General features: G+C 50.5%; 4 protein-coding genes across 4 annotated transcripts; all 4 read right to left on the bottom strand.

Annotated features, from left to right (window-relative positions):
• Nucleotides 1–14,439: 14,439 nt before the first annotated feature.
• LOC144247673 (omega-hydroxyceramide transacylase-like) lies at nt 14,440–19,935 on the bottom strand. Its single transcript, XM_077789014.1, has 6 exons — nt 19,847–19,935; nt 17,498–17,559; nt 16,632–16,852; nt 15,206–15,415; nt 15,065–15,125; nt 14,440–14,624 (listed from the first exon to the last, which is right to left on the bottom strand). The coding sequence occupies exons 1-6, from the start codon at nt 19,933–19,935 to the stop codon at nt 14,440–14,442; spliced, it is 828 nt and encodes a 275-aa protein (XP_077645140.1).
• Nucleotides 19,936–22,952: 3,017 nt separating this feature from the next.
• LOC144247672 (omega-hydroxyceramide transacylase-like) lies at nt 22,953–31,442 on the bottom strand. The gene is made up of 6 exons (XM_077789013.1): nt 31,354–31,442; nt 26,010–26,071; nt 25,145–25,365; nt 23,719–23,928; nt 23,578–23,638; nt 22,953–23,137 (listed from the first exon to the last, which is right to left on the bottom strand). The coding sequence occupies exons 1-6, from the start codon at nt 31,440–31,442 to the stop codon at nt 22,953–22,955; spliced, it is 828 nt and encodes a 275-aa protein (XP_077645139.1).
• A 2,936-nt stretch (nt 31,443–34,378) lies between these two features.
• LOC144247671 (omega-hydroxyceramide transacylase-like) lies at nt 34,379–43,131 on the bottom strand. The gene is made up of 6 exons (XM_077789012.1): nt 43,043–43,131; nt 37,451–37,512; nt 36,571–36,791; nt 35,145–35,354; nt 35,004–35,064; nt 34,379–34,563 (listed from the first exon to the last, which is right to left on the bottom strand). The coding sequence occupies exons 1-6, from the start codon at nt 43,129–43,131 to the stop codon at nt 34,379–34,381; spliced, it is 828 nt and encodes a 275-aa protein (XP_077645138.1).
• A 2,936-nt stretch (nt 43,132–46,067) lies between these two features.
• LOC144247670 (omega-hydroxyceramide transacylase-like) lies at nt 46,068–49,322 on the bottom strand. The gene is made up of 5 exons (XM_077789011.1): nt 49,124–49,322; nt 48,259–48,479; nt 46,833–47,042; nt 46,692–46,752; nt 46,068–46,252 (listed from the first exon to the last, which is right to left on the bottom strand). The coding sequence occupies exons 1-5, from the start codon at nt 49,320–49,322 to the stop codon at nt 46,068–46,070; spliced, it is 876 nt and encodes a 291-aa protein (XP_077645137.1).
• Nucleotides 49,323–58,960: the final 9,638 nt, after the last annotated feature.

The raw sequence follows: 58,960 nt of genomic DNA, 5'->3' as shown, positions 1-58,960 counted from the left end.
AGGGAATCTGACCATTCTCTACAGCTACAGCAGGGCGAGAAGAAAGAACTGAGGAGCAGAAAGACACCAATGCAGAAAGGCAAAAATGCAGTTCTGTGTTGGGTTGAAATCTTCCCATGTAAGAATCTCATCTTAGCAAACCCCAGTCTGGGTTTCTCTCCTTCATGAAAGCTGGATTTTATTATTTGTGTTTAAACAGTCCGTGATGAATCAAGGCATTTCCACAGCAGCTCCCCAGCTGAGTGCACTGGAACAGGAGCAGAATAAAGGAGTGGCTCTGGCAGGGGTCTGAACTTTGCCATGCTGGGGCCTTGCTCACCTGTGTGTGCTCACCTGGGCCCCTCAGTTGCCTCTTGGCTGCTCCGTGTTTCCTCACATGCCAGTGGCTGCCTCCTCAGCAGGCAGGGCTGACACTGGCCTAGGGAGCACATTCCCATCCCTGCCCTCCCACCAGGACACAGATTTTAGCAGAGTTAACAACACGAGTGATGTTTTTGCCACTGATGTCGCAGGCAACCTTTCTTCGAGGTGGGAAAGAAAAGAGTGGAAATGATGCACCCTGGTCCTTGCCTCACTAATTGGTATTTCTGTGGCTTTGACAGCTCCCAGAACGTGCCTCAGCACACTTACCTTTCCTACTACCAGGAGTGTGGCACAGGAACCTCCAGCCTATCTTCTGTTCGGCATTAAGCAGAGGAACCTTTTCCCTGCTGCTGTGACAAACACCTCATCTGGGCACACGAGGAGATGATGTCACTGCCCAGGGCAGTTATGAGAGCTGCGCTGACAGAGATGAAATGGTGACTTTGGCACGGTGACTTCACCCAGCTCTGGAGCAGCGCCTGGTGCTCCCAGCCAAGGGCAGGCCTCTGCAGGACAGACCTTCCTGCTCAGCTGCACCCTGGGCACAGAGCACCAGGAAATGTTGGAGCAGATCACCTCTAGCTGGAAGGAGTTCTGGCAGGCACAGCTTCATGTCGGGCCAGAAGAGATTCCTTAGCCTTGCCAGAGCCTTAGGATCACCCTATTATACCACTAAGACATTCACTAAGAGAATGGTTTGGCCTGGAAGACACTTTAAACCATATCCAGTTCCACCTCTGCCATGGCAGGGACACCTTCAGTAACCCAGATTGCTCCAAGCCCTGTCCAACCTGGCCTTGAAATAATGACACACCAGAGCCCAAGGGGGAGTCCTGCACGATGTAGGCACAGCTAGACTGCTGGCTTAAAGGTAAAAGGAAAAGCTCAGCCTAGATGGATTTCCGGCCAAATGACAGCCTGGGAGGCTCTGGTGCAGGGGCTGCTGCTCAGCAGCAGGAGGATGATGCTGCTACAGAACCGTGGAATCATTGATTCATGGAATGGTTTGGGCAGGAAGAGACCTTCATGCTCATCTCATTCCATCCCCTGGCACGGGCAGGGACAACTTCCATTAGAGCAGATTTCTTCAAGCCCTGTCCAGCCTGGCCTTGCTTCAGGTGCTCCTCGGTGAATCCGTATTCCCTGGATTAACCCTTTTTTCCTGGGTTCAGTTGCCCCCGCTCCGGGCCTGCTTTTCCCGTTGCTCTGAGGGCTCGGCAGCTCCCGCCCCTGGTGCTCTGAGGGCTCGGTGGTTCCCGTTCCTCCAAGGGCCCTGAGGGCTCGGCTGTTCCCATTCCCGTTCCTCCAAGGGCCCTGAGGGCTCGGCTGTTCCCATTCCCGTTCCTCCAAGGGCCCTGAGAGCTCGGCTGTTCCCTTTGGTCTGAAGGCTCGGCCGTTCCCGTTTCCGCCCCTGGCGCTCTGAGGGTTCGGCTGTTCCCATTCCCGTTCCCATTGCTCTGAGGGCTCGGCCGTTCCCATTCCCGTTGCTCTGATGCCTTGGCTGTTCACCTTTCCATTGTTGTGAGGGCTCGGCCGTTCCCATTCCCTTTGCTCTGAGGGTTCGGCTGTTCCCATTCCCATTGCCCTGAGGGCTCAGCTGTTCCCGTTCCCGTTGCTCTAAGGGCTCGGCCATTCCCGTTCCCTTTGCTCTGAGGGTTCGGCTGTTCCCATTCCCATTGCCCTGAGGGCTCAGCTGTTCCTGTTCCCACTGCTCTGAGGGCTCGGCTGTTCCAGTTCCCATTCCCGTTCCCATTGCTCTAAGGGCTTGGCCGTTCACGTTCCCGTTCCCGTTCCCGTTGCTCTGAGGGCTCGGCCGTTCCCGTTCCCGTTGCTCTGAGGGCTCAGCTGTTCCCATTCCCATTACTGTTCCCGTTGCTCCAAGGGCTCGGCTGTTCCTGTTCCCATTCCCGTTCCCATTGCTCTAAGGGCTTGGCCGTTCACGTTCCCGTTCCTGTTCCCGTTGCTCCAAGGGCTCGGCCGTTCCTGCCCCTGGTGCTCTGAGGGCTCGGCCGATCCTTCTGCCCTCACTGCTGCCCTTTGACAACTTGGCGGCTGCAGCAAGCCACGTCCCTTTGCATACATCGTGGGAGTATTTAGTAACGCAGGTAAGGCTTGTTAATTTGTGGTGATTGCTATGAATAAATATTTTTTTTGCCAGATGTTCCATTCTCTCTGCACAGCCCAGACCATGTCTGACACTGATGATGAAGCTGGGCCTGTTGTCACCAACACCCACTGTGTGCTGGTGCTCCCAAATCAAGGAGGATTTTGAGAATCCCACACTGGTTTAGGTGGGAAGGGGCCTCAAAGCTCATCTCCTTTCACTTCATTCCATAGGGTGAGGACATGGAGATGTTTCAGCTGATCATCATCAGCTGGAAGGTGTTTGGGCTGGCTCAACTGAATTTCAGCCTAGAAGAGATTCCTTAGTCTCTGTGAGCCCTTAGGATCACCCAGTTATACCAGAAAGACACTTGAAAAGTAGATCACAGAATCCCAGAATGGTTTGGGTTGGAAGAGACCTCAAAGCTCATCCTGTCTCAACCCCTGCTATGGCAGGAACACCTTCACTATCCCAGGATGCTCCAAGCGCGTAGCCAGTGACCTTGTCCTGTGCTGGCAGTTCCTGATGAGGGGTCCCTCTCCAGCTTCCCTGTAGCCCCTTCAGCTCCCTGAACAGGCTGTGAGGTCTCCACACAACCTTCTCTTCTCCTGGCTGAACAGCCCCAACTCGCTCAGCCTGTCTCCATAGGGGAGGTGCTCCAGTCCCCCTATAACGTTCTGGCCCATTCTGATGCATCCCGTTTGCATTGGATCCTGTCTGCTCCTGTCTTGCATCCATCCTGGATGGATTTCACTTCTCAAGCACTGCAGCCAAAGGCAGGCTGCTCCAATCCAGCTGTTCCTGCCACAGGGCAAAGTGGAAGGCTCAGAGACACCCAGGCCTCCCCAGGCAGGAACAATCAGTCCATCATTTGCTTTTGCACCTCTGCTCCCTCCCACTTATCCAACAGCTCCTTCTCCAGGTTGCTGCAAGCACCATCCCCACCTCCAGGCAGGATATTACCATTCAGTGAGCCTGAGGCAGCTACCCTATTGAAATGAGCATTAAAATCTACCAGAGAAAATTCTCATCTAGGAATTGGACTTCCAAATCCATTAGATGCATCTGCAAACCTTAGACACAAACAGGAGCACAGTTTGAAATGCCCAGCATGTCTCCCCTGCCCCATCTGGTGCTTGATCATAAGCAATGAGAAAAGCTTTGTAAAGTTAAAAAAAAAATCCATCTACAAGGAATCCCCAAACTGAAATGGTTTTGGGTTTTGCTTTATTAATCTCTCATCTTTTCAAGCAAGCAGAGCTGGTGCTGTCTCCTCTTGGAGACACGAGCTTGGAGCTAATGGCAATGGAGACTGACAGAGGCAATGGATAGAGGCAAAGTTTGGCATTGTTTGGAATCATCTTGTGCAGGAGCTTGTTTCACCGCAAGGAAGCAAAGTGGGAAGCCCAGCTGCACCCAGTGGGGTTAGAACCAGCCTGGAATGCCTCCTCTGGGGGTGGATCATGGGAATCATCCGGGGCTGAGGCCCTGCCTGTGCTGTGGCATTGCTGGCAGCGCCCATGTGCTCCTCAGGGCAGGTCAGGCTCAGCCTTCAGGCTGGGTTCCAAGTTGCTCATTGGGTTTTTAAAGCAGAAACTGGGGCCAAAAGCAGCAGCAGGCTCAGAAATGCTCTTCTGTAGCCGAGCTGGTCCTAAAGGGAATAAAACCACGTTGGTCGGTCTGACAGACACCTCTGGCAGTTCCTGTGGGACAAAGTGGATGCCGTGGGACAAAGCGCCTGGTGAGAGCTGCTTCCCTTCCTCCCGATGTCTGAAGGGCAGCCCGTTTTGGTATCCTCAAAATATTACCCTTTGTACCCCCATCGTGTTGCTTGTCTCCTTCTGCTTTGAACTCAGCAGGAATGTGAAGCCTGAGGTGGATGGGATGAGAGTCTGGAGACAAGCCAAGGCAGCAGAGCTCCCTCTGGAGCTGGAGCCCGCTGCAGCTCTAGAGGGAAGAGTGCTTGAGTCCGATCCTTGAAACTGAGCCCAACAAAGCCAAGCACGTGCCCAGTCCTGCCTGTGGCTCTGGCTGTTGGCTGCAGGTGCTCTATGCCAGACTGGGTTTCCAGTCTGGGCACGAAGGAGGGTGCAATTCCTTGTGCAGTTGTTCTGCTGGGCACACAGATAAGTGGCTACTGGATAACCTGCTAGTGCAGCCTGAGCCTCGTGGGATTGCAGGCTGCAGACACTTGTCCAAGGAATCAAGTAGAAGTTGTTCACAAGTTTATCCCCCTGCTGCTTTGGTAGCATCACTGCTGTTCTGGCATTGCACAGAGAAACAGTGAAAGAGCCTTTTCCTGACCTTGATCAGTAGGGCTTTTCCTTCCCAGAACTGGAGAATGTGATGTGCTTCTGCTCTGGAGGTGGAGAGCGTGGACTCTCTCCTTGATTGCTCTCTGGCCTAGCAAATGGGTCTTGTTTCCTCCCACAGGAGGAATTTTTCACCTCAGGCTGGTTAAAAACCTTGCAGCCCAGCTGCAAAGCAGAGGCAGCGATTCCTGACAGCCCAGAGCTGCCCAACTTCCAAAGAAACCTCATTCCCACCCTGTTGCTTCCAAAAGCTCCACATAGGTCAGACTGATGGTGCCTTTATAAAAGCAACCAGGGAAGCAACTTCTACAGCCTAACACTGTGTCCTGCACTGCTTAGTGGGTTGAGAGTTGGCTTGTTTTCAAAGGAAATCTCTTTCTTGGTTCCACTTTATGTTTTCCAAACTCTTGTTTTTTGATCTGGAATGGTAATGGTCCTAGTCTTTCCCATTTATATTCCTCATTTCTTCTAGTCCTTCCAGAGATACCTAATTGTATAATTTTTCAGTTTTCATCTAATTTATGTGGCTGCATTTTAAATAATCACCATGTTGAAAAAGCAGAGTGATTTCTAGTAATCTGATGAATTCTGAATTGTTGAAAGACTCAGAAGGAAAGAAAGAGAAAATAGAGAGTAAAATGGAAATAAATATTGCATTTCATCAGATGATTCTTGATATATTTTACTAACAACAAACTGGAAATGGAAATGCTGTGTGGATTGTCTGGTTTTCCATGCAAAACTAAAATGGGAGCAGGCATTATTTTTCACAGAATTGCAGAAAACGATAAGTTTAGCATTTAAACCTGCCTTGTGTTCCTTGAAAATGATGCAGCTAGAAGTTTACCTGCAGCTGTAATATGCTTTCCTTGCACTTTGTGTTTGTGTGGCTGCAGCCAGAGTTCCTAAGGAGAAGTTTGGATTTGGCTGGCACAGCAAAGGCAGCTGGAACCCTTGAGACACCCCTAAAGAAGGGATGTGTGGGCAGAACCTGTTCTTACCTCACTGGGTGAGTGAATACATGGCCTTCTCCATGGAAGGAGCTCCTTGTCCATGGAGCCCTTCTGACCCAGCCACCAATGAAGTCCTCAGTGCTCACCCAAATCCAGAGTGAGCAGGGCTCAGTGTGAGGCCTCACTTGTAACCCCTGAGGTGAGAGGGAAGTTTCTCCCATCCCTGTCCATTCTCACCGGCCCCAGAGCCTCTTTGGGCACTGACAGCCCTGGGCAAGTGTCACTTGAAAATGGATGGGGTAAAGGAAGAGCTGGTTCTTTACCTTCCTGGGGGTGGAGAAGGTGGTTTGGGGCTTCCTATTCTTCCTTATCTGCTGCCTGGAGGATTCCTGGATTCTCTTTGTTGTCATCCTCATGATTGGTGGCTCTGGAGTGAAAAAGCCTCAGTCGTGGCTTCAGGTGCAGGGTCTCGTCACCTTTCTGATTTGATTCATTGGCCAAGGAAAGTGTGAAGCCCTCAAAGTAATTCACCTGGAAATCCCCTGGTGGGAAGAGATTCCAGCTCTCAGTGCTTGTTGCTCAACTGCCAGGTCTGCAGCAGTGTGAGGGGAGACTTGGGCTGAGGACAAATCAGGGATACTGATGAGCCCAGGGCTCGGGAATCACCAAACATTGGTGCTCTGTGCATCAGGGGCTTATCAAACACCACGCAGGGCACGTGAGCCTGCGCTTGTGCCTAGGGGTCCTGGGACCTGTGTTCCCTGGGGAAAGCTCTGTCATGCCCAGTGTGGCAGAGAAAAGGGGAGTGTGGCTCTGGAGGCAGCTTCAGGAGGGGCCAGGACTCAAGGAATCCTGGCAGTGCCAGGAATACAGGCATTTCTCTGCCCCAGTCACTCTGGGGCAGCATCTCTTACCGTGTGTCAGCAAACCAAGGATGTAGGGGAAGCACCCAACCTACGTGTCCACACTTCCAGTCACTTACTTAGTCTTTTTAGGAAGGAGACCGTGTCCTGATAGCCCTGGACAAAAAAGCGGTCCATGACCTGTGAGGGGAGGCAGCAGTCAGTGCAGCTGGGCTGCTGCAGGGGCCTCACAGCTCTGGCTACCTGGAGGAGCTGCTCACCTGATGTGTGGGAACCTGAAAAATGTGCTGTAAGCGGCAGATGTTCATTTTTGAGATCTGTAAGGTACAGTCAGAGAGCTGGAAGGTCAGGAAGGCAGCGGGGCCATCCCTGGGGCAGATGTCGTATTCGCCGGCGAAGGCAGAGATGGTGATGGTGGTGCGGGACACGAAGTCGGCTCTCCACATGGCCAGCTCCCCGTCCACGTAGCGCTGGGAGACAGAACAGGGAGCCCTGAGCCTTCCCCTCGCAGGGAGAGCAGTGCTGCTCACATGGGCAAACGTGGGCCTTGTTCCCCAGCCAGGCCCACAGCAGACCAAGGTTCTGGGGCTCCACAGATCCTCTTCCAGGGAACTGCCCCACCTGCTGCTCCCATGCTCCAGGTCCAAACCTGCCCTACTCCCTTCCCCCTGAAATCTGCAATGAACCTGGGAGGAAAGTGCAGCAGAACAGATGTGGGGTAACCCCGGGGGCAGGAGTAGATGGACAATCCTGTAGGAAGCTCAGTCCTGTCTGCAGTGAGATCAGATTGTGGGGCCCTGTTCTTCCCTCTGCAGACACTGGGGGAACCCAGCCTTGAGCTACGTTGGTGGCAAACACAGATAGAAAGGTCCTGAATGCCACCACTGGAGAAAGGAGAGAGGCTGGAGGGGCCCTGGGCCTGAGCTGGGACAGGGTCTCCAGACCACAAAGCTACTCACCACCCCACGGAACGTTGGAGGGAAAATCCCAAAATACAGTGGAATGAAGACACTGCAAATCACAGCCTGTGGGTGAGATAGGATGGACAGAAATGAGTGAAGATCCCCAAAAACTGTTACCTTTGGGAGGGGTGGTTCATCTGTGAGTGCCAGAACAGGGTCCCCCAGCTGGGTTATTGGGCACCACGGACTAATGGGCACCAGACCATGTCAGCTGCCCACAGCCAGGGCAGAGAAGATGGAAGGGAACCTGTGAAATGCCTCAAATTGCTCTCTTCATGTTCAGCATAATTGAGGCGGTAATCAAAAGGGCTGATTTTTGAAAATTATTTCAGCTTGTCAGGATGCAGAGGGTGGCAAGGACAGAAATCATGGCATGGACTAGAATGGACCAGGGCCTGTTAGGATGAGACAAGGGCTGATGGTTTGTAACTACACGGGGGGAGATTGAGATATAGGGAAGATATTTTTTACCTTGAGGTTGTTGAGGCCCTGCACAGGTTGCCCAGAGAAGCTGGGCATCCTGGAAGCATGCAAGGCCAGGTAGGATGGGGCTTGAGACCAGCCTGGGACAGTGGAAGGTGTCCCTGCCCATGACAGGGTGGATCTTGATGAGCTTTAAGGTCCCATCCAACCCAAACCATTCTGTGCTTTTGTGCTGTGGGACATGGCCAGGCAGCAAATGTCTCCCAGCTCCTCCCTCACGGGCGGCTGCGGCTGCTCCCACCTGAATCAGCTCCTCCTTCGAGGCAAACTCGGACACTGTCACACATCTCCAGTCGTGCAGGCGGGTGAGGATAATGTGCAGCTTTCCAGACACCAGCTCGTGGGCATTTGGAGGCAGGAATTTCTCTAGGGTCTCCCTTAAGGCTCTAAGTACCCGTCCTCCAGGGACAAGCCCCCAGAGAGAGATTTCGAAGCGGCTGAAGAAGTACTCAGTCACATCATCTGCAAAGCAAAGCAAAGCCAAGCAATCATTCTACATCCCTTATAATGTTATTTATTTGCATTTTGAGCTGCACTTCCACATGAGAATGGGGTATTTTATCCAGCTGCTAAATGCTTATTTAGTGCCATTGTGTTTTTTTCATTATGGCTGAAGGTCCCATGTTTGGACCCAACCTTTCCAAGGACTTTCAATAGTGTAGAAGACAGAAGTATTCTGTTTTCTTTTTGCATTTCTCCCCATTTTCTGCACAAGGCACCTTAAAACTTTTTGGACATACGGTAGAAAATGGACAGGAAGCTTTTGTATAACATTTCCTCCTGTTAGTTCTGCATCTATGCCCTACTAATGTATCTTCTTTCTCCTTGTTTTTTTGGGAATCTAGCAACAGTCTCAAATGCCTTATCAAGGAGAGCACCTCTCTTTCTTTTATTAATAAGCTTGCCATGAATTCCCGTTAAGAAGATGCAATGACTGTTTTCCATGTGCTGCATAATTTACACGTTTTCCGCTATTCAAGAAGGAAATAAAGTTTAAAAATCTGAGGAATTAACCATTGATAATGAAACAAAAATATTTGGAACTCCAATATTCCCAGGTATTCCATCTCTATGGATACAAAATAAAAAGAAATCTGTAGCCCTTACCCACATCACATCCACACAATCCAGCTGTAGCTACAATAGATCCTGAAGATGCTCCATAGATCCTGTGTGCAGATTTCATTATGTCAGGAGACAAGTCCCGCAAAGCAGATAACACTCCAGCTTGGTAGAAAACCATGAAACCACATCCTCTAAACAGTATAGAGTAAGGTCTTCCCTCTTTACCACTTATTTTCAGCATCTCTGCTAACTCCAAGCACCCCAACAACAAGGAAAGAGCTGCCCAACAGCTTTAGTGGGTTGTCCAGAGCCAGGCAGCGCTCAGCTGTGGCTCTCTTTCCAACCACACTCTCACTGTCTTATATCCCTCTGGGCCAAAGGTGCAGTGAAACAGCAGCAGTGGACAGAAATGGATGATGTGATGTCCTAATGTTCATTAAAATAAGATTACTGCATTGCAGGGTGCCTGAGGTGAGCACTGGCAGCCCCAGGCGATGGGGACAGCCACATGTCACACTGATGTGTTGGGGGAGCAGCCCAGGGGTCTGATGCTCCCCAGGACTGAGCCTTCATGAGGGAAAAGCTGCTTCCCAAAGTGGTAAACTGCTTCAGTGATACCCTGGAGTTCCAGCACAAAATTCCAGCCCCTTGGGCAGTAGGAATTCTCAAATATTCCCTGGCACAAAAGAGTCTTGCAAGCTGCTGCTTAAAACCCTCTTGCCTCATTTGCAACAGGTTGCCAAACCCCATCATGGGGAGTGGAGAAGGTGGCTGGATTACTAAAGAAATCTAAACCCAGTTAGTTTTCCTGGTTTCACAATTTTTGTTTGCTTACAGAAGGGTAAAAATACAGAGTCCAAGCAACAACTGATGGTTTCACCTGCTTCCTAGATGGCTGAAGTTTCAGTAGAGAAAGAGGTTGATAAAGAAGGAAAGACTGGGGAAAAACATCTGACAAATGCAGGGATTTGTTGGTTATCCATGTAGAAATGCAAAGCCTTCTAAGCTTTGCTGCTGGGTGAGACACTGGGAAGCTGCTGGTGGGAAAAGCAGCGCTGAGAGCTGGGCAAGAGAGAGGCAAGTGGCCAGCACAGCCAATAACATCTTGGACATGCCTCTCCTGATATACACAGAAATCTCCCCAACACCTTCAGGCAAAATGCTCCCAAAGCCACCAGGAGTGCTTCTCTCCCTCTTGCTGTGTGCCAGGGCAGTGCTGGAGTGATTTGGATGCAGCCCTGCTCTCTGTGAGGGGGCTGCAAAACAGCCCTGAGGCTGAGGGAGCAGCTGTGCTGGACCTGCTGGGCTGGCAGGGCTGTGGGCTCCACTAAGCCCAAAGCATCAGCGCAAGGTTAATCCAGCCCCAATTCCACACGGGAGCAGTGTCTGCCACCAGCCAGGAGCCAAGGCCCTGAGCTCCTTGCACACACCTTGCACACGGTCTGCTTTTCCCGTTGCTTCGAGGGCTTGGCCGTTCCCGTTCCCGTTGCTCTGAGGGCTCAGCTGTTCCCGTTCCCGTTCCTGTTCCCGTTGCTCCGAGGGCTCAGCTGTTCCTGTTCCCTTTCCCGTTCCCGTTGCTCCGAGGGCTCGGCCGTTCCTGCCCCTGGCGCTCTGAGGGCTCGGCCGATCTTTCTGCCCTCACTGCTGCCCTTTCCCAACTTGGCGGCTGCAGCAAGCCTCGTCCCTTCACATGCATCGTGGGAGTCTTTAGAAACGCAGGTAAGGCTTGTCAATTTGTGGTGATTGCTATGAATAAATATTTTTTTTGCCTGATGTTCCATTCTCTCTGCACAGCCCAGACCATGTCCGACAATGATGATGAAGCTGGGCCTGTTGTCACCAACACCCACTGTGTGCTGGTGCTCCCAAATCAAGGAGGATTTTGAGAATCCTAGACTGGTTTAGGTGGGAAGGGGCCTCAAAGCTCATCTCCTTTCACTTCATTCCATAGGTTGAGGACATGGAGATGTTTCAGCTGATCATCATCAGCTGGAAGGTGTTTGGGCTGGCTCAACTGAATTTCAGCCTAGAAGAGATTCCTTAGTCTCTGTGAGCCCTTAGGATCACCCAGTGATACCAGAAAGACACTTGAAAAGTAGATCACAGAATCCCAGAATGGTTTGGGTTGGAAGAGACCTCAAAGCTCATCCTGTCTCAACCCCTGCTATGGCAGGAACACCTTCACTATCCCAGGATGCTCCAAGCGCGTAGCCAGTGACCTTGTCCTGTGCTGGCAGTTCCTGATGAGGGGTCCCTCTCCAGCTTCCCTGTAGCCCCTTCAGCTCCCTGAACAGGCTGTGAGGTCTCCACACAACCTTCTCTTCTCCTGGCTGAACAGCCCCAACTCGCTCAGCCTGTCTCCAAAGGGGAGGTGCTCCAGTCCCCCTATAACGTTCTGGCCCATTCTGATGCATCCCGTTTGCATTGGATCCTGTCTGCTCCTGTCTTGCATCCATCCTGGATGGATTTCACTTCTCAAGCACTGCAGCCAAAGGCAGGCTGCTCCAATCCAGCTGTTCCTGCACAGGGCAAAGTGGAAGGCTCAGAGACACCCAGGCCTCCTCAGGCAGGAACAATCAGTCCATCATTTGCTTTTGCACCTCTGCTCCCTCCCACTTATCCAACAGCTCCTTCTCCAGGTTGCTGCAAGCACCATCCCCACCTCCAGGCAGGATATTACCATTCAGTGAGCCTGAGGCAGCTACCCTATTGAAATGAGCATTAAAATCTACCAGAGAAAATTCTCATCTAGGAATTGGACTTCCAAATCCATTAGATGCATCTGCAAACCTTAGACACAAACAGGAGCACAGTTTGAAATGCCCAGCATGTCTCCCCTGCCCCATCTGGTGCTTGATCATAAGCAATGAGAAAAGCTTTGTGAAGTTAAAAAAAAAATCCATCTACAAGGAATCCCCAAACTAAAATGGTTTTGGGTTTTGCTTTATTAATCTCTCATCTTTTCAAGCAAGCAGAGCTGGTGCTGTCTCCTCTTGGAGACACGAGCTTGGAGCTAATGGCAATGGAGACTGACAGAGGCAATGGATAGAGGCAAAGTTTGGCATTGATTGGAATCATCTTGTACAGGAGCTTGTTTCACTGCAAGGAAGCAAAGTGGGAAGCCCAGCTGCATCCAGTGGGGTTAGAACCAGCCTGGAATGCCTCCTCTGGGGGTGAATCATGGGAATCATCCGGGGCTGAGGCGCTGCCTGTGCTGTGGCATTGCTGGCAGCGCCCATGTGCTCCTCAGGGCAGGTCAGGCTCAGCCTTCAGGCTGGGTTCCAAGTTGCTCATTGGGTTTTTAAAGCAGAAACTGGGGCCAAAAGCAGCAGCAGGCTCAGAAATGCTCTTCTGTAGCCGAGCTGGTCCTAAAGGGAATAAAACCACGTTGGTCAGTCTGACAGACACCTCTGGCAGTTCCTGTGGGACAAAGTGGATGCCGTGGGAGAAAGCGCCTGGTGGGAGCTGCTTCCCTTCCTCCCGATGTCTGAAGGGCAGCCCGTTTTGGTATCCTCAAAATATTACCCTTTGTACCCCCATCGTGTTGCTTGTCTCCTTCTGCTTTGAACTCAGCAGGAATGTGAAGCCTGAGGTGGATGGGATGAGAGTCTGGAGACAAGCCAAGGCAGCAGAGCTCCCTCTGGAGCTGGAGCCCGCTGCAGCTCTAGAGGGAAGAGTGCTTGAGTCCGATCCTTGAAACTGAGCCCAACAAAGCCAAGCACGTGCCCAGTCCTGCCTGTGGCTCTGGCTGTTGGCTGCAGGTGCTCTATGCCAGACTCGGTTTCCAGTCTGGGCACTAAGGAGGGTGCAATTCCTTGTGCAGTTGTTCTGCTGGGCACACAGATAAGTGGCTACTGGATAACCTGCTAGTGCAGCCTGAGCCTCGTGGGATTGCAGGCTGCAGACACTTGTCCAAGGAATCAAGTAGAAGTTGTTCACAAGTTTATCCCCCTGCTGCTTTGGTAGCATCACTGCTGTTCTGGCATTGCACAGAGAAACAGTGAAAGAGCCTTTTCCTGACCTTGATCAGTAGGGCTTTTCCTTCCCAGAACTGGAAAATGTGATGTGCTTCTGCTCTGGAGGTGGAGAGCGTGGACTCTCTCCTTGATTGCTCTCTGGCCTAGCAAATGAGTCTTGTTTCCTCCCACAGGAGGAATTTTTCACCTCAGGCTGGTTAAAAACCTTGCAGCCCAGCTGCAAAGCAGAGGCAGTGATTCCTGACAGCCCAGAGCTGCCCAACTTCCAAAGAAACCTGATTCCCACCCTGTTGCTTCCAAAAGCTCCACATAGGTCAGACTGATGGTGCCTTTATAAAAGCAACCAGGGAAGCAACTTCTACAGCCTAACACTGTGTCCTGCACTGCTTAGTGGGTAGAGAGTTGGCTTGTTTTCAAAGGAAATCTCTTTCTTGATTCCACTTTGTTTTCCAAACTCTTGTTTTTTGATCTGGAATGGTAATGGTCCTAGTCTTTCCCATTTATATTCCTCATTTCTTCTAGTCCTTCCAGATATACCTGATTGTATAATTTTTCAGTTTTCATCTAATTTATGTGGCTGCATTTTAGATAATCACCATGTTAAAAAAGCAGAGAGACTTCTAGTAATCTGATGAATTCTGAATTGTTGAAAGACTCAGAAGGAAAGAGAAAATAGAGAGTAAAATGGAAATAAATATTGCATTTCATCAGATGATTCTTGCTAATTTTTTACTAACAGCAAACTGGAAACAGAAAGACTGTGTGGATTGTCTGGTTTTCCATGCAAAACTAAAATGGGAGCAGGCATTATTTTTCACAGAACTGCAGAAAACGATAAGTTTAGCATTTAAACCTGCCTTGTGTTCCTTGAAAATGATGCAGCTAGAAGTTTACCTGCAGCTGTAATATGCTTTCCTTGCACTTTGTGTTTGTGTGGCTGCAGCCAGAGTTCCTAAGGAGAAGTTTGGATTTGGCTGGCACAGCAAAGGCAGCTGGAACCCTTGAGACACCCCTAAAGAAGGGATGTGTGGGCAGAACCTGTTCTTACCTCACTGGGTGAGTGAATACATGGCCTTCTCCATGGAAGGAGCTCCTTGTCCATGGAGCCCTTCTGACCCAGCCACCAATGAAGTCCTCAGTGCTCACCCAAATGCAGAGTGAGCAGGGCTCAGTGTGAGGCCTCACTTGTAACCCCTGAGGTGCGAGGGAAGTTTCTCCCATCCCTGTCCATTCTCACCGGTCCCAGAGCCTGTTTGGGCACTGACAGCCCTGGGCAAGTGTCACTTGAAAATGGATGGGGTAAAGGAAGAGCTGGTTCTTTACCTTCCTGGGGGTGGAGAAGGTGTTGTGGGGCTTCCTATTCTTCCTTATCTGCTGCCTGGAGGATTCCTGGATTCTCTTTGTTGTCATCCTCATGATCGGTGGCTCTGGAGTGAAAAAGCCTCAGTCGTGGCTTCAGGTGCAGGGTCTCATCACCTTTCTGATTTGATTCATTGGCCAAGGAAAGTGTGAAGCCCTCAAAGTAATTCACCTGGAAATCCCCTGGTGGGAAGAGATTCCAGCTCTCAGTGCTTGTTGCTCAACTGCCAGGTCTGCAGCAGTGTGAGGCGAGACCTGGGCTGAGGGCAAATCAGGGATACTGATGAGCCCAGGGCTCGGGAATCACCAAACATTGGTGCTCTGTGCATCAGGGGCTTATCAAACACCACGCAGGGCACGTGAGCCTGCGCTTGTGCCTAGGGGTCCTGGGACCTGTGTTCCCTGGGGAAAGCTCTGTCATGTACAGTGTGGCAGAGAAAAGGGGAGTGTGGCTCTGGAGGCAGCTTCAGGAGGGGCCAGGACTCAAGGAATCCTGGCAGTGCCAGGAATACAGGCATTTCTCTGCCCCAGTCACTCTGGGGCAGCATCTCTTACCGTGTGTCAGCAAACCAAGGATGTAGGGGAAGCACCCAACCTACGTGTCCACACTTCCAGTCACTTACTCAGTCTTTTTAGGAAGGAGACCGTGTCCTGGTAGCCCTGGACAAAAAAGCGGTCCATGACCTGTGAGGGGAGGCAGCAGTCAGTGCAGCTGGGCTGCTGCAGGGGCCTCACGGCTCTGGCTTCCTGGAGGAGCTGCTCACCTGATGTGTGGGAACCTGAAAAATGTGCTGTAAGCGGCAGATGTTCATTTTTGAGATCTGTAAGATACAGTCAGAGAGCTGGAAGGTCAGGAAGGCAGCGGGGCCATCCCTGGGGCAGATGTCGTATTCGCCGGCGAAGGCAGAGATGGTGATGGTGGTGCGGGACACGAAGTCGGCTCTCCACATGGCCAGCTCCCCGTCCACGTAGCGCTGGGAGACAGAACAGGGAGCCCTGAGCCTTCCCCTCGCAGGGAGAGCAGTGCTGCTCACATGGGCAAACGTGGGCCTTGTTCCCCAGCCAGGCCCACAGCAGACCATGGTTCTGGGGCTCCACAGATCCTCTTCCAGGGAACTGCCCCACCTGCTGCTCCCATGCTCCAGGTCCAAACCTGCCCTACTCCCTTCCCCCTGAAATCTGCAATGAACCTGGGAGGAAAGTGCAGCAGAACAGATGTGGGGTAACCCCGGGGGCAGGAGTAGATGGACAATCTTGTAGGAAGCTCAGTCCTGTCTGCAGTGAGATCAGATTGTGGGGCCCTGTTCTTCCCTCTGCAGACACTGGGGGAACCCAGCCTTGAGCTACGTTGGTGGCAAACACAGATAGAAAGGTCCTGAATGCCACCACTGGAGAAAGGAGAGAGGCTGGAGGGGCCCTGGGCCTGAGCTGGGACAGGGTCTCCAGACCACAAAGCTACTCACCACCCCACGGAACGTTGGAGGGAAAATCCCAAAATACAGTGGAATGAAGACACTGCAAATCACAGCCTGTGGGTGAGATAGGATGGACAGAAATGAGTGAAGATCCCCAAAAACTGTTACCTTTGGGAGGGGTGGTTCATCTGTGAGTGCCAGAACAGGGTCCCCCAGCTGGGTTATTGGGCACCACGGACTAATGGGCACCAGTCCATGTCAGATGCCCACAGCCAGGGCAGAGAAGATGGAAGGGAACCTGTGAAATGCCTCAAATTGCTCTCTTCATGTTCAGCATAATTGAGGCGGTAATCAAAAGGGCTGATTTTTGAAAATCATTTCAGCTTGTCAGGATGCAGAGGGTGGCAAGGACAGAAATCATGGCATGGACTAGAATGGACCAGGGCCTGTTAGGATGAGACAAGGGCTGATGGTTTGTAACTACACGGGGGGAGATTGAGATATAGGGAAGATATTTTTTACCTTGAGGTTGTTGAGGCCCTGCACAGGTTGCCCAGAGAAGCTGGGCATCCTGGAAGCATGCAAGGCCAGGTAGGATGGGGCTTGAGACCAGCCTGGGACAGTGGAAGGTGTCCCTGCCCATGACAGGGTGGATCTTGATGAGCTTTAAGGTCCCATCCAACCCAAACCATTCTGTGCTTTTGTGCTGTGGGACATGGCCAGGCAGCAAATGTCTCCCAGCTCCTCCCTCACGGGCGGCTGCGGCTGCTCCCACCTGAATCAGCTCCTCCTTCGAGGCAAACTCGGACACTGTCACACATCTCCAGTCGTGCAGGCGGGTGAGGATAATGTGCAGCTTTCCAGACACCAGCTCGTGGGCATTTGGAGGCAGGAATTTCTCTAGGGTCTCCCTTAAGGCTCTAAGTACCCGTCCTCCAGGGACAAGCCCCCAGAGAGAGATTTCGAAGCGGCTGAAGAAGTACTCAGTCACATCATCTGCAAAGCAAAGCAAAGCAAAGCAATCATTCTACATCCCTTATAATGTTATTTATTTCCATTTTGAGCTGCACTTCCACATGAGAATGGGGTATTTTATCCAGCTGCTAAATGCTTATTTAGTGCCATTTTGTTTTTTTCATTATGGCTGAAGGTCCCAGGTGTGGACCCAACCTTTCCAAGGACTTTCAATATTGAATGAGGCAGAAGTATTCTGTTTTCTTTTTGCATTTCTCCCCATTTTCTGCATAAGACACCTTAAAACTTTTTGGACATATGGTAGAAAATGGACAGGAAGCCTTTGTAGAACATTTCCCCCTGTTAGTTCTGCATCTATGCCCTACTAATGTATCTTCTTTCTCCTTGTTTTTTTGGGAATCTAGCAACAGTCTCAAATGCCTTATCAAGGAGAGCACCTCTCTTTCTTTTATTAATAAGCTTGCCATGAATTCCCGTTAAGAAGATGCAATGACTGTTTTCCATGTGCTGCATAATTTACACATTTTCTGCTATTCAAGAAGGAAATAAAGTTTAAAAATTTGAGGAATTAACCATTGATAATGAAACAAAAGTATTTGGAACTCCAATATTCCCAGGTATTCCATCTCTATGGATACAAAATAAAAAGAAATCTGTATCCCTTACCCACATCACATCCACACAATCCAGCTGTAGCTACAATAGATCCTGAAGATGCTCCATAGATCCTGTGTGCAGATTTCATTATGTCAGGAGACAAGTCCCGCAAAGCAGATAACACTCCAGCTTGGTAGAAAACCATGAAACCACATCCTCTAAACAGGATAGAGTAAGGTCTTCCCTCTTTACCACTTATTTTCAGCATCTCTGCTAACTCCAAGCACCCCAACAACAAGGAAAGAGCTGCCCAACAGCTTTAGTGGGTTGTCCAGAGCCAGGCAGCGCTCAGCTGTGGCTCTCTTTCCAACCACACTCTCACTGTCTTATATCCCTCTGGGCCAAAGGTGCAGTGAAACAGCAGCAGTGGGCGGAAATGGATGATGTGATGTCCTAATGTTCATTAAAATAAGATTACTGCATTGCAGGGTGCCTGAGGTGAGCACTGGCAGCCCCAGGCGATGGGGACAGCCACATGTCACACTGATGTGTTGGGGGAGCAGCCCAGGGGTCTGATGCTCCCCAGGACTGAGCCTTCATGAGGGAAAAGCTGCTTCCCAAAGTGGTAAACTGCTTCAGTGATACCCTGGAGTTCCAGCACAAAATTCCAGCCCCTTGGGCAGTAGGAATTCTCAAATATTCCCTGGCACAAAAGAGTCTTGCAAGCTGCTGCTTAAAACACTCTTGCCCCATTTGCAACAGGTTGCCAAACCCCATCACGGGGAGTGGAGAAGGTGGCTGGATTACTAAAGAAATCTAAACCCAGTTAGTTTTCCTGGTTTCACAATTTTCGTTTGCTTACAGAAGGGTAAAAATACAGAGTCCAAGTAACAACTGATGGTTTCACCTGCTTCCTAGATGGCTGAAGTTTCAGTAGAGAAAGAGGTTGATAAAGAAGGAAAGACTGGGGAGAAACATCTGACAAACACAGGGATTTGTTGGTTATCCATGTAGAAATGCAAAGCCTTCTAAGCTTTGCTGCTGGGTGAGACACTGGGAAGCTGCTGGTGGGAAAAGCAGCGCTGAGAGCTGGGCAAGACAGAGGCAAGTGGCCAGCACAGCCAATAACAACTTGGACATGCCTCTTCTGATATACACAGAAATCTCCCCAACACCTTCAGGCAAAATGCTCCCAAGGCCACCAGGAGTGCTTCTCTCCCTCTTGCTGTGTGCCAGGGCAGTGCTGGAGTGATTTGGATGCAGCCCTGCTCTCTGTGAGGGGGCTGCAAAACAGCCCTGAGGCTGAGGGAGCAGCTGTGCTGGACCTGCTGGGCTGGCAGGGCTGTGGGCTCCACTAAGCCCAAAGCATCAGCGCAAGGTTAATCCAGCCCCAATTCCACATGGGAGCAGTGTCTGCCACCAGCCAGGAGCCAAGGCCCTGAGCTCCTTGCACACACCTTGCACACGGTCTGCTTTTCTCGTTGCTTCGAGGGCTTGGCCGTTCCCGTTCCCGTTGCTCCGAGGGCTCAGCTGTTCCCGTTCCCGTTGCTCTGAGGGCTCAGCTGTTCCTGTTCCCGTTCCTGTTCCCGTTGCTCCGAGGGCTCGGCTGTTCCTGTTCCCATTCCCGTTCCCATTGCTCTAAGGGCTTGGCCGTTCACGTTCCCGTTCCTGTTCCCGTTGCTCCAAGGGCTCGGCCGTTCCTGCCCCTGGTGCTCTGAGGGCTCGGCCGATCCTTCTGCCCTCACTGCTGCCCTTTCCCAACTTGGCAGCTGCAGCAAGCCTCGTCCCTTCACATGCATCGTGGGAGTCTTTAGAAACGCAGGTAAGGCTTGTTAATTTGTGGTGATTGCTATGAATAAATATTTTTTTTGCCTGATGTTCCATTCTCTCTGCACAGCCCAGACCATGTCCGACAATGATGATGAAGCTGGGCCTGTTGTCACCAACACCCACTGTGTGCTGGTGCTCCCAAATCAAGGAGGATTTTGAGAATCCTAGACTGGTTTAGGTGGGAAGGGGCCTCAAAGCTCATCTCCTTTCACTTCATTCCATAGGTTGAGGACATGGAGATGTTTCAGCTGATCATCATCAGCTGGAAGGTGTTTGGGCTGGCTCAACTGAATTTCAGCCTAGAAGAGATTCCTTAGTCTCTGTGAGCCCTTAGGATCACCCAGTGATACCAGAAAGACACTTGAAAAGTAGATCACAGAATCCCAGAATGGTTTGGGTTGGAAGAGACCTCAAAGCTCATCCTGTCTCAACCCCTGCTATGGCAGGAACACCTTCACTATCCCAGGATGCTCCAAGCGCGTAGCCAGTGACCTTGTCCTGTGCTGGCAGTTCCTGATGAGGGGTCCCTCTCCAGCTTCCCTGTAGCCCCTTCAGCTCCCTGAACAGGCTGTGAGGTCTCCACACAACCTTCTCTTCTCCTGGCTGAACAGCCCCAACTCGCTCAGCCTGTCTCCATAGGGGAGGTGCTCCAGTCCCCCTATAACGTTCTGGCCCATTCTGATGCATCCCGTTTGCATTGGATCCTGTCTGCTCCTGTCTTGCATCCATCCTGGATGGATTTCACTTCTCAAGCACTGCAGCCAAAGGCAGGCTGCTCCAATCCAGCTGTTCCTGCCACAGGGCAAAGTGGAAGGCTCAGAGACACCCAGGCCTCCCCAGGCAGGAACAATCAGTCCATCATTTGCTTTTGCACCTCTGCTCCCTCCCACTTATCCAACAGCTCCTTCTCCAGGTTGCTGCAAGCACCATCCCCACCTCCAGGCAGGATATTACCATTCAGTGAGCCTGAGGCAGCTACCCTATTGAAATGAGCATTAAAATCTACCAGAGAAAATTCTCATCTAGGAATTGGACTTCCAAATCCATTAGATGCATCTGCAAACCTTAGACACAAACAGGAGCACAGTTTGAAATGCCCAGCATGTCTCCCCTGCCCCATCTGGTGCTTGATCATAAGCAATGAGAAAAGCTTTGTGAAGTTAAAAAAAAAAATCCATCTACAAGGAATCCCCAAACTGAAATGGTATCAGCAGAGACTTCTCCTGCTCCAAATCTGCAGGAATGAGGAAGAAATAAGTATTTAACAATTCTGTATTCCAGTCAGCTGGGTTTTGCTTTATTAATCCCTCATCTTTTCAAGCAAGCAGAGCTGGTGCTGTCTCCTCTTGGAGACACGAGCTTGGAGCTAATGGCAATGGAGACTTTGACAGAGGCAATGGATAGAGGCAAAGTTTGGCATTGATTGGAATCATCTTGTACAGGAGCTTGTTTCACTGCAAGGAAGCAAAGTGGGAAGCCCAGCTGCACCCAGTGGGGTTAGAACCAGCCTGGAATGCCTCCTCTGGGGGTGGATCATGGGAATCATCCGGGGCTGAGGCCCTGCCTGTGCTGTGGCATTGCTGGCAGCGCCCATGTGCTCCTCAGGGCAGGTCAGGCTCAGCCTTCAGGCTGGGTTCCAAGTTGCTCATTGGGTTTTTAAAGCAGAAACTGGGGCCAAAAGCAGCAGCAGGCTCAGAAATGCTCTTCTGTAGCCGAGCTGGTCCTAAAGGGAATAAAACCACGTTGGTCAGTCTGACAGACACCTCTGGCAGTTCCTGTGGGACAAAGTGGATGCCGTGGGACAAAGCGCCTGGTGAGAGCTGCTTCCCTTCCTCCCGATGTCTGAAGGGCAGCCCGTTTTGGTATCCTCAAAATATTACCCTTTGTACCCCCATCGTGTTGCTTGTCTCCTTCTGCTTTGAACTCAGCAGGAATGTGAAGCCTGAGGTGGATGGGATGAGAGTCTGGAGACAAGCCAAGGCAGCAGAGCTCCCTCTGGAGCTGGAGCCCGCTGCAGCTCTAGAGGGAAGAGTGCTTGAGTCCGATCCTTGAAACTGAGCCCAACAAAGCCAAGCACGTGCCCAGTCCTGCCTGTGGCTCTGGCTGTTGGCTGCAGGTGCTCTATGCCAGACTGGGTTTCCAGTCTGGGCACGAAGGAGGGTGCAATTCCTTGTGCAGTTGTTCTGCTGGGCACACAGATAAGTGGCTACTGGATAACCTGCTAGTGCAGCCTGAGCCTCGTGGGTTTGCAGGCTGCAGACACTTGTCCAAGGAATCAAGTACAAGTTGTTCACAAGTTTATCCCCCTGCTGCTTTGGTAGCATCACTGCTGTTCTGGCATTGCACAGAGAAACAGTGAAAGAGCCTTTTCCTGACCTTGATCAGTAGGGCTTTTCCTTCCCAGAACTGGAGAATGTGATGTGCTTCTGCTCTGGAGGTGGAGAGCCTGGACTCTCTCCTTGATTGCTCTCTGGCCTAGCAAATGGGTCTTGTTTCCGCCCACAGGAGGAATTTTTCACCTCAGGCTGGTTAAAAACCTTGCAGCCCAGCTGCAAAGCAGAGGCAGCGATTCCTGACAGCCCAGAGCTGCCCAACTTCCAAAGAAACCTCATTCCCACCCTGTTGCTTCCAAAAGCTCCACATAGGTCAGACTGATGGTGCCTTTATAAAAGCAACCAGGGAAGCAACTTCTACAGCCTAACACTGTGTCCTGCACTGCTTAGTGGGTTGAGAGTTGGCTTGTTTTCAAAGGAAATCTCTTTCTTGATTCCACTTTATGTTTTCCAAACTCTTGTTTTTTGATCTGGAATGGTAATGGTCCTAGTCTTTCCCATTTATATTCCTCGTTTCTTCTAGTCCTTCCAGATATACCTGACTGTATAATTTTTCAGTTTTCATCTAATTTATGTGGCTGCATTTTAAATAATCACCATGTTGAAAAAGCAGAGTGATTTCTAGTAATCTGATGAATTCTGAATTGTTGAAAGACTCAGAAGGAAAGAAAGAGAAAATAGAGAGTAAAATGGAAATAAATATTGCATTTCATCAGATGATTCTTGATATATTTTACTAACAACAAACTGGAAATGGAAATGCTGTGTGGATTGTCTGGTTTTCCATGCAAAACTAAAATGGGAGCAGGCATTATTTTTCACAGAATTGCAGAAAACGATAAGTTTAGGATTTAAACCTGCCTTGTGTTCCTTGAAAATGATGCAGCTAGAAGTTTACCTGCAGCTGTAATATGCTTTCCTTGCACTTTGTGTTTGTGTGGCTGCAGCCAGAGTTCCTAAGGAGAAGTTTGGATTTGGCTGGCACAGCAAAGGCAGCTGGAACCCTTGAGACACCCCTAAAGAAGGGATGTGTGGGCAGAACCTGTTCTTACCTCACTGGGTGAGTGAATACATGGCCTTCTCCATGGAAGGAGCTCCTTGTCCATGGAGCCCTTCTGACCCAGCCACCAATGAAGTCCTCAGTGCTCACCCAAATGCAGAGTGAGCAGGGCTCAGTGTGAGGCCTCACTTGTAACCCCTGAGGTGCGAGGGAAGTTTCTCCCATCCCTGTCCATTCTCACCAGCCCCAGAGCCTGTTTGGGCACTGACAGCCCTGGGCAAGTGTCACTTGAAAATGAATGGGGTAAAGGAAGAGCTGGTTCTTTACCTTCCTGGGGGTGGAGAAGGTGTTGTGGGGCTTCCTATTCTTCCTTATCTGCTGCCTGGACGATTCCTGGATTCTCTTTGTTGTCATCCTCATGATCGGTGGCTCTGGAGTGAAAAAGCCTCAGTCGTGGCTTCAGGTGCAGGGTCTCATCACCTTTCTGATTTGATTCATTGGCCAAGGAAAGTGTGAAGCCCTCAAAGTAATTCACCTGGAAATCCCCTGGTGGGAAGAGATTCCAGCTCTCAGTGCTTGTTGCTCAACTGCCAGGTCTGCAGCAGTGTGAGGGGAGACTTGGGCTGAGGACAAATCAGGGATACTGATGAGCCCAGGGCTCGGGAATCACCAAACATTGCTGCTCTGTGCATCAGGGGCTTATCAAACACCACACAGGGCACGTGAGCCTGCGCTTGTGCCTAGGGGTCCTGGGACCTGTGTTCCCTGGGGAAAGCTCTGTCATGCCCAGTGTGGCAGAGAAAAGGGGAGTGTGGCTCTGGAGGCAGCTTCAGGAGGGGCCAGGACTCAAGGAATCCTGGCAGTGCCAGGAATACAGGCATTTCTCTGCCTCAGTCACTCTGGGGCAGCATCTCTTACCGTGTGTCAGCAAACCAAGGATGTAGGGGAAGCACCCAACCTACCTGTCCACACTTCCAGTCACTTACTCAGTCTTTTTAGGAAGGAGACCGTGTCCTGGTAGCCCTGGATAAAAAAGCGGTCCATGACCTGTGAGGGGAGGCAGCAGTCAGTGCAGCTGGGCTGCTGCAGGGGCCTCACAGCTCTGGCTACCTGGAGGAGCTGCTCACCTGATGTGTGGGAACCTGAAAAATGTGCTGTAAGCGGCAGATGTTCATTTTTGAGATCTGTAAGATACAGTCAGAGAGCTGGAAGGTCAAGAAGGCAGCGGGGCCATCCCTGGGGCAGATGTCGTATTCGCCGGCGAAGGCAGAGATGGTGATGGTGGTGCGGGACACGAAGTCGGCTCTCCACATGGCCAGCTCCCCGTCCACGTAGCGCTGGGAGACAGAACAGGGAGCCCTGAGCCTTCCCCTCGCAGGGAGAGCAGTGCTGCTCACATGGGCAAACGTGGGCCTTGTTCCCCAGCCAGGCCCACAGCAGACCATGGTTCTGGGGCTCCACAGATCCTCTTCCAGGGAACTGCCCCACCTGCTGCTCCCATGCTCCAGGTCCACACCTGCCCTACTCCCTTCCCCCTGAAATCTGCAATGAACCTGGGAGGAAAGTGCAGCAGAACAGATGTGGGGTAACCCCGGGGGCAGGAGTAGATGGACAATCCTGTAGGAAGCTCAGTCCTGTCTGCAGTGAGGTCAGATTGTGGGGCCCTGTTCTTCCCTCTGCAGACACTGGGGGAACCCAGCCTTGAGCTACGTTGGTGGCAAACCCAGATAGAAAGGTCCTGAATGCCACCACTGGAGAAAGGAGAGAGGCTGGAGGGGCCCTGGGCCTGAGCTAGGACAGGGTCTCCAGATCACAAAGCTACTCACCACCCCACGGAACGTTGGAGGGATAATCCCAAAATAGGGTAGGAGGAAGCAACTGCAAATCACAGCCTGTGGGTGAGATAGGAAGGACAGAAATGAGTGAAGATCCCCAAAAATTGTTACCTTTGGGAGGGGTGGTTCATCTGTGAGTGCCAGAACAGGGTCCCCCAGCTGGGTTATTGGGCACCACGGACTAATGGGCACCAGACCATGTCAGATGCCCACAGCCAGGGCAGAGAAGACGGAAGGGAACCTGTGAAATGCCTCAAATTGCTCTCTTCATGTTCAGCATAATTGAGGCGGTAATCAAAAGGGCTGATTTTTGAAAATCATTTCAGCTTGTCAGGATGCAGAGGGTGGCAAGGACAGAAATCATGGCATGGACTAGAATGGACCAGGGCCTGTTAGGATGAGACAAGGGCTGATGGTTTGTAACTACACGGGGGGAGATTGAGATATAGGGAAGATATTTTTTACCTTGAGGTTGTTGAGGCCCTGCACAGATTGCCCAGAGAAGCTGGGCATCCTGGAAGCATGCAAGGCCAGGTAGGATGGGGCTTGAGACCAGCCTGGGACAGTGGAAGGTGTCCCTGCCCATGACAGGGTGGATCTTGATGAGCTTTAAGGTCCCATCCAACCCAAACCATTCTGTGCTTTTGTGCTGTGGGACATGGCCAGGCAGCAAATGTCTCCCAGCTCCTCCCTCACGGGTGGCTGCGGCTGCTCCCACCTGAATCAGCTCCTCCTTCGAGGCAAACTCGGACACTGTCACACATCTCCAGTCGTGCAGGCGGGTGAGGATAATGTGCAGCTTTCCAGACACCAGCTCGTGGGCATTTGGAGGCAGGAATTTCTCTAGGGCCTCCCTTAAGAGTCTAAGTACCTCTACGCCAGGGGGCAGGCCCCAGAGAATGATTTTCAAGCGATTTACGACATAATCCTTCACCTCATCTGAAGCAAAGCAAAGCAAAGCAATCATTCTTCATCCCTTATAATGTTATTTATTTGCATTTTGAGCTGCACTTCCACATGAGAGTGTGGTATTTTATCTAGCTGCTAAATGATTGCTTAGAGCTATTGTGCTTTTTCATTATGGCTGAAGGTCCCATGTGTGGACCCAACTTTTCCAAGGACTTTTAATATTGAATGAGGCAGAAGTATTTTGGTTTTTTTTTCCCACTTTCTCCCCATTTTCTGCACATGACATAGTAAAATATTTTGGACATATGGTAGAAAGTGGACAGGAAGCCTTTGTAGAACATTTACTCCTGTAAGCTCTGCATCTATGCCCTACTAATGTATCTTCTTTCTCCTCATTTTTTTGGGAATCTAGCAACAGTCTCAAATGCCTTATCAAGGAGAGCACCTCTCTTTCTTTTATTAATATGCTTGCCATAAATTCCCATTAAGAAAGTGCAATGACTGTTTTCCATGTGCTGCATAATTTACACATTTTCCGCTATTCAAGAAGGAAATAAAGTTTAAAAATCTGAGGAATTAACCATTGATAATGAAACAAAAATATTTGGAACTCCAATATTCCCAGGTACTCCATCTCTTTGGACACAAAATAAAATGAAATCTGTATCCCTTACCCACATCACATCCACACAATCCAGCTGTAGCTACAACAGATCCTGAAGATGCTCCATAGATCCTGTGTGCAGATTTCATTATGTCAGGAGACAAGTCCCGCAAAGCAGATAACACACCAGCTTGGTATACACCCATGAAACCACATCCTCTAAACAGGATAGAGTAAGGTCTTCCCTCTTTACCACTTATTTTCAGCATCTCTGCTAACTCCAAGCACCCCAACAACAAGGAAAGAGCTGCCCAACAGCTTTAGTGGGTTGTCCAGAGCCAGGCAGCGCTCAGCTGTGGCTCTCTTTCCAACCACACTCTCACTGTCTTATATCCCTCTGGGCCAAAGGTGCAGTGAAACAGCAGCAGTGGGCAGAAGTGGATGATGTGATGTCCTAATGCTCATTAAAATAAGATTACTGCATTGCAGGGTGCCTGAGGTGAGCACTGTCAGCCCCAGGCGATGGGGACAGCCACATGTCACACTGATGTGTTGGGGGAGCAGCCCAGGGGTCTGATGCTCCCCAGGACTGAGCCTTCGTGAGGGAAAAGCTGCTTCCCAAAGTGGTAAACTGCTTCAGTGATACCCTGGAGTTCCAGCACAAAATTCCAGCCCCTTGGGCAGTAGGAATTCTCAAATATTCCCGGGCACAAAAGAGTCTTGCAAGCTGCTGCTCAAAACACTCTTGCCCCATTTGCAACAGGTTGCCAAACCTCATCACATGGAATGGAGAAGGTGGCTGGATTACTAAAGAAATCTAAAACCAGTTAGTTTTCCTTGTTTCACAATTTTTGTTTGCTTACAGAAGGGTAAAAATACAGAGTCCAAGCAACAACTGATGGTTTCACCTGCTTCCTAGATGGCTGAAGTTTCAGTAGAGAAAGAGGTTGATAAAGAAGGAAAGACTGGGGAAAAACATCTGACAAATGCAGGGATTTGCTGGTTATCCATGTAGAAATGCAAAACCTTCTAAGCTTTGCTGCTGGGTGAGACACTGGGAAGCTGCTGGTGGGAAAAGCAGCGCTGAGAGCTGGGCAAGACAGAGGCAAGTGGCCAGCACAGCCAAAAACAACTTGGACATGCCTCTCCTGATATACACAGAAATCTCCCCAACACTTTCAGGCAAAATGCTCCCAAGGCCACCAGGAGTGCTTCTCTCCCTCTTGCTGTGTGCCAGGGCAGTGCTGGAGTGATTTGGATGCAGCCCTGCTCTCTGTGAGGGGGCTGCAAAACAGCCCTGAGGCTGAGGGAGCAGCTGTGCTGGACCTGCTGGGCTGGCAGGGCTGTGGGCTCCACTAAGCCCAAAGCATCAGCGCAAGGTTAATCCAGCCCCAATTCCACACGGGAGCAGTGTCTGCCACCAGCCAGGAGCCAAGGCCCTGAGCTCCTTGCACACACCTTGCGGGTCCTGCTGCTGAGCAGCAAAGTAAAACTGAAGACTCGAGAGGCATAAATATATCCAATGCCTAATTGGGAGGACAAATGCACTGGAAATAATTTTCCATCGACTCTTGAGTGCAAGGGTCCCCTAAGAATTGACTGCAATGACAAGAGTCAACTTCAGAAGCAGCTTCTGGTGCAGGAGGGAAGGGGCATTTGGAATGCATGGGTGAGGCACACAAAGCTCTTGAGCTTAAGGAAAACATTTCTGGCCACGTGCATGGCTTGTGGAAAATCCCAGAGCCAGTCTGGGAGCAGCACCAGCATTCCCAGTGCTTCAAGCCTTGTGTTCAAGCCTCCTGCCCTCAGTCAGCAGCACGAGAAGGAACTAGAAATGTGACCCATGATTGCACTGCTTTCCACATACAACTGGAGAGCTCTGGCACTCCAGTCCCAAACCAAAGCCACGGATCACACCACATGGGCCAGGTCTTACTCTTAATTGCACCTCTGCAATATTGAGAGAGTTTGTAAATCCCTTTGTTTTGCCTTCTTACCCAATCTTGCAGCATCAAGAAGTAAAAAGTTTATATCTTGGAAGAGCAGAAGGAAGCCAAGAGTGTGCCTGCTGATTCCCTCCTAGCAATAGTGCCACATCTCCCTGGCTTTCAAAGGCTTGGACTGTCCCAGGTGTCTTTCAAAGGAAGCAGGGAGTTAGAAAAAATGTAGGTGGGTGCAGTTGTTGTCAGAGTGAGGTACCAGGGCTCCAAGAAGGTGGGGTTTGGAAAGCAGCAATCCAGGTGATCAGAGGAGTGACCCAGGTGGCATAAACAGTGATTGGGAAATGCTGCTGTGGAAATGCAGAAGCTGTTTCTTGTCCTCTCTGTGCCCTGCCCCAGGATGGGACACAGGCTGTGTGTGTCCCTGAGTGCTGCCCTGTGTTTCAAGCATGTTGTTTTACCAGGCCAAACACCCTCATGGCATTTGGCATTTCCCCATCACTGGGTCAGAAACCATTGGGAGGGACCCTGCCCATCTGTCCCTCATTTTTTCATCCTGGCTTTGGGGACAAATGTCTCCAGTCCTGCTTCCCCACACAGCAGCCTGGTCTCAGTGCCTCCTGCTCCCATGGATAATTGGAAATACCCTGTGAAGCTGCAGGGTCTGAAACAGGGAATCTGACCATTCTCTACAGCTACAGCAGGGCGAGAAGAAAGAACTGAGGAGCAGAAAGACACCAATGCAGAAAGGCAAAAATGCAGTTCTGTGTTGGGTTGAAATCTTCCCATGTAAGAATCTCATCTTAGCAAACCCCAGTCTGGGTTTCTCTCCTTCATGAAAGCTGGATTTTATTATTTGTGTTTAAACAGTCTGTGATGAATCAAGGCATTTCCACGGCAGCTCCCCAGCTGAGTGCACTGGAACAGGAGCAGAATAAAGGAGTGGCTCTGGCAGGGGTCTGAACTTTGCCATGCTAGGGCCTTGCTCACCTGTGTGTGCTCACCTGGGCCCCTCAGTTGCCTCTTGGCTGCTCCGTGTTTCCTCACATGCCAGTGGCTGCCTCCTCAGCAGGCAGGGCTGACACTGGCCTAGGGAGCACATTCCCATCCCTGCCCTCCCACCAGGACACAGATTTTAGCAGAGTTGACAACACGAGTGATGTTTTTGCCACTGATGTTGCAGGCAACCTTTCTTCGAGGTGGGAAAGAAAAGAGTGGAAATGATGCACCCTGGTCCTTGCCTCACTAATTGGTATTTCTGTGGCTTTGACAGCTCCCAGAACTTGCCTCAGCACACTTACCTTTCCTACTACCAGGATTGTGGCACAGGAACCTCCAGCCTATCTTCTGTTCGGCATTAAGCAGAGGAACCTTTTCCCTGCTCCTGTGACAAACACCTCATCTGGGCACACGAGGAGATGATGTCAGTGCCCAGGGCAGTTATGAGAGCTGCGCTGACAGAGATGAAATGGTGACTTTGGCACGGTGACTTCACCCAGCTCTGGAGCAGCGCCTGGTGCTCCCAGCCAAGGGCAGGCCTCTGCAGGACAGACCTTCCTGCTCAGCTGCACCCTGGGCACAGAGCACCAGGAAATGTTGGAGCAGATCACCTCTAGCTGGAAGGAGTTCTGGCAGGCACAGCTTCATGTCAGGCCAGAAGAGATTCCTTAGCCTTGCCTGAGCCTTAGGATTACCACTAAGACATTCACTAAGAGAATGGTTTGGCCTGGAAGACACTTTAAACCATATCCAGTTCCACCTCTGCCATGGCAGGGACACCTTCAGTAACCCAGATTGCTCCAAGCCCTGTCCAACCTGGCCTTGAAATAATGACACACCAGAGCCCAAGGGGGAGTCCTGCACGATGTAGGCACAGCTAGACTGCTGGCTTAAAGGTAAAAGGAAAAGCTCAGCCTAGATGGATTTCCGGCCAAATGACAGCCTGGGAGGCTCTGGTGCAGGGGCTGCTGCTCAGCAGCAGGAGGATGATGCTGCTACAGAACCGTGGAATCATTGATTCATGGAATGGTTTGGGCAGGAAGAGACCTTCATGCTCATCTCATTCCACCCCCTGTCACGGGCAGGGACAACTTCCATTAGAGCAGATTTCTTCAAGCCCTGTCCAGCCTGGCCTTGCTTCAGGTGCTCCTCGGTGAATCCGTATTCCCTGGATTAACCCTTTTTTCCTGGGTTCAGTTGCCCCCGCTCCGGGCCTGCTTTTCCCGTTGCTCTGAGGGCTCGGCAGCTCCCGCCCCTGGTGCTCTGAGGGCTCGGTGGTTCCCGTTCCTCCAAGGGCCCTGAGAGCTCGGCTGTTCCCATTCCCGTTCCTCCAAGGGCCCTGAGGGCTCGGCTGTTCCCATTCCCGTTCCTCCAAGGGCCCTGAGGGCTCGGTTGTTCCCATTCCCGTTCCTCCAAGGGCCCTGAGGGCTCGGCTGTTCCCTTTGGTCTGAAGGCTCGGCCGTTCCCGTTTCCGCCCCTGGCGCTCTGAGGGTTCGGCTGTTCCCATTCCCGTTCCCATTGCTCTGAGGGCTCGGCTGTTCACCTTTCCATTGTTGTGAGGGCTCGGCCGTTCCCATTCCCTTTGCTCTGAGGGTTCGGCTGTTCCCATTCCCATTGCCCTGAGGGCTCAGCTGTTCCTGTTCCCACTGCTCCAAGGGCTCGGCTGTTCCTGTTCCCATTCCCGTTCCCATTGCTCTAAGGGCTTGGCCATTCACGTTCCCATTCCTGTTCCCGTTGCTCCAAGGGCTCGGCCGTTCCTGCCCCTGGTGCTCTGAGGGCTCGGCCGATCCTTCTGCCCTCACTGCTGCCCTTTGACAACTTGGCGGCTGCAGCAAGCCTCGTCCCTTTGCATACATCGTGGGAGTATTTAGTAACGCAGGTAAGGCTTGTTAATTTGTGGTGATTGCTATGAATAAATATTTTTTTTGCCAGATGTTCCATTCTCTCTGCACAGCCCAGACCATGTCTGACACTGATGATGAAGCTGGGCCTGTTGTCACCAACACACACTGTGTGCTGGTGCTCCCAAATCAAGGAGGATTTTGAGAATCCCACACTGGTTTAGGTGGGAAGGGGCCTCAAAGCTCATCTCCTTTCACTTCATTCCATAGGGTGAGGACATGGAGATGTTTCAGCTGATCATCATCAGCTGGAAGGTGTTTGGGCTGGCTCAACTGAATTTCAGCCTAGAAGAGATTCCTTAGTCTCTGTGAGCCCTTAGGATCACCCAGTGATACCAGAAAGACACTTGAAAAGTAGATCACAGAATCCCAGAATGGTTTGGGTTGGAAGAGACCTCAAAGCTCATCCTGTCTCAACCCCTGCTATGGCAGGAACACCTTCACTATCCCAGGATGCTCCAAGCGCGTAGCCAGTGACCTTGTCCTGTGCTGGCAGTTCCTGATGAGGGGTCCCTCTCCAGCTTCCCTGTAGCCCCTTCAGCTCCCTGCACAGGCTGTGAGGTCTCCACACAACCTTCTCTTCTCCTGGCTGAACAGCCCCAACTCGCTCAGCCTGTCTCCATAGGGGAGGTGCTCCAGTCCCCCTATAACGTTCTGGCCCATTCTGATGCATCCCGTTTGCATTGGATCCTGTCTGCTCCTGTCTTGCATCCATCCTGGATGGATTTCACTTCTCAAGCACTGCAGCCAAAGGCAGGCTGCTCCAATCCAGCTGTTCCTGCCACAGGGCAAAGTGGAAGGCTCAGAGACACCCAGGCCTCCCCAGGCAGGAACAATCAGTCCATCATTTGCTTTTGCACCTCTGCTCCCTCCCACTTATCCAACAGCTCCTTCTCCAGGTTGCTGCAAGCACCATCCCCACCTCCAGGCAGGATATTACCATTCAGTGAGCCTGAGGCAGCTACCCTATTGAAATGAGCATTAAAATCTACCAGAGAAAATTCTCATCTAGGAATTGGACTTCCAAATCCATTAGATGCATCTGCAAACCTTAGACACAAACAGGAGCACAGTTTGAAATGCCCAGCATGTCTCCCCTGCCCCATCTGGTGCTTGATCATAAGCAATGAGAAAAGATTTGTAAAGTTAAAAAAAAAATCCATCTACAAGGAATCCCCAAACTAAAATGGTTTTGGGTTTTGCTTTATTAATCTCTCATCTTTTCAAGCAAGCAGAGCTGGTGCTGTCTCCTCTTGGAGACACGAGCTTGGAGCTAATGGCAATGGAGACTGACAGAGGCAATGGATAAAGGCAAAGTTTGGCATTGTTTGGAATCATCTTGTGCAGGAGCTTGTTTCACCGCAAGGAAGCAAAGTGGGAAGCCCAGCTGCACCAAGTGGGGTTAGAACCAGCCTGGAATGCCTCCTCTGGGGGTGGATCATGGGAATCATCCGGGGCTGAGGCCCTGCCTGTGCTGTGGCATTGCTGGCAGCGCCCATGTGCTCCTCAGGGCAGGTCAGGCTCAGCCTTCAGGCTGGGTTCCAAGTTGCTCATTGGGTTTTTAAAGCAGAAACTGGGGCCAAAAGCAGCAGCAGGCTCAGAAATGCTCTTCTGTAGCCGAGCTGGTCCTAAAGGGAATAAAACCACGTTGGTCAGTCTGACAGACACCTCTGGCAGTTCCTGTGGGACAAAGTAGATGCTGTGGGAGAAAGTGCCTGGTGGGAGCTGCTTCCCTTCCTCCCGATGTCTGAAGGGCAGCCCGTTTTGGTATCCTCAAAATATTACCCTTTGTACCCCCATCGTGTTGCTTGTCTCCTTCTGCTTTGAACTCAGCAGGAATGTGAAGCCTGAGGTGGATGGGATGAGAGTCTGGAGACAAGCCAAGGCAGCAGAGCTCCCTCTGGAGCTGGAGCCCGCTGCAGCTCTAGAGGGAAGAGTGCTTGAGTCCGATCCTTGAAACTGAGCCCAACAAAGCCAAGCACGTGCCCAGTCCTGCCTGTGGCTCTGGCTGTTGGCTGCAGGTGCTCTATGCCAGACTGGGTTTCCAGTCTGGGCACGAAGGAGGGTGCAATTCCTTGTGCAGTTGTTCTGCTGGGCACACAGATAAGTGGCTACTGGATAACCTGCTAGTGCAGCCTGAGCCTCGTGGGATTGCAGGCTGCAGACACTTGTCCAAGGAATCAAGTAGAAGTTGTTCACAAGTTTATCCCCCTGCTGCTTTGGTAGCATCACTGCTGTTCTGGCATTGCACAGAGAAACAGTGAAAGAGCCTTTTCCTGACCTTGATCAGTAGGGCTTTTCCTTCCCAGAACTGGAGAATGTGATGTGCTTCTGCTCTGGAGGTGGAGAGCCTGGACTCTCTCCTTGATTGCTCTCTGGCCTAGCAAATGGGTCTTGTTTCCGCCCACAGGAGGAATTTTTCACCTCAGGCTGGTTAAAAACCTTGCAGCCCAGCTGCAAAGCAGAGGCAGCGATTCCTGACAGCCCAGAGCTGCCCAACTTCCAAAGAAACCTCATTCCCACCCTGTTGCTTCCAAAAGCTCCACATAGGTCAGACTGATGGTGCCTTTATAAAAGCAACCAGGGAAGCAACTTCTACAGCCTAACACTGTGTCCTGCACTGCTTAGTGGGTTGAGAGTTGGCTTGTTTTCAAAGGAAATCTCTTTCTTGATTCCACTTTATGTTTTCCAAACTCTTGTTTTTTGATCTGGAATGGTAATGGTCCTAGTCTTTCCCATTTATATTCCTCGTTTCTTCTAGTCCTTCCAGATATACCTGACTGTATAATTTTTCAGTTTTCATCTAATTTATGTGGCTGCATTTTAAATAATCACCATGTTGAAAAAGCAGAGTGATTTCTAGTAATCTGATGAATTCTGAATTGTTGAAAGACTCAGAAGGAAAGAAAGAGAAAATAGAGAGTAAAATGGAAATAAATATTGCATTTCATCAGATGATTCTTGATATATTTTACTAACAACAAACTGGAAATGGAAATGCTGTGTGGATTGTCTGGTTTTCCATGCAAAACTAAAATGGGAGCAGGCATTATTTTGCACAGAATTGCAGAAAACGATAAGTTTAGCATTTAAAACTGCCTTGTGTTCCTTGAAAATGATGCAGCTAGAAGTTTACCTGCGGCTGTAATATGCTTTCCTTGCACTTTGTGTTTGTGTGGCTGCAGCCAGAGTTCCTAAGGAGAAGTTTGGATTTGGCTGGCACAGCAAAGGCAGCTGGAACCCTTGAGACACCCCTAAAGAAAGGATGTGTGGGCAGAACCTGTTCTTACCTCACTGGGTGAGTGAATACATGGCCTTCTCCATGGAAGGAGCTCCTTGTCCATGGAGCCCTTCTGACCCAGCCACCAATGAAGTCCTCAGTGCTCACCCAAATGCAGAGTGAGCAGGGCTCAGTGTGAGGCCTCACTTGTAACCCCTGAGGTGAGAGGGAAGTTTCTCCCATCCCTGTCCATTCTCACCGGCTCCAGAGCCTGTTTGGGCACTGACAGCCCTGGGCAAGTGTCACTTGAAAATGGATGGGGTAAAGGAAGAGCTGGTTCTTTACCTTCCTGGGGGTGGAGAAGGTGTTGTGGGGCTTCCTATTCTTCCTTATCTGCTGCCTGGAGGATTCCTGGATTCTCTTTGTTGTCATCCTCATGATCGGTGGCTCTGGAGTGAAAAAGCCTCAGTCGTGGCTTCAGGTGCAGGGTCTCATCACCTTTCTGATTTGATTCATTGGCCAAGGAAAGTGTGAAGCCCTCAAAGTAATTCACCTGGAAATCCCCTGGTGGGAAGAGATTCCAGCTCTCAGTGCTTGTTGCTCAACTGCCAGGTCTGCAGCAGTGTGAGGGGAGACTTGGGCTGAGGACAAATCAGGGATACTGATGAGCCCAGGGCTCGGGAATCACCAAACATTGCTGCTCTGTGCATCAGGGGCTTATCAAACACCACGCAGGGCACGTGAGCCTGCGCTTGTGCCTAGGGGTCCTGGGACCTGTGTTCCCTGGGGAAAGCTCTGTCATGCCCAGTGTGGCAGAGAAAAGGGGAGTGTGGCTCTGGAGGCAGCTTCAGGAGGGGCCAGGACTCAAGGAATCCTGGCAGTGCCAGGAATACAGGCATTTCTCTGCCCCAGTCACTCTGGGGCAGCATCTCTTACCGTGTGTCAGCAAACCAAGGATGTAGGGGAAGCACCCAACCTACGTGTCCACACTTCCAGTCACTTACTCAGTCTTTTTAGGAAGGAGACCGTGTCCTGGTAGCCCTGGACAAAAAAGCGGTCCATGACCTGTGAGGGGAGGCAGCAGTCAGTGCAGCTGGGCTGCTGCAGGGGCCTCACGGCTCTGGCTACCTGGAGGAGCTGCTCACCTGATGTGTGGGAACCTGAAAAATGTGCTGTAAGCGGCAGATGTTCATTTTTGAGATCTGTAAGATAGAGTCAGAGAGCTGGAACGTCAGGAAGGCAGCGGGGCCATCCCTGGGGCAGATGTCGTATTCGCCGGCGAAGGCAGAGATGGTGATGGTGGTGCGGGACACAAAGTCGGCTCTCCACATGGCCAGCTCCCCGTCCACGTAGCGCTGGGAGACAGAACAGGGAGCCCTGAGCCTTCCCCTCGCAGGGAGAGCAGTGCTGCTCACATGGGCAAACGTGGGCCTTGTTCCCCAGCCAGGCCCACAGCAGACCATGGTTCTGGGGCTCCACAGATCCTCTTCCAGGGAACTGCCCCACCTGCTGCTCCCATGCTCCAGGTCCAAACCTGCCCTACTCCCTTCCCCCTGAAATCTGCAATGAACCTGGGAGGAAAGTGCAGCAGAACAGATGTGGGGTAACCCCGGGGGCAGGAGTAGATGGACAATCCTGTAGGAAGCTCAGTCCTGTCTGCAGTGAGGTCAGATTGTGGGGCCCTGTTCTTCCCTCTGCAGACACTGGGGGAACCCAGCCTTGAGCTACGTTGGTGGCAAACCCAGATAGAAAGGTCCTGAATGCCACCACTGGAGAAAGGAGAGAGGCTGGAGGGGCCCTGGGCCTGAGCTGGGACAGGGTCTCCAGACCACAAAGCTACTCACCACCCCACGGAACGTTGGAGGGAAAATCCCAAAATACAGTGGAACATAGCCACTGCACATCACAGCCTGTGGGTGAGACAGGAAGGACAGAAATGAGTGAAGATCCCCAAAAACTGTTACCTTTGGGAGGGGTGGCTCATCTGTGAGTGCCAGAACAGGGTCCCCCAGCTGGGTTATTGGGCACCACGGACTAATGGGCACCAGACCATGTCAGATGCCCACAGCCAGGGCATAGAAGATGGAAGGGAACCTGTGAAATGCCTCAAATTGCTCTCTTCATGTTCAGCATAATTCAGGCAGTAATCAAAAGGGCTGATTTTTGAAAATTATTTCAGCTTGTCAGGATGCAGAGGGTGGCAAGGACAGAAATCATGGCATGGACTAGAATGGACCAGGCCTTTTTAGGATGAGACAAGGGCTGATGGTTTGTAACTACACGGGGGGAGATTGAGATATAGGGAAGATATTTTTTACCTTGAGGTTGTTGAAGCCCTGCACAGATTGCCCAGAGAAGCTGGGCATCCTGGAAGCATGCAAGGCCAGGTAGGATGGGGCTTGAGACCAGCCTGGGACAGTGGAAGGTGTCCCTGCCCATGACAGGGTGGATCTTGATGAGCTTTAAGGTCCCATCCAACCCAAACCATTCTGTGCTTTTGTGCTGTGGGACATGGCCAGGCAGCAAATGTCTCCCAGCTCCTCCCTCACGGGCGGCTGCGGCTGCTCCCACCTGAATCAGCTCCTCCTTCGAGGCAAACTCGGACACTGTCACACATCTCCAGTCGTGCAGGCGGGTGAGGATAATGTGCAGCTTTCCAGACACCAGCTCGTGGGCATTTGGAGGCAGGAATTTCTCTAGGGTCTCCCTTAAGGCTCTAAGTACCCGTCCTCCAGGGACCAGCCCCCAGAGAGAGATTTTGAAGCGGCTGAAGAAGTACTCAATCACCTCATCTGAAGCAAAGCAAAGCAAAGCAATCATTCTACATCCCTTATAATGTTATTTATTTGCATTCTGAGCTGCACTTCCACATGAGAATGGGGTATTTTATCCAGCTGCTAAATGCTTATTTAGTGCCATTGTGTTTTTTTCAACAGGGCAGAAGGTCTCATGTTTGGACCCAACCTTTCCAAGGACATTCAATAGTGTAGAAGACAGAAGTATTCTGTTTTTTTTTTTTCACATTTCTCCTCATTTTCTGCATAAGACACCTTAAAACTTTTTGGACATATGGTAGAAAATGGACAGGAAGCCTTTGTAGAACATTTCCTCCTGTTAGTTCTGCATCTATGCCCTGCTAATGTGATTTCATCCCATTGTTGCTTTCGGAATCTATCAACCATCCCCAGTGCCTTATCAGGGAGTGCATATCTGCTTCTTTTTCTAGATATGCTTGCCATGAATTCCTGTTAATAAGATGCAATGAGTATATTGACACTCTTTTATCTTTGCTGCTTAGTTCACCCGTTCTTTTCAACATTCTAGAAGCCAATAAGGTTTAAAAATCTGAGGATTTAACCACTGATAATGAAACAAAAATATTTGGAACTCCAATATTCCCAGGCATTCCATCTCTTTAGACACAAAATAAACAGAAATCTGTAGCCCTTACCCACATCACATCCACACAATCCAGCTGTAGCTACAACAGATCCTGAAGAAGCTCCATAGATCCTGTGTGCAGATTTCATTATGTCAGGAGACAAGTCCCGCAAAGCAGATAACACTCCAGCTTGGTATACAATCATGGAACTACATCCTCTAAACAGTATAGAGTAAGGTCTTCCCTCTTTACCACTTATTTTCAGCATCTCTACTAACTCCAAGCACCCCAACAACAAGGAAAGAGCTGCCCAACAGCTTTAGTGGGTTGTCCAGAGCCAGGCAGCGCTCAGCTGTGGCTCTCTTTCCAACCACACTCTCACTGTCTTATATCCCTCTGGGCCAAAGGAGCAGTGAAACAGCAGCAGTGGGCAGAAGTGGATGATGTGATGTCCTAATGCTCATTAAAATAAGATTACTGCATTGCAGGGTGCCTGAGGTGAGCACTGGCAGCCCCAGGTGATGGGGACAGCCACATGTCACACTGATGTGTTGGGGGAGCAGCCCAGGGGTCTGATGCTCCCCAGGACTGAGCCTTCATGAGGGAAAAGCTGCTTCCCAAAGTGGTAAACTGCTTCAGTGATACCCTGGAGTTCCAGCACAAAATTCCAGCCCCTTGGGCAGTAGGAATTCTCAAATATTCCCGGGCACAAAAGAGTCTTGCAAGCTGCTGCTCAAAACACTCTTGCCCCATTTGCAACAGGTTGCCAAACCCCATCACATGGAGTGGAGAAGGTGGCTGGATTACTAAAGAAATCTAAACCCAGTTAGTTTTCCTGGTTTCACAATTTTTGTTTGCTTACAGAAGGGTAAAAATACAGAGTCCAAGCAACAACTGATGGTTTCACCTGCCTCCAGATGGCTGAAGTTTCAGTAGAGAAAGAGGTTGATAAAGAAGGAAAGACTGGGGAAAAACATCTGACAAACACAGGGATTTGTTGGTTATCCATGTAGAAATGCAAAACCTTCTAAGCTTTGCTGCTGGGTGAGACATTGGGAAGCTGCTGGTGGGAAAAGCAGCGCTGAGAGCTGGGCAAGAGAGAGGCAAGTGGCCAGCACAGCCAAAAACAACTTGGACATGCCTCTCCTGATATACACAGAAATCTCCCCAACACTTTCAGGCAAAATGCTCCCAAGGCCACCAGGAGTGCTTCTCTCCCTCTTGCTATGTGCCAGGGCAGTGCTGGAGTGATTTGGATGCAGCCCTGCTCTCTGTGAGGGGGCTGCAAAACAGCCCTGAGGCTGAGGGAGCAGCTGTGCTGGACCTGCTGGGCTGGCAGGGCTGTGGGCTCCACTAAGCCCAAAGCATCAGCGCAAGGTTAATCCAGACCCAATTCCACACGGGAGCAGTGTCTGCCACCAGCCAGGAGCCAAGGCCCTGAGCTCCTTGCACACACCTTGCAGGTCCTGCTGCTGAGCAGCAAAGTAAAACTGAAGACTCGAGAGGCATAAATATATCCAATGCCTAATTGGGAGGACAAATGCACTGGAAATAATTTTCCATCGACTCTTGAGTGCAAGGGTCCCCTAAGAATTGACTGCAATGAGAAGAGTCAACTTCAGAAGCAGCTTCTGGTGCAGGAGGGAAGGGGCATTTGGAATGCATGGGTGAGGCACACAAAGCTCTTGAGCTTAAGGAAAACATTTCTGGCCACGTGCATGGCTTGTGGAAAATCCCAGAGCCAGTCTGGGAGCAGCACCAGCATTCCCAGTGCTTCAAGCCTTGTGTTCAAGCCTCCTGCCCTCAGTCAGCAGCACGAGAAGGAACTAGAAATGTGACCCATGATTGCACTGCTTTCCACATACAGCTGGAGAGCTCTGGCACTCCAGTCCCAAACCAAAGCCACGGATCACACCACATGGGCCAGGTCTTACTCTTAATTGCACCTCTGCAATATTGAGAGAGTTTGCAAATCCCTTTGTTTTGCCTTCTTACCCAATCTTGCAGCATCAAGAAGTAAAAAGTGTATATCTTGGAAGAGCAGAAGGAAGCCAAGAGTGCGCCTGCTGTTTCCCTCCTAGCAATAGTGCCACATCTCCCTGGCTTTCAAAGGCTTGGACTGTCCCAGGTGTCTTTCAAAGGAAACAGGGAGTTAGAAAAAATGTAGGTGGGTGCAGTTGTTGTCAGAGTGAGGTACCAGGGCTCCAAGAAGGTGGGGTTTGGAAAGCAGCAATCCAGGTGATCAGAGGAGTGACCCAGGTGGCATAAACAGTGATTGGGAAATGCTGCTGTGGAAATGCAGAAGTTGTTTCTTGTCCTCTCTCTGCCCTGCCCCAGGATGGGACACAGGCTGTGTGTGTCCCTGAGTGATGCCCTGTGTTTCAAGCATGTTGTTTTACCAGGCCAAACACCCTCATGGCATTTGGCATTTCCCCATCACTGGGTCAGAAACCACTGGGAGGGACCCTGCTCATCTGTCCCTCATTTTTTCATCCTGGCTTTGGGGACAAATGTCTCCAGTCCTGCTTCCCCACACAGCAGCCTGGTCTCAGTGCCTCCTGCTCCCATGGATAATTGGAAACACCCTGTGATGCTGCAGGGTCTGAAACAGGGAATCTGACCATTCTCTACAGCTACAGCAGGGCGAGAAGAAAGAACTGAGGAGCAGAAAGACACCAATGCAGAAAGGCAAAAATGCAGTTCTGTGTTGGGTTGAAATCTTCCCATGTAAGAATCTCATCTTAGCAAACCCCAGTCTGGGTTTCTCTCCTTCATGAAAGCTGGATTTTATTATTTGTGTTTAAACAGTCCGTGATGAATCAAGGCATTTCCACAGCAGCTCCCCAGCTGAGTGCACTGGAACAGGAGCAGAATAAAGGAGTGGCTCTGGCAGGGGTCTGAACTTTGCCATGCTGGGGCCTTGCTCACCTGTGTGTGCTCACCTGGGCCCCTCAGTTGCCTCTTGGCTGCTCCGTGTTTCCTCACATGCCAGTGGCTGCCTCCTCAGCAGGCAGGGCTGACACTGGCCTAGGGAGCACATTCCCATCCCTGCCCTCCCACCAGGACACAGATTTTAGCAGAGTTGACAACACGAGTGATGTTTTTGCCACTGATGTTGCAGGCAACCTTTCTTCGAGGTGGGAAAGAAAAGAGTGGAAATGATGCACCCTGGTCCTTGCCTCACTAATTGGTATTTCTGTGGCTTTGACAGCTCCCAGAACTTGCCTCAGCACACTTACCTTTCCTACTACCAGGATTGTGGCACAGGAACCTCCAGCCTATCTTCTGTTCGGCATTAAGCAGAGGAACCTTTTCCCTGCTGCTGTGACAAACACCTCATCTGGGCACACGAGGAGATGATGTCAGTGCCCAGGGCAGTTGTGAGAGCTGCGCTGACAGAGATGAAATGGTGACTTTGGCACGGTGACTTCACCCAGCTCTGGAGCAGCGCCTGGTGCTCCCAGCCAAGGGCAGGCCTCTGCAGGACAGACCTTCCTGCTCAGCTGCACCCTGGGCACAGAGCACCAGGAAATGTTGGAGCAGATCACCTCTAGCTGGAAGGAGTTCTGGCAGGCACAGCTTCATGTCGGGCCAGAAGAGATTCCTTAGCCTTGCCTGAGCCTTAGGATCACCCTATTATACCACTAAGACATTCACTAAGAGAATGGTTTGGCCTGGAAGACACTTTAAACCATATCCAGTTCCACCTCTGCCATGGCAGGGACACCTTCAGTAACCCAGATTGCTCCAAGCCCTGTCCAACCTGGCCTTGAAATAATGACACACCAGAGCCCAAGGGGGAGTCCTGCACGATGTAGGCACAGCTAGACTGCTGGCTTAAAGGTAAAAGGAAAAGCTCAGCCTAGATGGATTTCCGGCCAAATGACAGCCTGGGAGGCTCTGGTGCAGGGGCTGCTGCTCAGCAGCAGGAGGATGATGTTCCTACAGAACCGTGGAATCATTGACTCATGGAATGGTTTGGGCAGGAAGAGACCTTCATGCTCATCTCATTCCACCCCCTGTCACGGGCAGGGACAACTTCCATTAGAGCAGATTTCTTCAAGCCCTGTCCAGCCTGGCCTTGCTTCAGGTGCTCCTCGGTGAATCCGTATTCCCTGGATTAACCCTTTTTTCCTGGGTTCAGTTGCCCCCGCTCCGGGCCTGCTTTTCCCGTTGCTCTGAGGGCTCAGCAGCTCCCGCCCCTGGTGCTCTGAGGGCTCGGTGGTTCCCGTTCCTCCAAGGGCCCTGAGGGCTCGGCTGTTCCCATTCCCGTTCCTCCAAGGGCCCTGAGGGCTCGGCTGTTCCCATTCCCGTTCCTCCAAGGGCCCTGAGAGCTCGGCTGTTCCCTTTGGTCTGAAGGCTCGGCCGTTCCCGTTTCCGCCCCTGGCGCTCTGAGGGTTCGGCTGTTCCCATTCCCGTTCCCGTTGCTCTGAGGGCTCGGCCGTTCCCATTCCCGTTGCTCTGATGCCTTGGCTGTTCACCTTTCCATTGTTGTGAGGGCTCGGCCGTTCCCATTCCCTTTGCTCTGAGGGTTCGGCTGTTCCCATTCCCATTGCCCTGAGGGCTCAGATGTTCCCGTTCCCGTTGCTCTAAGGGCTCGGCCATTCCCGTTCCCTTTGCTCTGAGGGTTCGGCTGTTCCCATTCCCATTGCCCTGAGGGCTCGGCTGTTCCTGTTCCCACTGCTCTGAGGGCTCGGCTGTTCCAGTTCCCATTCCCGTTCCCATTGCTCTAAGGGCTTGGCCGTTCACGTTCCCATTGCTCCAAGGGCTCGGCTGTTCCTGTTCCCATTCCCGTTCCCATTGCTCTAAGGGCTTGGCCGTTCACGTTCCCGTTCCCGTTCCCGTTGCTCTGAGGGCTCGGCCGTTCCCGTTCCCGTTGCTCTGAGGGCTCAGCTGTTCCCATTCCCATTACTGTTCCCGTTGCTCCAAGGGCTCGGCTGTTCCTGCCCCTGGTGCTCTGAGGGCTCGGCCGATCCTTCTGCCCTCACTGCTGCCCTTTGACAACTTGGCGGCTGCAGCAAGCCTCGTCCCTTTGCATACATCGTGGGAGTATTTAGTAACACAGGTAAGGCTTGTTAATTTGTGGTGATTGCTATGAATAAATATTTTTTTTGCCAGATGTTCCATTCTCTCTGCACAGCCCAGACCATGTCTGACACTGATGATGAAGCTAGGCCTGTTGTCACCAACACCCACTGTGTGCTGGTGCTCCCAAATCAAGGAGGATTTTGAGAATCCCACACTGGTTTAGGTGGGAAGGGGCCTCAAAGCTCATCTCCTTTCACTTCATTCCATAGGGTGAGGACATGGAGATGTTTCAGCAGATCATCATCAGCTGGAAGGTGTTTGGGCTGGCTCAACTGAATTTCAGCCTAGAAGAGATTCCTTAGTCTCTGTGAGCCCTTAGGATCACCCAGTGATACCAGAAAGACACTTGAAAAGTAGATCACAGAATCCCAGAATGGTTTGGGTTGGAAGAGACCTCAAAGCTCATCCTGTCTCAACCCCTGCTATGGCAGGAACACCTTCACTATCCCAGGATGCTCCAAGCGCGTAGCCAGTGACCTTGTCCTGTGCTGGCAGTTCCTGATGAGGGGTCCCTCTCCAGCTTCCCTGTAGCCCCTTCAGCTCCCTGCACAGGCTGTGAGGTCTCCACACAACCTTCTCTTCTCCTGGCTGAACAGCCCCAACTCGCTCAGCCTGTCTCCATAGGGGAGGTGCTCCAGTCCCCCTATAACATTCTGGCCCATTCTGATGCATCCCGTTTGCATTGGATCCTGTCTGCTCCTGTCTTGCATCCATCCTGGATGGATTTCACTTCTCAAGCACTGCAGCCAAAGGCAGGCTGCTCCAATCCAGCTGTTCCTGCCACAGGGCAAAGTGGAAGGCTCAGAGACACCCAGGCCTCCCCAGGCAGGAACAATCAGTCCATCATTTGCTTTTGCACCTCTGCTCCCTCCCACTTATCCAACAGCTCCTTCTCCAGGTTGCTGCAAGCACCATCCCCACCTCCAGGCAGGATATTACCATTCAGTGAGCCTGAGGCAGCTACCCTATTGAAATGAGCATTAAAATCTACCAGAGAAAATTCTCATCTAGGAATTGGACTTCCAAATCCATTAGATGCATCTGCAAACCTTAGACACAAACAGGAGCACAGTTTGAAATGCCCAGCATGTCTCCCCTGCCCCATCTGGTGCTTGATCATAAGCAATGAGAAAAGCTTTGTAAAGTTAAAAAAAAAATCCATCTACAAGGAATCCCCAAACTAAAATGGTTTTGGGTTTTGCTTTATTAATCTCTCATCTTTTCAAGCAAGCAGAGCTGGTGCTGTCTCCTCTTGGAGACACGAGCTTGGAGCTAATGGCAATGGAGACTGACAGAGGCAATGGATAGAGGCAAAGTTTGGCATTGTTTGGAATCATCTTGTGCAGGAGCTTGTTTCACCGCAAGGAAGCAAAGTGGGAAGCCCAGCTGCATCCAGTGGGGATAGAACGAGCCTGGGATGCCTCCTCTGGGGGTGGATCATGGGAATCATCCGGGGCTGAGGCCCTGCCTGTGCTGTGGCATTGCTGGCAGCGCCCATGTGCTCCTCAGGGCAGGTCAGGCTCAGCCTTCAGGCTGGGTTCCAAGTTGCTCATTGGGTTTTTAAAGCAGAAACTGGGGCCAAAAGCAGCAGAAGGCTCAGAAATGCTCTTCTGTAGCCGAGCTGGTCCTAAAGGGAATAAAACCACGTTGGTCAGTCTGACAGACACCTCTGGCAGTTCCTGTGGGACAAAGTGGATGCCGTGGGAGAAAGTGCCTGGTGAGAGCTGCTTCCCTTCCTCCCGATGTCTGAAGGGCAGCCCGTTTTGGTATCCTCAAAATATTACCCTTTGTACCCCCATCGTGTTGCTTGTCTCCTTCTGCTTTGAACTCAGCAGGAATGTGAAGCCTGAGGTGGATGGGATGAGAGTCTGGAGACAAGCCAAGGCAGCAGAGCTCCCTCTGGAGCTGGAGCCCGCTGCAGCTCTAGAGGGAAGAGTGCTTGAGTCCGATCCTTGAAACTGAGCCCAACAAAGCCAAGCATGTGCCCAGTCCTGCCTGTGGCTCTGGCTGTTGGCTGCAGGTGCTCTATGCCAGACTGGGTTTCCAGTCTGGGCACGAAGGAGGGTGCAATTCCTTGTGCAGTTGTTCTGCTGGGCACACAGATAAGTGGCTACTGGATAACCTGCTAGTGCAGCCTGAGCCTCGTGGGATTGCAGGCTGCAGACACTTGTCCAAGGAATCAAGTAGAAGTTGTTCACAAGTTTATCCCCCTGCTGCTTTGGTAGCATCACTGCTGTTCTGGCATTGCACAGAGAAACAGTGAAAGAGCCTTTTCCTGACCTTGATCAGTAGGGCTTTTCCTTCCCAGAACTGGAGAATGTGATGTGCTTCTGCTCTGGAGGTGGAGAGCCTGGACTCTCTCCTTGATTGCTCTCTGGCCTAGCAAATGGGTCTTGTTTCTGCCCACAGGAGGAATTTTTCACCTCAGGCTGGTTAAAAACCTTGCAGCCCAGCTGCAAAGCAGAGGCAGCGATTCCTGACAGCCCAGAGCTGCCCAACTTCCAAAGAAACCTCATTCCCACCCTGTTGCTTCCAAAAGCTCCACATAGGTCAGACTGATGGTGCCTTTATAAAAGCAACCAGGGAAGCAACTTCTACAGCCTAACACTGTGTCCTGCACTGCTTAGTGGGTTGAGAGTTGGCTTGTTTTCAAAGGAAATCTCTTTCTTGATTCCACTTTATGTTTTCCAAACTCTTGTTTTTTGATCTGGAATGGTAATGGTCCTAGTCTTTCCCATTTATATTCCTCGTTTCTTCTAGTCCTTCCAGATATACCTGACTGTATAATTTTTCAGTTTTCATCTAATTTATGTGGCTGCATTTTAAATAATCACCATGTTGAAAAAGCAGAGTGATTTCTAGTAATCTGATGAATTCTGAATTGTTGAAAGACTCAGAAGGAAAGAAAGAGAAAATAGAGAGTAAAATGGAAATAAATATTGCATTTCATCAGATGATTCTTGATATATTTTACTAACAACAAACTGGAAATGGAAATGCTGTGTGGATTGTCTGGTTTTCCATGCAAAACTAAAATGGGAGCAGGCATTATTTTTCACAGAATTGCAGAAAACGATAAGTTTAGGATTTAAAACTGCCTTGTGTTCCTTGAAAATGATGCAGCTAGAAGTTTACCTGCAGCTGTAATATGCTTTCCTTGCACTTTGTGTTTGTGTGGCTGCAGCCAGAGTTCCTAAGGAGAAGTTTGGATTTGGCTGGCACAGCAAAGGCAGCTGGAACCCTTGAGACACCCCTAAAGAAGGGATGTGTGGGCAGAACCTGTTCTTACCTCACTGGGTGAGTGAATACATGGGCTTCTCCATGGAAGGAGCTCGTTGTCCATGGAGCCCTTCTGACCCAGCCACCAATGAAGTCCTCAGTGCTCACCCAAATCCAGAGTGAGCAGGGCTCAGTGTGAGGCCTCACTTGTAACCCCTGAGGTGAGAGGGAAGTTTCTCCCATCCCTGTCCATTCTCACCGGCCCCAGAGCCTGTTTGGGCACTGACAGCCCTGGGCAAGTGTCACTTGAAAATGGATGGGGTAAAGGAAGAGCTGGTTCTTTACCTTCCTGGGGGTGGAGAAGGTGTTGTGGGGCTTCCTATTCTTCCTTATCTGCTGCCTGGAGGATTCCTGGATTCTCTTTGTTGTCATCCTCATGATTGGTGGCTCTGGAGTGAAAAAGCCTCAGTCGTGGCTTCAGGTGCAGGGTCTCATCACCTTTCTGATTTGATTCATTGGCCAAGGAAAGTGTGAAGCCCTCAAAGTAATTCACCTGGAAATCCCCTGGTGGGAAGAGATTCCAGCTCTCAGTGCTTGTTGCTCAACTGCCAGGTCTGCAGCAGTGTGAGGCGAGACCTGGGCTGAGGGCAAATCAGGGATACTGATGAGCCCAGGGCTCGGGAATCACCAAACATTGGTGCTCTGTGCATCAGGGGCTTATCAACACCACGCAGGGCACGTGAGCCTGCGCTTGTGCCTAGGGGTCCTGGGACCTGTGTTCCCTGGGGAAAGCTCTGTCATGCCCAGTGTGGCAGAGAAAAGGGGAGTGTGGCTCTGGAGGCAGCTTCAGGAGAGGCCAGGACTCAAGGAATCCTGGCAGTGCCAGGAATACAGGCATTTCTCTGCCCCAGTCACTCTGGGGCAGCATCTCTTACCGTGTGTCAGCAAACCAAGGATGTAGGGGAAGCACCCAACCTACCTGTCCACACTTCCAGTCACTTACTCAGTCTTTTTAGGAAGGAGACCGTGTCCTGGTAGCCCTGGACAAAAAAGCGGTCCATGACCTGTGAGGGGAGGCAGCAGTCAGTGCAGCTGGGCTGCTGCAGGGGCCTCACGGCTCTGGCTACCTGGAGGAGCTGCTCACCTGATGTGTGGGAACCTGAAAAATGTGCTGTAAGCGGCAGATGTTCATTTTTGAGATCTGTAAGATAGAGTCAGAGAGCTGGAACGTCAGGAAGGCAGCGGGGCCATCCCTGGGGCAGATGTCGTATTCGCCGGCGAAGGCAGAGATGGTGATGGTGGTGCGGGACACAAAGTCGGCTCTCCACATGGCCAGCTCCCCGTCCACGTAGCGCTGGGAGACAGAACAGGGAGCCCTGAGCCTTCCCCTCGCAGGGAGAGCAGTGCTGCTCACATGGGCAAACGTGGGCCTTGTTCCCCAGCCAGGCCCACAGCAGACCATGGTTCTGGGGCTCCACAGATCCTCTTCCAGGGAACTGCCCCACCTGCTGCTCCCATGCTCCAGGTCCAAACCTGCCCTACTCCCTTCCCCCTGAAATCTGCAATGAACCTGGGAGGAAAGTGCAGCAGAACAGATGTGGGGTAACCCCGGGGGCAGGAGTAGATGGACAATCCTGTAGGAAGCTCAGTCCTGTCTGCAGTGAGGTCAGATTGTGGGGCCCTGTTCTTCCCTCTGCAGACACTGGGGGAACCCAGCCTTGAGCTACGTTGGTGGCAAACCCAGATAGAAAGGTCCTGAATGCCACCACTGGAGAAAGGAGAGAGGCTGGAGGGGCCCTGGGCCTGAGCTGGGACAGGGTCTCCAGACCACAAAGCTACTCACCACCCCACGGAACGTTGGAGGGAAAATCCCAAAATAGGGTAGGAGGAAGCAACTGCACATCACAGCCTGTGGGTGAGATAGGAAGGACAGAAATGAGTGAAGATCCCCAAAAACTGTTACCTTTGGGAGGGGTGGTTCATCTGTGAGTGCCAGAACAGGGTCCCCCAGCTGGGTTATTGGGCACCACGGACTAATGGGCACCAGACCATGTCAGATGCCCACAGCCAGGGCAGAGAAGACGGAAGGGAACCTGTGAAATGCCTCAAATTGCTCTCTTCATGTTCAGCATAATTGAGGCGGTAATCAAAAGGGCTGATTTTTGAAAATTATTTCAGCTTGTCAGGATGCAGAGGGTGGCAAGGACAGAAATCATGGCATGGACTAGAATGGACCAGGGCCTGTTAGGATGAGACAAGGGCTGATGGTTTGTAACTACACGGGGGGAGATTGAGATATAGGGAAGATATTTTTTACCTTGAGGTTGTTGAGGCCCTGCACAGGTTGCCCAGAGAAGCTGGGCATCCTGGAAGCATGCAAGGCCAGGTAGGATGGGGCTTGAGACCAGCCTGGGACAGTGGAAGGTGTCCCTGCCCATGACAGGGTGGATCTTGATGAGCTTTAAGGTCCCATCCAACCCAAACCATTCTGTGCTTTTGTGCTGTGGGACATGGCCAGGCAGCAAATGTCTCCCAGCTCCTCCCTCACGGGCGGCTGCGGCTGCTCCCACCTGAATCAGCTCCTCCTTCGAGGCAAACTCGGACACTGTCACACATCTCCAGTCGTGCAGGCGGGTGAGGATAATGTGCAGCTTTCCAGACACCAGCTCGTGGGCATTTGGAGGCAGGAATTTCTCTAGGGCCTCCCTTAAGAATCTAAGTACCTCTACTCCAAGGGGCAGGCCCCAGAGAACGAATTTCAAGTGACTGAGGACATACTCCTTTATCTCATCTGAAGGAAAGCAAAGCAAAGCAATCATTCTACATCCCTTATAGTGTTATTTACATTTTGAGCTGCACTTCCCCATGAGAATGGGGATGAGGTATTTTATCTAGCTGCTAAATGATTGCTTAGAGCTATTGTGCTTTTTCATTACGGCTGAAGGTCTCTAGTGTGGACCCAACTTTTCCAAGGACTTTCAATATTGAATGAGGCAGAAGTATTTTGGGTTTTTTCCTACTTTCTCCCCATTTTCTGCACATGACATAGTAAAATATTTTGGACATATGGTAGAAAATGGACAGGAAGCCTTTTTAGAACATTTCCTCCATTTGGTTCTGCATCTATGCCCTACTAATGAATCTTATGTGTCCTCATTTTTTTGGGAATCTGCCAAGATTCTCAAATGCCTTATCAAGGAGAGCACCTCTCTTTCTTTTATTAATATGCTTGCCATGAATTCCCGTTAAGAAAGTGCAATGACTCTTTTCCAAATGCTGCCGAATTTACACGTTTTCTGCTATTCAAGATGGAAATAATGTTTAAAAATCTGAGGAATTAACCATTGATAATGATACAAAAATATTTGGAACTCCAATATTCCCAGGTATTCAATCTCTTTGGACACAAAATAAAAAGAAATCTGTAGCCCTTACCCACATCACATCCACACAATCCAGCTGTAGCTACAATAGATCCTGAAGATGCTCCATAGATCCTGTGTGCAGATTTCATTATGTCAGGAGACAAGTCCCGCAAAGCAGATAACACTCCAGCTTGGTATACAATCATGAAACTACATCCTCTAAACAGTATAGAGTAAGGTCTTCCCTCTTTACCACTTATTTTCATCATCTCTGCTAACTCCAAGCACCCCAACAACAAGGAAAGAGCTGCCCAACAGCTTTAGTGGGTTGTCCAGAGTCAGGCAGTGCTCAGCTGTTGCTCTCTTTCCAACCACACTCTCACTGTCTTATATCCCTCTGGGCCAAAGGTGCAGTGAAACAGCAGCAGTGGGCAGAAGTGGATGATTTGATGTCCTAATGCTCATTAAAATAAGATTACTGCAATCCAGCGTGCCTGAGGTGAGCACTGTCAGCCCCAGGCGATGGGGACAGCCACATGTCACACTGATGTGTTGGGGGAGCAGCCCAGGGGTCTGATGCTCCCCAGGACTGAGCCTTCATGAGGGAAAAGCTGCTTCCCAAAGTGGTAAACTGCTTCAGTGATACCCTGGAGTTCCAGCACAAAATTCCAGCCCCTTGGGCAGTATGAATTCTCAAATATTCCCGGGCACAAAAGAGTCTAGCAAGCTGCTGCTCAAAACACTCTTGCCTCATTTGCAACAGGTTGCCAAACACTATCACATGGAGTGGAGAAGGTGGCTGGATTACTAAAGAAATCTAAACCCAGTTAGTTTTCCTGGTTTCACAATTTTCGTTTGCTTACAGAAGGGTAAAAATACAGAGTCCAAGCAACAACTGATGGTTTCACCTGCCTCCAGATGGATGAAGTTTCAGTAGAGAAAGAGGTTGATAAAGAAGGAAAGACTGGGGAGAAACATCTGACAAACACAGGGATTTGTTGGTTATCCATGTAGAAATGCAAAGCCTTCTAAGCTTTGCTGCTGGGTGAGACATTGGGAAGCTGCTGGTGGGAAAAGCAGCGCTGAGAGCTGGGCAAGAGAGAGGCAAGTGGCCAGCACAGCCAATAACAACTTGGACATGCCTCTCCTGATATACACAGAAATCTCCCCAACACTTTCAGGCAAAATGCTCCCAAAGCCACCAGGAGTGCTTCTCTCCCTCTTGCTATGTGCCAGGGCAGTGCTGGAGTGATTTGGATGCAGCCCTGCTCTCTGTGAGGGGGCTGCAAAACAGCCCTGAGGCTGAGGGAGCAGCTGTGCTGGACCTGCTGGGCTGGCAGGGCTGTGGGCTCCACTAAGCCCAAAGCATCAGCGCAAGGTTAATCCAGCCCCAATTCCACACGGGAGCAGTGTCTGCCACCAGCCAGGAGCCAAGGCCCTGAGCTCCTTGCACACACCTTGCAGGTCCTGATGCTGAGCAGCAAAGTAAAACTGAAGACTCGAGAGGCATAAATATATTCCATGCTTAATCAGGAGGACAAATGCACTGGAAATAATTTTCCATCGACTCTTGAGTGCAAGGGTCCCCTAAGAATTGACTGCAATGAGAAGAGTCAACTTCAGAAGCAGCTTCTGGTGCAGGAGGGAAGGGGCATTTGGAATGCATGGGTGAGGCACACAAAGCTCTTGAGCTTAAGGAAAACATTTCTGGCCACGTGCATGGCTTGTGGAAAATCCCAGAGCCAGTCTGGGAGCAGCACCAGCATTCCCAGTGCTTCAAGCCTTGTGTTCAAGCCTCCTGCCCTCAGTCAGCAGCACGAGAAGGAACTAGAAATGTGACCCATGATTGCACTGCTTTCCACATACAGCTGGAGAGCTCTGGCACTCCAGTCCCAAACCAAAGCCACGGATCACACCACATGGGCCAGGTCTTACTCTTAATTGCACCTCTGCAATATTGAGAGAGTTTGCAAATCCCTTTGTTTTGCCTTCTTACCCAATCTTGCAGCATCAAGAAGTAAAAAGTGTATATCTTGGAAGAGCAGAAGGAAGCCAAGAGTGCGCCTGCTGTTTCCCTCCTAGCAATAGTGCCACATCTCCCTGGCTTTCAAAGGCTTGGACTGTCCCAGGTGTCTTTCAAAGGAAACAGGGAGTTAGAAAAAATGTAGGTGGGTGCAGTTGTTGTCAGAGTGAGGTACCAGGGCTCCAAGAAGGTGGGGTTTGGAAAGCAGCAATCCAGGTGATCAGAGGAGTGACCCAGGTGGCATAAACAGTGATTGGGAAATGCTGCTGTGGAAATGCAGAAGTTGTTTCTTGTCCTCTCTCTGCCCTGCCCCAGGATGGGACACAGGCTGTGTGTGTCCCTGAGTGATGCCCTGTGTTTCAAGCATGTTGTTTTACCAGGCCAAACACCCTCATGGCATTTGGCATTTCCCCATCACTGGGTCAGAAACCACTGGGAGGGACCCTGCTCATCTGTCCCTCATTTTTTCATCCTGGCTTTGGGGACAAATGTCTCCAGTCCTGCTTCCCCACACAGCAGCCTGGTCTCAGTGCCTCCTGCTCCCATGGATAATTGGAAATACCCTGTGATGCTGCAGGGTGTGAAACAGGGAATCTGACCATTCTGTACAGCTACAGCAGGGCGAGAAGAAAGAACTGAGGAGCAGAAAGACACCAATGCAGAAAGGCAAAAATGCAGTTCTGTGTTGGGTTGAAATCTTCCCATGTAAGAATCTCATCTTAGCAAACCCCAGTCTGGGTTTCTCTCCTTCATGAAAGCTGGATTTTATTATTTGTGTTTAAACAGTCCGTGATGAATCAAGGCATTTCCACGGCAGCTCCCCAGCTGAGTGCACTGGAACAGGAGCAGAATAAAGGAGTGGCTCTGGCAGGGGTCTGAACTTTGCCATGCTGGGGCCTTGCCCACCTGTGTGTGCTCACCTGGGCCCCTCAGTTGCCTCTTGGCTGCTCCGTGTTTCCTCACATGCCAGTGGCTGCCTCCTCAGCAGGCAGGGCTGACACTGGCCTAGGGAGCACATTCCCATCCCTGCCCTCCCACCAGGACACAGATTTTAGCAGAGTTAACAACACAAGTGACGTTTTTGCTACTGATGTTGCAGGCAACCTTTCTTCGAGGTGGGAAAGAAAAGAGTGGAAATGATGCACCCTGGTCCTTGCCTCACTAATTGGTATTTCTGTGGCTTTGACAGCTCCCAGAACGTGCCCCAGCACACTTACCTTTCCTTCTACCGAGAGTGTGGCACAGGAACCTCCAGCCTATCTTCTGTTCGGCATTAAGCAGAGGAACCTTTTCCCTGTTCCTGTGACAAACACCTCATCTGGGCACACGAGGAGATGATGTCACTGCCCAGGGCAGCTGGGTGAGTATGGAATGGTTTGGGCTGGAAGGGAGCTTAATGTTCATCTCAGTCCACCCCCTGCTGTGGCCTGGGCCACCTTCCACTAAACCAGGTTCCCTCAAGCCCTGTCCAGCCTGGCCTTGATGCAGGTGCTCCCTGATGAAATTCTATTCCCTAGATTAATCTTTATTCCCTGGCTTCAGGTGCTGCCATCAGGGCTCAGCTGCTCCTGTTGCTCTGAGTGCTCAGCTCTTCCCATTCCCGTTCTTCTGAAGACTCAGCTGTTCCCTTTCCTCTTCCCGTTCCCGTTCCTGTTGCTTGCTCTGAGGGCTCAGCCATTCCTTTTCCCGTTGCTCTGAGGGCTTGGCCGTTCCCATTCCCATTCCTGTTCCCGTTGCTCCAAGGGCTCGGCCGTTCCTGCCCCTGGTGCTCTGAGGGCTCGGCCGATCCTTCTTCCCTCACTGCTGCCCTTTCCCAACTTGGCGGCTGCAGCAAGCGTCGTCCCTTCGCATGCATCGTGGGAGTCTTTAGAAACGCAGGTAAGGCTTGTTAATTTGTGGTGATTGCTATGAATAAATATTTTTTTGCCTGATGTTCCATTCTCTCTGCACATGATGTCTGACACAGATGATGAAGCTGAGCCTGTTGTCACCAGCACCCACTGTGTGCTGGTGCTCCCAAATCAAGGAGGATTTTGAGAATCCTAGACTGGTTTAGGTGGGAAGGGGCCTTAAAGCTCATCTCCTTCCGCTTCTTCCTAAAGGGTGAAGATAATGGTAAAAATTGATAAAATTATGATTGGCTCTTGCAATTAAGGGATGAATATTGGGTCTCTTAAGGAAAGTATTGCTGAGATTTGAAGTTATGTTGATATGTAACTTCATTATTGTAGGTTGTTTTGGATACCCTCTGTTTTCCTTATGGCTCCTTTTTCCTCCCTCTATGCTGTCGCCATCAGACAAACCTGGCTGTCAGGGTTGTCAGGGTCATGTGGAGGGACGGCGTGTACATTTGCCCCTTGCTTGGGGCAGTTGGGAATGGGTGAACTTTGTTGCTGGGTGGGCTTGGCATGATAACACCTCACCTCCAGACTGTAAGAAAGTCTCCACCAAATGGACAGCAAAGAAGAGTCAACTGGCAGACTCTGGGAGAGGCCAGGGTTAGATAAGGGAAATGTCTGAATATGTATAATTACTTATGAATATGTATTTGGCTGATGCAACACCAGGGGAATAAAAGGCAGAGCTGCCATTTGGCAGATGTGCCTCTGGCTGCAGCTAAGCACGCAGGGCTTTCCCTTTTCCCTTATTCAGTCCTTTTGTTGTGTTGTTGAGGTTTAATACATCTCTGAAATTTTTATGTGAGTGGTCATTTCTCACAATAAGGAAATGTTTGAGCAGATCACCTTCAGCTGGAAAGTGGCACAACTTCATTTCTGCCTAGAAGAGATTCCTTAGCCTATGTGAGAAATGAGGCTCCCTCTTTAATGTTTTTAAAAGTTTAATAAGGGATAAAGCAAATGTAACAGCACTGGGTGCATAGGTAGATGCACATGGTTAACTATAACAACTCTTATATAATTGGTCAAATGCATATTCGTGAAGATTACACCTATTAAAATATTCTTTTGAATTTACATGTTCTGGAAATTCTTTAGCTTAATTCGACCCTTGACCTCATCTTCTTAGAATACATGCCACAATGTAGATGTGATTTTGTATTTTATTTATTCACAAGGCTCCCTGATCTGTGATTTGAGAGTTATTGATAGCTGAAGGGTTAGTGGTAGATTCCTCTTAGCTCTTTTGGTGTTATTTGCCTGGTTCTTTTCAATGTTATCTTACCATATAGGCATTTTAGCTATTTTTGCAAGTACTTTCAATAAATATTAGCTATTTCACTATTGTCAGTTACAAAAATAAAGGCATTAGTTATTATTTCACAATTACAATTACTTCTGCAAAAGTTAATGTTGCAATACACAGCACATAACCTCTATTTTAATATTTTGCAAAAGCCTGAAGTATAATATATTTATCATAGTAAAATATAGATTCTATACAGGGATTAGGGTATTAACTATAAAAGGGTGACAAATCATACTATATTAAAAGCAGTTAAAAAGAGATTACAAACTGTACTGTATCAAATTTGTAAAAGCCAATATATGACAGCAAAAACCAACAGCTATACAGTTGTTCATAACACTTAGGATCACCCTGTTATACCAGAAAAACACTTTAATAGTAGGTCACAGAATCCCAGAATAGTTTGGGTTGGAATAGACTTCAAAGCTCATCCTTTTCCACCCCTGCAACAACAGGGGCATCTTCACTATTCCAGGTTGTTCCAAGTCCTGTCCAACCTGGCCTTGAAATAAAAACACAGCAGAGCCAAGCAGGAGCCCTGTGGGATGCAGGCATGGCTGGGAGTGCTGGGAACTCCAGTGTGCCTGGAGTATTTGCAGAAACTTATGAAAAATCAGCTTGAGAGAGCTCAGGAGGAGGTTTTGTAGTCCAGCTCTCCAGTTCAAAGCACTGTGCACTGGGAGTTCAAACTGGGGCACTCAAAATATGGTTTACCTGTGTAGAAGTGAGATGTTTCAAGGAAAAATAAAGGCCTCTTTCATTGGAGAAGGAACTAATAAGCCTGAGTGGATGTGCCCATGTGTCTCCGAGCTCCCCAAACTCTTGGCAATAGTTACAGTCTCATGAAATCCAGCTGCTTGTGATGAGAGACACCAGCTGCTGCTCTGAGAAAGGATGAAAACTGATGTCAACTGAATATTTGAAAATACTCAAAATATTTTAGGAGTAAGAAATACCTGAATATTTTTTTCTGTTGTGGGAGTGCATTTGGGTCTGACTCTCATGTGGCACAAGAGGGAGCATCGGTTTGAGGACAGCTGTGCTGCTCCTGTAGCTGTTGGGTGCTTTCTTATTTCTGATCGGCTTTAGCACCCAAAGGACTCCAAGCTCACTGAGACTATGCAGAAGCAAGACTAAAGCACTTGTGTAATGGGCAAATCTAAGATCTGATTTCCAGTCCTTAAACACTTTGTCCTTAAATACAGCACTGAGCCCTCGGCAAACAGATGGTTTGACCTTCCTCCTGTCTCACTTGTCGGAGCGGGTTGGGCTGTGCGTGGCTGAGTGTTTGTCTGGGAGCGGAGCGGGGTGGCCGTGCCATCTGGCAAGTGGCTCTGGACGTGCTGGATCCAACTGTCAGCTTTGGGAATGGATCCGGCATCGACACAAGCAGATCCCCGGCAGCACCTGTGGGGTTCAGAGCCCGAGTGCTGAAAAGCAGCTCTTGGAAGGCAAAAAGGCTTAGTGTGGTGATGGTGTGCTGTTGGATACAATCGTAAGCTGGAATAATTGCCGTGTTTAAGGAGCAGTCCTGCAATGGCTGTGACAAGTGACTGGAGTAGACCAGAGTTTGTTTTCCTTCTGTCTCTGATGTTTAGGAGCCAGGGGGCTGTGCAGCTGGTGCTTTGTACCGCGTCATTCTGCCCGAGTCAAGGAGTTGATGTGAGCAGTCACAAATCTGTGGGAGCATCACATGCCTGGGCAAGATGAAGGGTACCCCAGAGAGCCCTTGGCATCTGTCACTGGCACTTTGGAGAAAGAGGAAAACACAGAATGCTGTGTGGGGTTTGACCTGGGGGCTTTTGTAGCCAAGGTGTGTGGGTTAATCTGCTGGCCCCTAACAGGGCTGGGGGTTTTTGAGTCACAGCCTCTGTTGTGCCTGTTCTGATGCTTTTGGGGGGCAGTACTGCAGGTTTTAGGCAAAGGGAATTGCAGCTATGGAATTATGGAGGGACCTGGCTAGTTGGACTGTGTTGGTCCAAGCTGTCCTTCTTTCCCTGGACAAGGAGATGACTTGTTGATCAGATGGTGGGGTTCAGATGGAGGGTTGTGCTTGGAGGGCAGCGTGCACAGCTAGGCACATCTTCCCCTTCTGCCCCTGCTCTCAGTGTCTGCATGAGTCACATCCCGTCTGTCCCTCTGTGGAGCCAAGAGGGGAGATACGGGATTGAAATAGAAATTTGGGCCGTGCTGGTACAGCCCATACTGGCACCAAGTGTGGATCAGAGCCAAAGGCTCCTCCTGGACAAATAACTGTTGTCTTTGGTGGGCAGGAACATTTTGAGCCTCAGACTGCTTACTGCATCCCTGTCCTTTTTCAGCCTTGTCCCTTGGGAAAAATCACCAAGTTCAGTATCCCATGGAGGTAATTTCCAAAATAAGGTCGAGAAAAGTGGAGGGAGGGATGAACCCTACAATGCGCTGGCCTGTGCACCTGAGCAGCTGTGGAAAAGCTCAGCTTTTAGAATCCATAGATTGTTGAGCCTTTATTCTCACAGGATCCTGGGGAAGTGCTGGGCTGGATGGAGAGAATGAGAGCTTTGTCTCTGCCAAGGGTAGTAGTGCAAGGGGGGATCTGCTCAAGGCTTTCAAAGTGGTGATTGCAGCTCAGACAGGGTCGAGCCCAGTGTGGGTTGTTTCTGAAGTGGGAGCAATACACATCTTTGGGAGAGGTGATGGTCCTTAAAGCCCTTGCTCACACTCAGGAAATCCTTAGTGATGTGAGCTGGAGACAGTCACCATCTCTTCATGTCTCTGCCTGGGAAATGAAGAAATGTGGCTCAGCAGAGTCGTGGATTTCTGCAGAGCTGTAGCCGTGGATTTCTGCAGATCTTCACAAGAGGGCAGAAAACAGCTGCAGAAGAGCGTGTGGCTCTGGGAGCCTGACAGTGACTTTCTGATGGAAAATTCTTAGGGAAGCTCGGGTCTGCTTGGAGGCAGGAGCATATTGCAGATTTGCCAGCAGAGCTGGCATAAACACGGAGCAGAGAGCAAAGCCAAGAGCAGCGTCCCTGCCGAGAGCACCCTGTGTGAGCAGCTCTGCATTTCGTATGAGCAGTCACAGCCTTCCCCATTCCTCTGTCTCCTAGTGATGGCAAAGGAGATTATTCCAGATACAAGTGTGGAGAGAGCAGGAAGGAGAAATGAAGCTATGGGATAGTGTTTACTCAGGGTTGTGGGAGGTTTGAGAAGGGGTGGTTGGATGTGGTTAGTCCCTTTCTCAGCTAAAGTTCAACCCCTTTTGTCTCAAAGACACTTCTCCTCCTGTTTCCCAAAGAGGAATTGGGGTTTACCCCAGGAAATTGGTGTGCTGGAGGGAGAAGGGAGCTCTCCCTGGGGCAGACAAACCACTGGCCATGCATGGTGGTGTCCAGAGAGACCCATCACCCTAAGTGTGCCTTGCTTAGACCCGACCTAGGGAAAACCCTGCCATGGCCACGTCAAAGCAACCAGCCATGGCTTCGGGGAGCTCCGAGCTTGCCAGCTCCAAGGAATCCATAAGAGGGATTTGTATGTGTGAAATTAGAGTCATCACCCATGCGAACAGGCACTTAACCCCCACTTCCCCAGCTCCTGTACCCAGGGGCTTTGGAGATGTGCCATGTGTCTGGCACCACAGGCAGGAGCAGCCAGCAGGCCCAGCTTGTCCTTTTCCACAGCTGAGCCCTGGGCAGCCCTTCGCCCAGTGTGGAGAATTGAGTGTCTTTGTATCTTGACAAGGAGAAGGAAGCTGGAAGTGCTGATTTTCCTCTTTTCCTAACAAGCTCTTTGAACCTCAGTCTCTGACTACTCAGTACCAATTTTCTCCAGGGCAGGAATAGGTGTTAGATGTTGTTTTCCTTTTCACCCACTTCCAACAGAGGGAGGACAGCCTTGGGCTGTGGATATTTTTTTTCTCTCCTCCATTGATTTGTCTGTAAGAGCAGAGCCCAGGAGTCCTGACTCGCATCCTCTCTGCTGCCTGCAACCCCCAGACAACACCCAGCCCCTTGCTGTGGGAGCAGATGGAGAACCACAGAGCAGATGGATGCCTGATGGGAGCTTATGGTGTAACCCCACAGGACCCCCTGGAATGCTCCAGGTTGCAAACCAGCACAACAAGGAGCAGGGCAAGGATGGATCCAACACACCAAGAATTAATTTTACACTGCCTAAGTGCTAGGAACAGCCTGGGGAAAAACAGCAGCTGTTTAGATTCAGACTTGAACTAAACATGCTGCAAAGCAAAGTCTTGCCTCTTAAAAACCCTAACCTGTGAGGTGGAATGTTCCTGGCATGTCCTGGCAGCCAGGCTGACTCCCAGGGAAGTGCAGTGCCCACCAGTCTTCCCTCATGGGGACTCTGGTCTGGAGGTGTGACTTGCTCATGTGGATGTGCTTTAGGAAATCAGTGCCAAAGTCTTTAAAATAATTTACAAACCAGTTTCACTTTGCATTATTTAAAAGGAACTAAAAATAAACCTTTAGTTGTAAAGCAAAATAAAAACACTGCCATCTTTCATTGCAGTTATTATACAGTAGCTGGCATTCTTTAGACAAAGCTTAAAATAACCATGAACATACCAGTGAAAATAAATGGGTGAGTCATGTTTGTTAACGCGGGATTAGAAGTATTGCTCTTGGCTCTCCTCCTGTGTAGCATCGCCTGCTCTTTCAAGCAGATACAAGGTTTTGGCTG

Source organism: Lonchura striata, chromosome 30, assembly GCF_046129695.1.
Source record: "Lonchura striata isolate bLonStr1 chromosome 30, bLonStr1.mat, whole genome shotgun sequence".
NCBI classification, from domain to species: domain Eukaryota; kingdom Metazoa; phylum Chordata; class Aves; order Passeriformes; family Estrildidae; genus Lonchura; species Lonchura striata.
This window is presented reverse-complemented; position numbering and strand designations above follow the sequence as displayed.

What these genes read in the sequence shown, in the direction of transcription:
- LOC144247673 (XM_077789014.1), bottom strand. Translation starts at nt 19,935, where the DNA reads ATGGGCCAGAACGTTATAGGGGGACTGGAGCACCTCCCCTATGGAGAC. An exon ending in ATTGTGTGGATGTGATGTGG is followed by an intron (nt 16,853 to 17,497) that starts GTAAGGGATACA and finishes TTTGCTTTGCAG; the next exon opens with ATGATGTGACTGAGTACTTC. An exon ending in CTCCTTCCTAAAAAGACTGA is followed by an intron (nt 14,625 to 15,064) that starts GTAAGTGACTGG and finishes TCTTCCCACCAG; the next exon opens with GGGATTTCCAGGTGAATTAC.
- LOC144247672 (XM_077789013.1), bottom strand. Translation starts at nt 31,442, where the DNA reads ATGGGCCAGAACGTTATAGGGGGACTGGAGCACCTCCCCTATGGAGAC. An exon ending in CGAAGGAGGAGCTGATTCAG is followed by an intron (nt 23,929 to 25,144) that starts GTGGGAGCAGCC and finishes TCTGTCTCCCAG; the next exon opens with CGCTACGTGGACGGGGAGCT. An exon ending in CTCCTTCCTAAAAAGACTGA is followed by an intron (nt 23,138 to 23,577) that starts GTAAGTGACTGG and finishes TCTTCCCACCAG; the next exon opens with GGGATTTCCAGGTGAATTAC.
- LOC144247671 (XM_077789012.1), bottom strand. Translation starts at nt 43,131, where the DNA reads ATGGGCCAGAATGTTATAGGGGGACTGGAGCACCTCCCCTATGGAGAC. An exon ending in CGAAGGAGGAGCTGATTCAG is followed by an intron (nt 35,355 to 36,570) that starts GTGGGAGCAGCC and finishes TCTGTCTCCCAG; the next exon opens with CGCTACGTGGACGGGGAGCT. An exon ending in CTCCTTCCTAAAAAGACTGA is followed by an intron (nt 34,564 to 35,003) that starts GTAAGTGACTGG and finishes TCTTCCCACCAG; the next exon opens with GGGATTTCCAGGTGAATTAC.
- LOC144247670 (XM_077789011.1), bottom strand. Translation starts at nt 49,322, where the DNA reads ATGATGAAAATAAGTGGTAAAGAGGGAAGACCTTACTCTATACTGTTT. An exon ending in CGAAGGAGGAGCTGATTCAG is followed by an intron (nt 47,043 to 48,258) that starts GTGGGAGCAGCC and finishes TCTGTCTCCCAG; the next exon opens with CGCTACGTGGACGGGGAGCT. An exon ending in TTCAGGTTCCCACACATCAG is followed by an intron (nt 46,753 to 46,832) that starts GTGAGCAGCTCC and finishes CTCCCCTCACAG; the next exon opens with GTCATGGACCGCTTTTTTGT.